Source organism: Macrotis lagotis, chromosome 1 (assembly GCF_037893015.1).
Source record: "Macrotis lagotis isolate mMagLag1 chromosome 1, bilby.v1.9.chrom.fasta, whole genome shotgun sequence".
NCBI classification, from domain to species: Eukaryota; Metazoa; Chordata; class Mammalia; order Peramelemorphia; family Peramelidae; genus Macrotis; species Macrotis lagotis.
The window spans coordinates 908522257-908593129 of NC_133658.1; the positions used below are offsets into that span (position 1 = coordinate 908522257).

The 70873-nt window shown below is 44.8% G+C and overlaps 2 protein-coding genes, 2 long non-coding RNA genes and 1 pseudogene across 8 annotated transcripts; 4 read left to right on the forward strand and 1 right to left on the reverse strand.

Moving 5' to 3' along the window:
- The first annotated feature begins 2360 nt into the window (after positions 1-2360).
- Positions 2361-24509, forward strand: LOC141509686 (cell adhesion molecule CEACAM8-like). Of its 5 annotated transcripts, XR_012474693.1 has the most exons (5): positions 2361-2581; positions 4716-4875; positions 10205-10459; positions 15344-15653; positions 16763-24509. XR_012474693.1 is itself a non-coding variant. In XM_074219415.1 (4 exons), the coding sequence occupies exons 2-4, from the start codon at positions 4758-4760 to the stop codon at positions 15451-15453; spliced, it is 483 nt and encodes a 160-aa protein (XP_074075516.1). In that variant the 5' UTR covers positions 2361-2581; positions 4503-4757; the 3' UTR covers positions 15454-24509. The 5 variants fall into 5 exon arrangements, 4 of the variants coding, with proteins under 4 accessions (XP_074075516.1, XP_074075518.1, XP_074075517.1 ...); XM_074219415.1 differs by having other exon boundaries at positions 4503-4875; positions 15344-24509; XM_074219417.1 differs by having other exon boundaries at positions 4697-4875; positions 15344-24509.
- A 2335-nt stretch (positions 24510-26844) lies between these two features.
- On the reverse strand, positions 26845-27792 carry LOC141492044 (metaxin-2 pseudogene; annotated as a pseudogene).
- A 6176-nt stretch (positions 27793-33968) lies between these two features.
- LOC141509687 (cell adhesion molecule CEACAM4-like) lies at positions 33969-46234 on the forward strand. The gene is made up of 5 exons (XM_074219418.1): positions 33969-34314; positions 36374-36745; positions 42575-42698; positions 43459-43508; positions 44604-46234. Exons 2-5 carry the CDS (start codon positions 36415-36417, stop codon positions 44615-44617), a joined length of 519 nt encoding a protein of 172 aa, XP_074075519.1. The 5' UTR covers positions 33969-34314; positions 36374-36414; the 3' UTR covers positions 44618-46234.
- Positions 46235-50816: 4582 nt separating this feature from the next.
- Positions 50817-54659, forward strand: LOC141509688 (uncharacterized). Its single transcript, XR_012474694.1, has 3 exons — positions 50817-51451; positions 52212-52261; positions 53358-54659. It is a non-coding gene; the product is annotated as an uncharacterized LOC141509688 (long non-coding RNA).
- Positions 54660-59653: 4994 nt separating this feature from the next.
- LOC141509690 (uncharacterized) lies at positions 59654-63703 on the forward strand. Its single transcript, XR_012474695.1, has 3 exons — positions 59654-60210; positions 60971-61020; positions 62116-63703. It is a non-coding gene; the product is annotated as an uncharacterized LOC141509690 (long non-coding RNA).
- Positions 63704-70873: the final 7170 nt, after the last annotated feature.

Genomic DNA, 70873 nt, shown 5'->3' on the forward strand with positions numbered 1-70873 from the left:
CCAGGGAAGAAGGTGAGACTCCTAGACCAGGGCAAGAGATGAGGAATAAGGTGAAATCCCTCTGCTCCCTGCCCAGGACAGACCTGCTGCTGATTTCTAACTCTTGTCCCTCTGCTTCCCCAGATCAGATCTACTTTGACAACTCCTCTAATGAGGTAAACTTTATTATCTTTCCCACTAGGGGATGACTATTGTAACAATCAGGGTAGGCAGAAATTAGGTGATAACTTAAGAGTTTACAGTCACATTGCATTCTAAAGCCTACAAGGTAATCCCTCAGTTGGCTGGTGAGGAAACTGAGGGTGAGAAGAAGCAGGGCAAAGTCCCACACCCAGGCCCTTCATGACTTTCCCTCCCCACTCACTGGCCTTCTTATCTGTCCACACCTGCATTCATTTCCTCAGAAGCTGCTTCTCCAGCTGACTCGGGCCCCAGGTGTATTCACCTCCATTACACCTTTATCACCCAGTTACTCAGTACAAGACCCTCTGCTCTGTATTAGGGATACAAAAATGTGACCCAGACCCTGTGTCTTCCAGCATCACATCCAAACGAGGATTCAGTCAGTAAATAGCACTGAGACCTAGAGTATGATTCTGAATCACTAAAAAAAGATTTCATAAAAGGCAAAGTGTCTCCTATAAAACCAGAGAACTACTCAAAAGGTGAGTGGCTCCCTCAGGGGTGGTGAGCCCCCCTGTTACTGAAGGTCTTCAGGTGTAGCATGGATGACCACTGGCAAGGACATGGCTTATAGTGGGAGGGGAGGGCCACAACTTAGATCAGATGGGGCCTGGACAGTCTGGTTCATAGATTCCAAGAGTTGTTAGTGTCCGAGGGGGCGATGCCCTCCTCCTCTGTGTAATGTGCCCCCACTGGTCCCCACAGTCTGTGCCTTGCAGGCTGGTGATGGACCTCATGCCTCTGTGAACACTGTGGTTCAGGCATCTCCCGGGGCTCCGTCCTCAACCATCACTGATGTGAATGATGATCATGATGAAATAACCAAGGTTTCCAACTCCCAGCCCAGTTCTACCACATCTGGACCAACCTCAGGGCAGGGGAAGAGCTTCAGCTCTCCGAGGCTGCCCAGCTTGAGCCCTCCCCTCTCTTATCAACAGGTGACAGGGACAGGTGAGCGTATCTCAGAAGCCCCCCTCCTTCCCTCCTCAGACGCTGGCCTTCCTCTAACTGAAGTCCGGCCCCCAACTCGGCCAGGCAGCACAGCCGGACTTGGGGCTGGAGCCAGGCCCGGCCGTGAGCTTGACGCTGCTTCCCCAAGGCTTGGGCCCACCAAGCAGGGCTGGGGGCGCCCCCGGGGCCTTGGGCAGTCCAGACATCACACCGGTGCCGAGGTCCCTGGGGGGGCTGAAGGCGGCCACCCCCAACCCGTCTTGTCTTGCCCGGCCACTGGGGCTTGCTCGGGGGGCCGCACCTCCCTGCTCCCCAGAAGCAGAGAATCAGAGTTGGGGGAGACCTCGGAAGTCACCCAGGCCGGTCCTGACCGGAGCGAGACGCAGACGGACGAGTGGAGCAGAAGGAGCCGCCGGCGGCCTTGGGCAGGGGGTCTCCCGGGCCGGCCGGGCCTCTGCAAGGCCGTGGGGGTGGGCGGCTCGCCCAAGGCCACGCAGCTAGGGAACTACTCAGTGTCCGAGGCCGGGCTGGAACCCAGGCCCTCCCGACTCCGGGGCCGGCGCTCTACCGACCGGGCCCCTAGCTGCCCCCCTTTCTACAAGGACGATGGGGGGCTTCTTGGCCCCACTCCCCAGTCTCCCGAGACGCCTCCTCTCATCGGGCGCAGCTGGAAGGCCGCGAAAACGCGCTACTGTCAAAGCTCAAAGGGTCCCCCCAGTGTGCCCCTCCGCTTTCCGGGGAGCCCCCTTGGAGGGGGGCCATAAAAACAAGCTTTTCCGACCCCGCCTTCCTTTGGGGAGTCCCCGCCCCCAGGCTAGCAGTCACCGCGGCTGCGCAGCCGGGAAGTGCCCGCCCCCAGGCTAGCAGTCACCGCGGCTGCGCAGCCGGGAAGTCCCCGCCCCCAGGGCAGCAGTCACCGCGGCTGCGCAGGCGCGGGGCGGGGAATCAGAATAAGGGAGTAAAGTAGGAAACCAAACGACCTGGCCGCACGAGAGAAGCAGAGGCCGCCCGCCGTAGAGCGCGACCTCTGACCTCGGTGGGGCTGGGAGGGGCCGCCGCGCCGCCGCCCCGCCCCCAGCCTCGGCTCTTCCGGGTGCCGTAGGACGCCAGCCCGGGGCTGGGAGCGGCGCTCCACGCATGCGTGGTCTGCGAGCCCCCCCCACGGGGAAAAGGATTGGAGAATGAGGCAGTGGGCGGGGCCTCCCGGAGGGGGCGGGGCACCTGACACCGGACCGCGGGGAACCATCAGAAAAAAAAGCAATGTTAACCAAATGAACGTAATGCGCTCTGCTGCGCCTTCAGACTCCCTGGATTTTACTCTGGATATCGGGGTCCTTTTCCATCCCAGAGCCCCCAGGATGATTTTTGATTACCGAACTGCTGAGGGGAGCTGCAGCCAGGATAAATAATCCATCCCACCCTATTCTCCGGAATGGGCTCGTTTTCGGTAAGTCCTTCCTGTCTTTTCTGAAGTCTCTCTGTTTAGGATTTTTTTTTAATTCAAATATTTTATTTATTTGTTTTTTTCAAACTACAAGCAATGTAGTTTTTTTCCATTTTTTTGCAAGGTTTTGATTTTCACATTTTTTTCCCCCTCCCTCCCTTCTCCCCACCCCGGATACAAGCCATGTGATAAAAGCTCTATATTTATAACTGCATTAAACATAGAGTGATATGGAACATGTCCTGAGAGAAGAATCAGATCCAAACTGAAGAAAGAAAAGAGAGAAAAAAGTGATATGAGACATAACAGAACTTTTAAAAATCGAAGATAATAAACTATCTTCATTTAAACTCCCCAGTTCCTTTTCTGAATAAGGACGGTATTTTCCATCACAAGTCTTTTTAAATTGTCTTTAATTATTTTACTGCTGAAATGATTAAGTCCATCATGGTTGACCATCACCCAATGCGATTTTAGTGTGTAGAATGTTCTTCTGGTTCTGCTCATTTCCCTTCACATCAGTTCATGCAAGTCCTTCCAGACTTTTCTAAAGTCCTGTTCTTCCTGATTTCTCATAGAACAATAGTTTTCCATCACACACATAGACCACTTTTTGGTTCAGTTGTTCCCTAATTGAAGGGTATCCCCTCAGTTTCCAGTTCTTTGCCACTACAAACAGAGCTGCTATGAATATTTTTGTGAATGTTAGATTTTTAACCTTTTTCATGGTCTCTTTAGGATACAGACCCAGTAGTGGTATTACTGGATCAAAGGATATGCACATTTTTATTGCTCCCCAGAAAGGTTGGATCAGTTCACAACTCCACCAGCAATGCATTTTGTGTCCTGGTTTTCCCACATCCCCTCCAACATTAATCATTGTCCTTTCTAGTCCTATTGGCCGATCTGAGAGGTGGTAACTCAGAGATGTTTTAATTTGCATTTCTCTAGTCGATGATTTAGAGTAATTTTTCATACAACTATAGATCTGCTTATGATTTTGTATAAAATAAAGAGTATTGCATTACATTCATGTACCTAAGTTTATTTAACCAGTCTTTAATTGATGGGTATTCCCTCAATATAATGGTGGTTTTAATTTTCATTTCTCTGATCAATAGTGATTTGGGGAATGCTTTCATATGACTATAAATAACTTTCATTTCTTCATCTCAAAACTGCCTGTTATATCCTTTGATCATTTATCAATTGGAGAATGATTTGTATTCCTATCAGTTACTCAGTTCACTCTATATTTTAGAAATGAGACCTTTAGCAGAGGCCCTGGCTATAAAGATGTTTCCCAGTTTTCCGCGTTCCTTCTCATCTTGGCTGCATTGCTTTCACTTATCCCTCTTTGCTCATATTTACCCGGATCACCATCTTCTTTCCAGGGCAATTTGGGAGCCCAGCTCTGTCAACCTAAAAATGCACCCAGGGTTTAGTGAGGAAAGCCTTCCCTGGGTTTGGGTCAGAAGATCTGGATTCAAATGGTGCCTCTCCTATTTCTCAGTTGCATACATTTCTTTATCTGGGACACAAATTTCTTAATTGTACGTTGAGGGCATTTGATTCAGGGATCAGGTCCTATCTGGGTGTAAGTTCTGATTTCTCTCCTCAACCACCACATTTTCTGAATTCCTTTCTCCCTTCAGTGTCTGGCCTTTCACACTGGCAGGGTCTTTCTGAATCAAGTCTATAGAGGGAAGTTAAAACGTGTTCCAGACCAAGCTCTCAGATCCTCTGCAGAGACTGGGACAGGTTGATCTGTAGATACATGAATCCCCTTCAGACACACCCTAGTGAGCCCCCAGCAGGGCGGGCTTAGTTGCCCACAACCAGATCTTGGGAATGACTCAGAGACTTGGGGTTTTCAGGAGGGACAGGGGACCCTGCTGACCTCTGCCTCCTTCCCTCCCTCCAGCCTCCATCATAAGCTGCTACATCCGGTCGATATTTGGTCCATATGTTCCTCTCAGTGTTGTGCCAAGCCCACACTATGGCCCTGTGGGCAGGCAGCAACATCAGCTTGGACATCTAGGGTTTCTCAGGGCAGACCCTCAGCTATGTTTGGTACAGAACATCCTCAGTAACCCTCAACCAGATCACTGTCTACAGTGTTCCTTCTGCAGTGCAGACCCCTGCAGATATCCGGGAGAGGGTGTTCTCCAATGGCTCCATGCTCATCCCCAACCTCACCCTCAGCAACATCTGTGACTACAGGAACGACTACGTCATACAGATTGATATCACAAGCAGTGAGGTGCTAACAGCTGGAGGACATTTATCAGTATATGGTAAGTGATGCCCATCCCTGGCTCAGGAGGTCACCCCAGTGCCCTAACTTTGTCTGGAGTGAGAGGCTTCTCCTAAGTTCTTTCCTCAGGGAGCAGGGAGAATGCAGAACATGATACTCCCTTACAATGAGTAGACCAAAGAGGTGAGAACCCCCAAACTCAGACCACCCTGGCCATGGGTCACAGAGAGCAAAGGAGAGCCTCAGCATCTGAGGCTCTAGGCAGTCAGTATTGGGGGATAACTTCCTTGTTCCTCCAGCTTTCCCTGGACGTGGTATGAAACTTGGAGGGCCCCTGAGAGCTCAGAATGGCACCTGGACCCTCCACTTGTGTCCGAGGTTAGAGCCTCTTTCTGAAGTTCACCTGCCCTAAGATACTCAAAAGCCCAAGAGGCAAGGGGGAGCATTGTTGGGAGGGTGGGATGGACAGTCACTGACATTCCTGTGCCAGCTGGGCCCAACAGAGCTCAGGTCCAGAGTGCCCACTCTCCAAGAGCCAGAAACCTGGCTGACTGGGCACCTGTTCATCCTGGGGCTTCCCTTATGGGGAGAGGAACCCCAGAAGGAAGACCCCCATATTGACTCTATTTTCTAGAGGAAAGGCCAAGAGGGTGGGACCCAGGCTTCTCTGAAGAGACAGATTGGAACAGGGGGTCTCAGCTGGATGAGGAGAGAACAAATTCAGTGCACAGGGGACCAACCAGGTAGTTTGGGATAGCTTTCCCAAGCTTTATAGTTGGGGAACAGGTTACAGAATTTTTATATAGTGCTTGAAGGTGGACAACAGCCTTTAGGTATTAGATTTTTTTTGATTCTCCCCAAGAGTCTGTGATCTAGGTGCTAATTTTTTTTATAAATGAGGACAAAGACAGAGATTAAGCTAGTTGGTCACTGGAGCAGAATTTGATTCCAGGCCTTCCTGAGCCTTATGTCCAACACTTCATCCACTGACCACCCTAGGTGCTCTCTAAGCCTAGAGGGGGGGACTTCAGGAGAGACTGACATTCCCAGCTGGGGAATCCAGATGACCATTTGTTAGGAATGTTTGACTAGAGATGCCTCATCAGACCCTCCTTGGACAAGACACCTAGAGGCCTCTGGGGGACTTCTAGCTCTGAGACTGTGGGAAAGGGAAGGGGTCACAGTCCCAGACATGTGGAGGGTTACTTCCGTCATCAGTCGGGGACAGGGGCCATTCAGTGGCTACAGCGTGAGAGGCAGGAGCCAGCATTAGGGGAGGACCCTGGTGGTCATCATGTCTGTTTGTCTGTCCTGGGCAGAGGATAGTGTGGGAAGAAGGGCCTAGGAATTCTCAATCTGTTGGTCATTTATGAGGCATCTGCTCCATGGATAGGCAATGGGCTGAGGATTGGACAGAAAAGACAAAGAAAAAAATGAGCTTCTAATCTTAAGGAATCTATTGAATAAACATATAAATAAGAGGAGACTAGGAATCAGTTCCAGACTGCCAATTTCCTGGGTAGAGGGAATTCTTTGGGGAGGTGATCTCTTCACCAGTGCAGGATGGAACCTGGCCTGGAAAATCTGCTCTTAGAGGGTCCTCTTCAGCCTCAAGGGGTGGGAGGGCTTGCCCATTATTAAGCCGCTGCTTTGTATCTGAGGCAGAACTAGAACCCAGAGCCTCTTGACTCCTCCTTGTTAGAAGGGCACCAGGCAGGGGGCACCAGCAGTGTTGGCATCAGGAAGGTCCTGTTTAAGGGGCACCTTGAGGAAAGAGAAGGGCTCTGATGGGGCAGGAAGACGGGATCCTAGGCTGGGGGCCATATCCCCATCCTCAACACAAGATGCTGTAGCAGTTGGGACCTGAGAGGGAGGTTCAGCCACTGAAGAGTCTGGGAAGAAAGGGACCCAAGAAGATCCAGGGAGAGAAACTGAGATAAAGAACTTGGGTGAGGCCAAGACGGCCTCAGTTCCCCGTGAAGAGTCAGGGCTGGAGGCAGCAGATCAGACCTTTCCCACACACACAAGGGGAGCTGGGCTCCCCCAGGGCTCCCTGCTTCTGTAGAGGGGTGAGGCCAAAGAGAGAAGAGAGAACTCTAGAGGTGGGATCACATTTATTGTGGGATCTCAGGAGAGTCACCTCAGCTCCATGACTCTCCTTGGCCTCATCTGTAAAATGGGAGGAGGGGTATACAGCTCCCAGCACTCCCTGCTTCTCTGGCTGACCTGAGGAAAGACCTTTCAAGTGTCATAGAGATGGGAAACATCACTACACCTTGGATGCTCCGTCAGCTCTTCCTGCTCTGCCCAGTTCAATAAAGAAAGTGGGCAGCTAGTGTAGGGACTGTGGGACCTGGGACAAAGGGCTCTGAGATCATTTGGACCCAGGGGACACGAGCAAATCCTTCCTGGGGGGAGGTGGAAGTGAGCCGAGCCTGGCAGGAAGAGGATTTCTGTGACAATGCCCCAGTGTTTCTGCAGTGATGCCCAGAGACCAGAGAGGCTCCTAATGGGGTGGTGACTTCTGGGGTTTGGTTCTGCTGCTGTTGGCTCTGTATGCCTCCTGACCCATGAGGAGCTGGCTCCTTGCCCTGGCCTCCTCTCTTCCCATGGTCTGGGCATCTTGTTGGCCATGCTCTCTCTTCTGGGTCAACAGGGCAGAGAGTGCCCATAATAGGCAGAGTCTCAGACCATCATCTATTGTTTCTTCTCTTCTCTAACATGGAACTTCCCTTGGAAGGGTCAGAGCTGGTGCTTTGGTCAGTTTTTGTCCCAAAACTGGAAGGAGCCTCAGAGACAACAAGCTAGTTCAGCAAGAGTTACAGGGGGACCTGACGGCACTGTCACCCTTCAAAATTTCTAGGACTTTTTTTTTTTGAATGCAGATTTCTTTCATTTCTTCCTTTGCAAGAAACAAGGTTGTGGTTTAGGGCAAGGACAGTAGGGAGGCATGAGATCAAGTCCTTTCTCTGACATTGGATCCATGGACTGGACTCTGGAGGTCTGAGGCTTGAGCAACTTCTTAAGGGGAATCAGGGGCCAGGGTTCAAATTCAGCTCTGCTATTTGTGGTGTTTGCTCACAGACAAGTCACCACACGGGGCCTTGGGTTTCTCTTCTTTCATTGAGGGCCTGACCTAGATCAGGGTTTCTTAGATTTCAGGGGGTCCATAAATGTGAGTGAGAAAAATGACATCTTTCTCTCCACTAACGTTTGGTTTTCTGTATTATCCTATTTCATTCTGTGAGTTTAAAGCCAGGACTCTGAGATGGATGCATAGGCTTAGAATGATTGCCCAAGAGACCCATGAGACAGAGAAGGTGAAGAGTCAGCAGCCCTGATAATCCCTGGGGTCCCTGCCAGCTCTAAGACTGATGTCTTCCAACCCTGTGAACTGTGATCCAAGGCTTGGAGGTGCCAGAACTTGGGGTACACTTGTAGGCAGATAGTCATTGAGTTTGGTCAAAGGATATAATGGGGCAGAGGAGAGGGATGAGAAAAGACTGAAGGGAGGGCAGGGGCCTGAACATCAGTTAAGGGACTTTGACCCTGAGATGGAAGGTAATAGTGAGCCCCTGAAGATCCTTGAGCAGAGGAGTGACCTCACTCCTTCCACAGAGAATTAAGATGGTGTGGGCTGGAGCGGCACAAAGAAAGAAAGAAATACCTGGCCATGAGGGATGATGGACTCTTTGAGCCTTGGAAAAGGTCACATGGGGAGGATAATGCCACCCTCACCTTTTACAGAAGAAGAGACTGAAACCTAAAAGGGGAAGAGACTTGGCCAAGGTCATGTAGAAAGAAGCTAAATTCAGCACTCTTTCCACTGACCTGCAGTGTGTAGTGGGCACTGTCTTGTCTCCAGGGGACTTGGGTGCTGCTCCTCCTCTCCCTGATCCATTTTCCTTAGCTCTTGTCATAGTTGCTTGGATACCAGGGCAGGAGGCATCACTTTACAACCCTGCCATGCGCCTCTCCCATTTAATGCCTCCTGTCTATGCAAGGCCTGGCGTTTGACAAAGAGCTTTATATAGATGCTCTAGTTCCTCCCATCAACTGTGAGGTGGCAACTATTAGTCCCATTTTACAGGTGAGGAAACTGAGGAATGATTTGCACTCAGGTCTTTCTGACTGATTTCAACACTAGTCACTCTGCCATGCCAGGCATAAAACCCACAAGGCCTGCCAGGGTACCTTTCAGCAAGTCCCAGGCACCTGCTCACTGCCCTCATGTCCTCCCCACGCCTCAGACATGGCTAGTGGACGTCAGCCCTGCCCAGTTCTCGGCCAGTCCCACTTGGCCTTATTGGACTGCATACAAGGTGCCCTCAGCTTCTCTTTTAGAAATCAGCACATTCTCCCTGTGAACTTCTTAAGAGGGACTAAGGGAGGGAGTGGGAACTGACAAAATGAGAAAGAAAGGTCAGAAAAAGTGACATATTTCCAAGTTATTCATTGTTGGAAACTAAATCTTAGACAGCTGGGAATGGATGACTGGGATCCTACTGAATGTGCCCCAGAAATTCCTCTAGGACACTCTCCTTTCTCCTGGGAAGGCTGATTTGCCAACCTTGAGAACACAGGGATAAGGAAAGGCCAGGATCGGGACCTTCTTAAGGCTGTGAAGGATCAGGGGACATTATAGCCCTTGGTTCACCTTCCTATGTAACAACAGGTCTCATGTTTAAGAGAGGAAACTTCTAAGTTTAGGGGAACCCCAAGGAAGGGAATCCAGAGTTTCTTTGTAAGTGTGTATGGTTTGTCCCATGGGCAAGACCACCCTGGGCACAAGGAGGGCATTGTTGGCTGAGTTAACGCAGGTATCATGACTCCCAGCCCAGGTCTCCTGCTCCCTCTACTAACTGATCTGTTCCCAACCTTGTTCTTCCTTTGCAGGTAAGGTAACCTTTCCTCTCTCACTACTGGGCCCGCTCTGATCCCAGCCATTCCTCTCAGACCTCCCCCAGTGTCCTCATCAAGGTGGGGAGGTGGCCTTGGCTTCTTCAAGTCCAGGACGAGGGAGCATGATCTCTCTCAAGTCCTGTTGGCTACAGAGGCCACAGGTGCAGCTGTGCAGTGGAGTCTCTCCTCTCTGGACCAGCTTTCCTTGTCTTGAAGAGGTTTGGCCTCAGGGGCTTGGGCCCAGGAGATGTGTTAGTCAGTCACCACACCTCCAGATGAACTTTATCCTAAGGACTGGAGGAATCGTGACGTGGCTCAGAGAAAGAGCTGTCCATGACAACATCTCAACTTCTTAGCTTAATTTCCCAGGGCTTCTGACCTTGCTGGGGTCTCTCAGAGCTTCCAAACCAGATGCTTGGACACAAGGCTAAAACCAAAATGTCATTTTCTCTCTGTTTTCTACACAGATCCACTCTACAAACCTACCAGGAGCAGCAGCAACATGGCCCCAATGGAGAACAAGGACAGTGTGACCTCGAGGTGCCAGACTTCCAGTCCAGGTGGCATAGTCGTGTCAGCAGGTGACAGGACAGAGCTGGCCCCAGATAAAAGGACACTCACTATCCAGAACGTCATAAGGGAAGACCAAGGACCCCATCAGTGTGGAATCTGGAACCCAGTCAGTCCCATCTCGAGTGACCCATTCACACTGAATGTGGCCCGTGAGTATTTCTCCTTCTCCTTGGGGCCTGTGTGGATTCTGGTTCTCCCAGGTGAGGACAGTTGAGTCACTTGTCTGAGTGCTGAAGGTCAAGTCTCTGATTGTTGTTCTTTTCCATCCCAGTGACACATCATCCTCTTTCTCCTGTAGCTTCTTCACCTAACAACTTCCACACCTGCCCCGGGAACACCTGGTCTTTCCTTCCTAACATTTCACTTGTGTCCACGGCCCCACATGGAGGCTACTCGTCTTGGTTTCCATGCGAGTCATGACTAGAGAGGGCTGGCTCTGATGCCCTTTGAAGGGAAATTTTGGAGATGGGAAGGAGAATTTGTCTCCTATGTAAAGGGAGTCACCTTTGTACTGTTATATTTCCTCTTTATGGCATGAAAACTAACATGGAAATTCACCTGGTATGAAACCAGGTTCTTTTGCACATAAAATTTAAATTCGCTTCAGCATGAGGTGGTTGGGTCTAATTCTCAGCTCTGCCTCAGTCCACTGGCCTATTAGCTCACTTGTCAATCAATATATGTGCTCCCTAACTGGCTGTGAACTGTGAGTGACTCTGTCTAACATGATAGACCTCTGGGGATTTTTAATAGGAATGGACAAGAAACATATTTCCCAGGTATATGGAGCATTTTTACAAAAATTGACTATAAATTAGAGGTAAAAATTTGGCCCCAAATTGCAGAAAACAAAAGTATTTAATACATGTTATACTGCTCACAATGCAGTAAAAATCATATTCAAGAAGGTCCTTGGAAGAAAAGATGGAAAATCATAGACTCTTAATGCTAAATTCCTCTTGCCCAGAGGAAGGGAGATTATATCCTTGACCAAAGCTGTGCCCATCCTGTGGCAGATGTTAATCCTCCTCTTCAGTGGTTTTAGGAAACAAAATTGAACAGACCATAGATGAATTACTTTCATGAACCACCAATGATACTGGTACCTAAACCAGGAAGAAGAAAAGAAATAAAATTATAGACTAATAATATTCATGAATATGAATGCCAAAATCCTGAATAAAGTACTAACTAAAAGATTACAGTCATATAGCACCTAGTAGGATTTGTAACAGTCATTCAGGGATGGTTTAGCATAAGGAAAACATAATATATTTGATTGTATCAATAATAGAAGTAAAAAATATCATGATTATTTCAATGGATGCAGAAAAAGGTTTTGATAGAGTACAACACTCAGTTCTATAAAAAAATACTTAATAGTATAAATGGATTTTTTCCTTAAATTGATGAAAATAATTTATCTCAAACTGTCAGAAAGCATTATTTGTAATGAGGATAAGCTTGAAGCCTTCCCAGTGTGAAATAAAGATGCCTGTTATCACCAATATTATTCAATTTAGCATTTGAAATCCTCACAATGTAAATAAGAGAAGGAAAAGAAATAGATGGAATCAAAATAGAAAATAATAAAATTTTTATTTATTTTTTTGCAAGGCAGGAGGGTTAAATGACTAACCCAGGGTCCTACAGCTAGGTACTTGTTAAGTGGCTAAGACCTGATAAGAACTCAGGTCTTTGTCATTCCAGGGCTAGTGCTCTATCCACTGCACCACCTAACTGCCTCTGAATGAGATAATTTTTTTTGAATTAATTTATTTACTTATTTTGAATTTTACAATTTTCCCCCTAATCTCGCTTCCCCCCCCCCACAGAAGACAGTCTGATAGTCTTTACATTGTTTCCATGGTATACATTGATCTAACTTAAATGTGATGAGAGAGAAATCATATCCTTAAGGAAGAAAAATAAAGTATACATTTAAAAGGAATAGTAATTTAATAGAGAGATAGGAAAATTACATAAGATAATTTTTTTTTAAATTAAAGGTAATAGTCTTTGGTCTTTGTTCAAACTCCACGGTTTTTTCTCTGGATCCAGATGGTATTCTCCATCGCAGATAGCCCAAAATTGTCCCTGATTGTTGCACTGATGGAATGAGCGAGTCCATCAAGGTTGATCATCATCCCCATGTTGCTGTTAGGGTGTATGATGTTCTTCTGGTTCTGCTCATCTCTCTCAGCATCAGGTCATGCAAATCCCTCCAGGCTTCCCTGAATTCCCATCCCTCCTGGTTTCTAATAGAACAAGAGTATTCCATATTGTACATATACCACAGTTTGTTCAGCCATTCTCCAATTGATGGACATTCACTTAAATTTCCAATTCTTTTCCACCACAAACAGGGCTGCTATGAATATTTTTGTATGAGTGTTGTTTTTACCGTTTTCCATGATTTTTTTCAGTGTATGGACCCAGTATGGTATTGCTGGGTCAAAGGGTGTGCAAATTTTTATTGCTCTTTGTGTGTAATTCCAAATTGCTCTCCAGAAAGGCTAGATGAGTTCACAGCTCATCAACAATGCATTAGTGTCTCAGATTTCCCACATCTCTTCAAACATTGAAAAATGAGATAATTTTTGCAGATGATATGATAGATTTGAAAAATCCCAAAGTCTCAATTTAAAAAAATTAACTGAAACAATAATTTTGGCAAAGTAGCAGGATATAAAGTAAATCCACAGAAGTCATCAGTATTCCTATATATCAAAAACAAAACCCTGCAAGAAGAAATAATGATACCCCATTTAAAATAATTCTAGGCAGCATAAAATATCTGGGAGTATCCCTACCAAAATAAATTATTTTTAAAAACCCTTTTTATATAAATAAAATCAGATTCAAATAATGAGCAAAATATTAATTTTTCATGGGTAGTCAGGACAAGTATATTAAAAATGACCATTTTATAAATATATATATATTAAATTCTATTCCAGTTAAATTACCAAAACATTATTTTACTGAATTTGAAAAAAAAATAACAAAATTTATTTGAAAGAACAAAAGTCAATAATATCCAAGGAAGAAACTAATAAAAAAATGTAAAGGAATGTGGTTTAGTAATACCAAATCTTAAACTAGATTATGAGACTAATAATTAAAACTTTCTGGTACTGGCTCATAAATAGAAAAGTAGACCAGTGGAACAGAGTAGACATATCATTTATAGTGGCACATAAATAAAGTAACCTTGAATTTGAAAAGTGAAAAGACATATTTTGATGATAAGAATTCATTGTTTGTATAATAAAAATATGGTAAGAAATATGGAAATTAATATGGCAGAAGTTGGACAAAGATCAGTCTTTAAAGCATTTTCCAAGAGAGGGTCAAAATGGGTACATGACCTAGATGAAAAGAGAGATTTTGTTTAATATTTTAAAATTTTATTTATTTAAGGCAGTGGGCTTAAGGGTCTTATCCAAGGTCACACAGCTATGCAGTTATTAAGTGTTTGAGGCAGGATTTGAGCTCAGGTCCTTCTGACTCCAGAGCTTGTGTTCTATCCACCGCACCACCTAGCTGCCCTGAAAAGACAGATATTACAAGAAAATTTGAAGGTAATAGGTTCCCTTTCAGACTTATGGTAGGGGGACAACTTATGAATAAACAAGGGCTAGAGAGCAGGATGAAGTATAAAATGGAAAATTTAATCACATTAAATGAAAAAGATTTGAATTTAATTAGAACAATTAATACACCAAATATAGCCAAGATCAGAAGGAAAGCAGAAAATTTGGAAAATAATTTTTATTGACAAATTCTCAGATAACCCTTTCCACTCTCTAAGAGTCATTCCTCAGTTGATAAATGGTCAGAGAATATGAACAATCAGTTTCTTGTTGAAGAAATCAAAACAATTTATCATCATGTAAAGGAATTCTCTTAAGTTATTGATTAGCGATTAAAACAATCTCGAGATGTATTTTACACTTGTAAGATTTGGCTAAAACAATTGAAGGGGAAAGCAATGTATGTTGGAGGGGATGTGGAAAAATTGAGAGACTAAGTCACTCTTGGTGGGATTCGTTTTGGAGAGCAATCTGAAATTATGTTCAAAGAGTTATTGAACTGCCCACACCCTACTAGTTCTGTTTCCCAAGATGATCAGGGAAAATGAAAATGAACCTTTATGTTTCCAGTATTTATAGCAGATCTCTATGGTGGGAAAGAAGTAAACATTTTGAGGATTCCCATTGATTGGAGAATAATAGAACAAGTTGTGGCATATTACTGTGATGGAGAAGAAATGATGAGCTCAAATGATCTAGAAAAAACATGGCTAGACTTGTATGAAATAACAAGGAGTGAAAAGAACAGAACCAAGAGAACATTGTATATGTTAACAGTAATATTTTAAAAACAATTTTGAGTGACTAAAGCACTTTGAATATTATAAATAACCAAATGAACTACAAAGGACAGATGAAAGTAGATGCTTTTTGTATCCAGAGAAAGAACCGATTAAAAAAAAAGTATGTATAGAATGATTTTCATTTATGTACATATTTTGTCTAATGGTAGTCATCTCTAGGATGGGGGAAGGAAAGATATAAAAAAAGAAGGTTACATGACAAGTTTAAAATACATTTAAAAGGAATAGTAAGTTATCCAAAATGGACTTACAATTTCATGTATAATCATCTTTTTATTTTCAATTCTACGATGTTATGGAAGTGCTTGTTTTATTTCTTAATTTCAAAATAAAATAAAATAAAGGAAAACTCTGTGTAATCTGGAAGAGAAGTGCTGAGGGGATCTGGAGTAGAAGCTGAGAGGTGGGGTGGGGCGAGATGGGAGAGATCCTGTCCAAGTAGAGTTAACACAAACAATGAAAACATTAGAGAGAATGGCAGAGCAGTTGATTAGATGTGAGGTTTGAAGATGGGTGACTGGGAGATTGGTACAGCCTTTAGCCAAAATAGAGAAGGGCTGTGGGTCCACTTGGGGAGAAAATCCTGAGTTCGACAATTACTTATATATTGTTGCTTTACTTTACCAATATTCAGGTGTCCCTTGTAATTTGCCGGATATCCCAAGATGTGACCTTGTAAAGTGGACGTCCAAGTTCTGGAAACAAAGGCCAAGTTGGCTTCTTCGATCAGTAAACATTTCTTAAGAATTTGCAAAATGCTAGGCACTTTGTATTGGAGACCCCTCAAAAACACTTAAGATCCTTCTAATCTCCTCTGTCCTGAGCAGAAGATAACCACTCCTTGCTCTCTGGAGGGGCCATCACTGATATTGTGGTGGGGGTCCTCCTTGGATTTTGTCTCATTGGATGTTCATCTATTTTTTGTTCTTCAGACTGACTGGATGGTAGGTTGATGCTTCCTCTGGTTTTCTTCCTTATCTGTCTCTCTGAATGGAGCAGAAAGACCAGGAGATGTTCGACTGTACTCTCTACCCACTTCTGGACTGGTCTACCTCTGTTTCTCAAACTTTAACTTTTCAGCATTCATTACCTTGGGTGGTCTCCTTCTCTGGGCTTTCATCCTCCCCTCCCCCTTGATTGTCTCTTGGAAGGAAATGTTCACTTTCCCATTAGGGTGGGGACTTGACCCAACCATTTTTCTCAGACCCTTAACTAAAGGAACTCAGGTCCAAGAAGGCAGAGATAAAGAATGGAAGGTGCAGTAGGTTGATGACTACTTCCAACTTAGTGAGAAACCAAGTGAGGGAAGAGACCCACGAGATAAATGCAGACTGCATCCATGAACTCAGTAGGAGAACCTAGGGGTGAAGAAATGAACAGTACGATGGTTGTACTTAAGGGATAAGGCCTGCAGAGGAAAAAGGAGCTTAGAGACCCAAAGAGGACTCATGAAATCCAAGGGGAATCCAAGGACCCTTCTGGCTCAGGGGGCTCAGTTGCTCTGATTGAGATCTCAGTCACTTCATGTCTGATAGTTACTCAGGACCAGCGAACATCATCTGACAGAATGTGTCCTCAGCATCCAACTCATTAAGCAAAAACACTGTCTAAACTATTCAGCAGCCCATAGTTTCCTGAGGCCCCCTTGCCTTGAAAGATTCCACCAGCCTCTGTCCTATGCTGTTTCCTCTTTGGGGACCTTTGTCTTCCGAGGACCAGGTCTTTCCTCCCAGGTCTCTCTGTAATTTGCAGAGTAGACATGGGAGTGTCCCCTGGTAAACATGAAGAGAAAAATGCTGACCCTCCCCTGAGCCACAGGCTGGCTGAGTCATTCATTCCAAGCTGGCCAAGTCAGGCCCACAACCTTCTCCTTCTTCTACTTTCTCTTTTCCTGGGAAGATGATGAGACTCCTGGGACAAGGCAAGAGACGAGGAAGAAGGTGATGTGAATCTCTCTGCTCACTGCCCAAGATAGACCTGCTGCTGCTCTCTCTCTCTTTTTTTTAATTGTGAGAGGCAAGTCTAATTCTCTCTTTCCGTCTCTCTCTTTTAGTTTCTGCAAGGCATTGACGTTAAGTGACTTACCCAAGGTCATACAGCTTGGTAATTATTAAGTGTCTGAGGTCAGAATTGAATTCAGGTCCTCCTGACTCCAGGACCGGTGCTCTATCCACTGCGCCACCCACCTGCCCCCACTGCTGATTTCAAACTGTAGTTCTTCTGCTTCTCCAGGTCACATCTGCTCTGATAGCTCTTCTCACAAGGTAAGCTTTATCCCTTTCTAGCAGGGGCTGACTCTATTGATACAAACTAAGTAGAGAGAAATTAGCTGATAATTACCATAAGGGCTCACAGATGCATGGCCCTTGAATGTCTACAGATCAATCCCCGATCTCTGGCCCCATAGCCTGAACCTTCTCTTTTATTTGGAGAAGAAACTGAGGCTGATCAAAACAGGGCAAGGTCTCACACTCAGTCCCTTCATAACTGCCCCTCCCCCATCAGTCCACAGCTGCATTCATTCCTTCAGACATTGCTTCTCTAGCTGTCCTGGGCTACATAGGTACATTCACCTCCATCCCACCTTCGTCAGTCAGTTACTCAGTACAAGACCCTCTACTTTGTATTAGGGGTACAAAAATATGACCCAAACCCTGCCCCCTCCAGCAACTTGTCCACACAAGGGGATTCAGTCAGGAAATAGGACTGAGATCCACAGTATGGTCCAGAATCACTAAAAAAGATTTCATAAAAGGCAAAATGGCTTCCTTAAAACCTGAGGACTAAGGGGCGGCTAGGTGGCACAGTGGATAGAGCACCGGCCCTGGAGTCAGGAGTACCTGAGTTCAAATCCGGCCTCAGACACTCAATAATTACCTAGCTGTGTGGCCTTGGGCAAGCCACTTAACCCCATTGCCTAGCAACCCCCCCCCCCCCCCCAAAAAAAATACCTTCGGACTATTTAAAAGGTGAGCTCCTGTTCCTGAAGGTCTTCAGTATAGCTTGGATGGCCAGTGGCTGGGAGGTGGCTAGGGGTGCGGGGGGGGGGGGGTGCCCCTGGTTAGACCAGATGGGGTCTAGTCGCACATTCCTCTCTGTGTAAGGTGCCCTCACTCATCCTACTCTGTGCCTTCCAGACTAGGATTAATGCTGATATTACACGTCACCTTCTGTGACTGTACCCAAAGATCAGCAGTGTCGTTTTTAAATGAAAACAAACGTCTGTTCTCCACCACGGATGACTGTGATCTTCCCCCATTTCTCTCAAGCCGCAAGGCCCTCTGTCCTCCAGCACCTTACTGTCTGCAGGAGAAGTGTTAATCTGTAAACTTGGCAGGATTTCTTTATAAATTCTCAAGGATTTCAAAACTCCAGGGCTGGTTGTGATTTAATTCACGTTCACCAACTTTCAATCTTAACTGGCAGCAACAATCTCTCCAGCAACAGCAGTACCCATTTATTACCCATTAAATTTATTTAAATTACCAAATCAGGTGACTGAAATTTTGGTAAATGCCTACCCAAACTTCCTTACAGAAAATTGTCTCAAAAACCATTGAATTTCCTAATTTAAAAACCATGTAGAGTTATTGTTATCAATGGCTCGTCATTATTAATACTTGTTCCAGAGCGATTAAAATGGCTCTCAGCAATACATCTTTGCAAAGAAGACATTCCTCTCCTAATAAAAGGAGGCCCCCAATTATGACAATTCAGAGTCTTATATGCAGTTTGAAAGGTTTGTTCCTCCCCCTTTGTGCCAATCATTGGCTGGGGTCACAATCTAATTGATACATTCACCCCCCTCCCCATAGTTTTCCCTGCCCTGCTTATTATGTTGATGAGCACAGTAACCTCCCTGAGTGGGTGCAAAGGAGGACACAGAACCTAGGTCACCTTGGAACTAGATAGGGCAGACCTGATCTAATCTCAAGTCTTGATCAGGTCAGGGCTAGTTCTTTTGCTTTACACTCACATACCTGCCCAAAGACACCAATACAGGCAGATCCCAGTCTTTGTAATGTACTAACAATCTCCCCTCACATTCTTGTGGAAATCAAACACTGATTCCTTCCCACAGTTATGAAGTAGTTACATTTAATTAAATGAGTAACAAAAAGATAGCATTTGCCTCTGTTGACCATAATTTTCCTAGGTTAAAAATGAAATAACAGAAAGGTAGTTTATCCATGAATTTTCCCAAACCTGATTCAAAGTTTTGGAGTCACATTTATACAGAACAGACAAAGACACATAATATTTTGGCAGCCAATCAATCAGGTTACACATTAGTACTAAAAGTGTCACCAATTTGCCTTATAATTTCTCTAACCTGTTCACAAGGTCTGTTATACTGTAATAAAACTTATAAGGATTCAGAATAGAGCTGGAATTTGCAAAGTTACAGACTTCTTTCCTTTCAAGGAAAGAAGGTGGGGTATGAAGACCTGTCCCTCCTCAAATTCCAATCTATATACCCATGTCATGGCACAAAGACTGTAAACCTTAAAAATCTTAGGGTTAAAAAAAATAACAAAATATAGGTTAGACATGGATTTTTATTCTCTAGGATTTACTGAAAACCTATAGATGGAAGCGATCCATAAAGATGACAACTATGAGCAGAGGGAGATGAGGATATTTATACACTAGCAAGGGGGGCGGAGAGGGCTGGGGATTAAGATATTCATAAATAAGAATAAACAAAACCTTAAGCCTCTGTGCAGGTCATTCTATTAGGTTGCCCAAAATCTTGTAGCCTACCTGGGAGTGGAAAAAATAAATAGTTCCCAATAGACAACAGAAGTAAACCACAATGTGTAGTATATATTAGAAAGACTTTTTATGAAATGGAAATTTATTGCTTTATGTTCTGAATCCTCTCTTATGTGTACATGACAATTTTTAAAAATTTTGTTCTTTAGTTTAAAATAAAAAATATTCTGAAAAAAAGAGATAACAGTGAAATTGGAGTCATTTTCTTTAACAAATTTCTTAGCCCAAGGTTATAGTCTATGAATGACAAGCAGGATGCAGGGTGCCAGGGAATGAAGGCTGAATTTCTGGTGAAAGAATTTGTGTTCAAAGACTGTCGCAGTGAAGGGGATGGGCTAAATAACTTGAGGGTGGCTTCCAGCCCTGAATCTACAAATCTCAAAAGTTATTTTTATATCTCAATCTTGATTTTTGTCCTTTATTCTCTAAGAAGACCATGACATCAGGTATGTGAATTTAGTTTGAGGGGAGGTTGTGCTAAGTCACCAGCCACACTTTCTCCTCCAGAGCCATCAGGGTCTGGTGGCTAGATGTGAATCAGGGTAAATGGAGATGGCCTTGGATGGGAGGCAATCAGGATTAAGTGATTTGCCCAAGCTCACACAGCTAGTAAGTGTCTGTAATTGGACTTGACTCAAGTCCTTTGATTTGAGGGCTGGCACTCTACCCACTGTACCATCTAGCTTGCCCAATCTTAAGGAGTCACTGATAAAAGTTGTTAATTCTTGGCATCCTCATTCAAAAACTATGGTCCATTACCTGTTATCACAGAAATTCCCTTTCTTTTCAGAATTCAAAGCTTTCAATGACCTTCTCTGATTTAAGTTTAATTTAGTAAAATTTACCTTCTCACTTCTAGGAGAAAGAATTCAGATTTTAATAATATACTAGTATGGGAAGGAGCTGGGATTTCCTTAGCTTGGGGAATAACCCACCTCTGAGAAAGATTACCATCCATTTATAGGCAAATGTTAGGGGGTTGTGAGACCCACAAAACTTCACTGACATATCTCAGTATGTTTATGAGGCACATAGCAAGCATCAGAAGTGATATTCTGGCATTCCCTTCTCCCAAGTTCACTGTCCCTTCCACAACGACAATGTCTTGTGAAATAATGACCAGGGAATGACTGGACAAATGACAATATTATTGTTGGATAGGAAAAATTTTGAGAAATATGAATAGCCTTGTGTGAACTGATGCAGAGCTCAGTAAGTAGAACCAAAGGAGTCACTTAAACAGTATATACAAGAATTTAATAAAATCAGTGGAGAGTTGGTCAGCTAAAATGATCAGTTTAATACATTACTGATAAAGTCAAAGAGCATAGTCCCTCTTAATTAATAATTGGAAATAAGATTGGGACCTCTGGGAATTCTTTATGGGTTTTTTTTAATGAGAGTATTACTGGGAAAATCTAGTATCAAAGCAGATAAAGCACCGAGTTGAAAATGAGGGAGAGCAAGTAGTCACAGGCTTATCAACTCAATTCAATATGGAATTAGTTTCTTCCTCTTGTGAAATTTTGAATCATTGATATTGCTGTGAAAGCAATAATTGCTCTTAACTATGTGGTGCTGGAAGATTCATTCCCTTTAGAGAATACTGGGCTTGGATCAGATTCCCTTGCCTCTCTAGTTAGAAGTTAAGATTCCAAAAGTGATGCTCTGTGTAAAATACAAATGGAGGAGGACAACCACCAGGGTACATGGAGATCATTCTTCTAGGAAGAGACAAGAGAAGACTTCAGGAAGAGGTAAGAGATGATCCTCTTTGTGGAGTCCTCTTGGACTTGGGTCGCCACGTTGTGTAACTTCTATGTTTAGGCCACCAAGGATGGTTAATGATTTTTTCCTATTCTTTGTTTTTGGATAAATATGCCTGTGTCTCCCTCAGGTCCATCTTGGAGATGGCTCCTTTACTGATAGGTTTACTGGTAAATCCTGGAGAACAAAACTTCATGTCTAATCTCTGTTTTTCTGTTTTGCTATTTTAACCCTATTTTTAAAGGTTCTTATACAGTTTTAGAGTTCACATTGCACAATAAAGAGATGTTTCAAGAACTGCCAGAATCTACCCATCCACTGACAAAGACATGATACACACCCCTTCTCCACAGCCTGGGGTATTCCTGAGCTCTGGCTCCCCCACCTTAAGCCAGAATGTTTCTTCATCCATTTCCTAAGCACCTGCCTTCATCTCTGTGGTCACCAGGTGGCAGCAGGGACACACAATGTTCCACTTCAGATGGTGATCAAACCTGGGAATACTTTTCTCAAGTAGGGAGAACAAAGAAAGTGGAATGATGATAGTAATGATAACCCCCCCCCCTCCACCACACATACCCCCACCCCGCCTCACATTTGCATGCTGCCATGAGGTTTACAAATCATTCTAGCTCCATTGTTCCTTCCAATGACCTTGTTATGGAGTTACTGTGGGTGTTATGATTCCCATTTGACAGATGAGGAAACTGAGGCAGAGAGGGGCAAAGTGGCTTGCCCAAGTCATACAACTAGTTAATGCTGGGTTAGCTCTCACACCCAGCTATTCCTCACTCTTCCTCATTCCTCAGCCACTAGAAAATAGCACATAAAAATATCAGGAAGGACCTCAGGACATAGATAATCCCTCAAACATTTAGTAATAATCACAATATTGATAGTGGCTACATCAGACTTAAAGGTTTCCAAGTGTTTTACAAATATCTCATTTGAGCCTCATGACAATCTGGGAGGTAGGTCCTATTATTATCACCTTCATTTTATAGATGAGGAAACTGAGGCTTTAGATGATACAGAAAAAAACTGAGGGAGGTTAAACAGTGTTCAGGGTCAGAGAGATACTAAAAGTGTCTGAGGTAGGATTTGAACTCAGGTGTTCCTGACTTAGTCCAGTGCTGTATCCACTGAGCCACTTAGTGTTCTCATAATCCATTCATCTATTTACTACTTAAGTAGTTATGTGACTGGTAACTCTGTTAGAGGCTGCGGATGCAAAGTAAACACAAAATAGTCCCTGCCTTCAGGGAGCTTCCATTCTGACAGGAGAGTCTCCTGACTTGGAGCCCAGGTCTCCTGCTCCCTCTCCTAACTGATCTGTTCCCAATCCTGTTCTTCCTTTGGAGATATGGTAACCTTTCTCTCTCCCCCTCATCTCGCCCCCATGGCCTGTTCCTAGCCATTCCTCTCAGACCTCCACAGGGTCCTCATCAAGGTGGGGAGGTAGCCATGGTTTCTTCGAGTCCAGGACAAAGGAGCATGAAGTCTTCCAGGTCCTGCTGGCTACAGGTGCAGCCCGTGCAGTGGAGTCTCTCATCCCTGGACCGACCTGTCTTGTCTTAGAGAGGTTTGGCCCCAGTGGCTTGGGCCCAGGAGATGCCTTGGTCAGCCACCACAACTCCAGATGAACTTTCTACTAAGGACTAGAGGAGCCGTGACCTGGCTCAGAGAAAGAGCTGTCCATGACGACAACATCTCAGCTTCTTAGCCTAATTTCCCAGGGCTTCTGACCTTGCTGGGGTCTTTTGGAGCTACTTCCAAACCAGATGCTTGGATGCAAGACTAAGACCAAAAAAGTCATTTTCTATCTATTTTCTGCACAGATCACTCTGCAAACCTACCATTATCAGCGGCAGCATGGTCTGGATGGAAAAGAAGGGCACTGTCACCTTGACATACCAGACTTCCAGTCAAAGTGGCATATTCAGGTGGTTCCCACCCAAAGGCTCCTCAGCTGACAGCAGGATAGAGCTGTCCCCGGATAACAGGACACTCACTATAATTATTGTCACAAGGGAAGACCAAGGACTCTGTCAGTATGGAATCTGGGACTCAGTCAATCACATCTTGAGTGACCCCTTCACACTGACTGGGACCCCTTCTCTTTGGGGCCTGTGTGGATTCTGGTTCTCCCAGGTGAGGACAGTTGAGTCACTTGTCTGAGTGCTGAAGGTCAAGTCTCTGATTGTTGTTCTTTTCCATCCCAGTGACACATCATCCTCTTTCTCCTGTAGCTTCTTCAACTAACGACTTCCACACCTGCCCCGGGAACACGTGATCTTTCCTTCCTTCCATTTCACTTGTGTCCACAGCCCCACATGGAGGAGTCTAATCTTGGCTGCCATGTGAGTCGTGATTACAGAGAGGGCTGGCTTTGATCCCCTTTGAAGAGAAATTCTGGAGATGGGAAAGAGAATTTAAACTTTGTCTCCTTTTATGCAAAGGGTCTCACCTTTGCATTGACATATTTCCTTTGCGTGATATGAAAAATAACACAAAATTTCTCTGATAGGAAACCAGCTTCTTTTTTTTAAAACAGGATGATGTATTATTAATTCTAAATATTATTAAACATCTTTCATTTGATAAGCCATATAAATAATTTATAAGTCATAATATACGAACATATATGTGAAAAGTCAGAGAAGTCAAACCAGAGAACAATTGAATATGTACTGGCCTATGACTTTTAAAATATTATGCAACTAAAATATTTTAAAATTTTTACATTCCATTTGTTTTTTCTAGTATTGAATACTTAAAGAATTCAAATAACTGACTACGTATTAACTATTCTTCAACAAACAGTAGGAGCTTACCATACTAAGAAATATTCCACTAGCCATCAGTCAATCAATATTATCAGGAGCAAAGTCATAAATGAACTTGATAGAGAACATTCCCATCTTATTTTCTCTAGATTAGGGTTTCTAAAGAAATATTAACTAATAATTTGTTAACTAATAATTTGTTTATACCTACTTAATCTCTCTGAATTACAGTTTGCTTATCTACAAAATGAAGAAGTTAGGTTAATAGCTAGGAGTTGACCTCCAGTCCTGCTCAACTCAAAAGTCATGGGAAAAAAAAATCTACTCATCCTAAAGTTTAAAGACAAGACTTTTAAAGGAAAAAAGGCTCTTAGAAATAATTTGTAGTGAACAAATGGGAGGGAGGGAGAGTTGAGGTTAGGAAAGAAAAAAGTTAAAAAGTTAGTAAATTGTTGTTTTGGAAGTTAAGGAAGGGAAGAAGGGAGGGAGGGGTGGAAATGAGGGAGCAAAGGAACCTCTATTTTTTTTAAGTCTCTATTATGCACCAGGCACTGTGTACAAGTCTTTTTTTTTTTTTAAGATTTTTCAAGGCAATGGAGTTAAGTGGGTTGCCCAAGGCCACACGGCTAGGTAGTTATTAAGTGTCTGAGGTCGGATTTGAACCCAGGTACTCCCGACTCCAAGGCCGGTGCTCTATCCACTGTACCACCCAGCCGCCCCTGTGTACAAGTCTTAACAAATATTTCATTCATCTAAGAAATCCAAAGGATATTAACATTGTGTATATAGTGGCTCTTGACTACAATAATTCTTTTCCTTATTGTTCTATTCAGTAACTTAATGAGCCACTCTGTAAAATTACACATTAAAATTCACAAAATAGAGCAGTATGATCCTTTTAAAGTATTCAGAGTAACCTCAAACATTTGGCAGGGAAGGGAAAAAAACCCCCAAACCAACAACCAAACACACATCTAGCTTTTTTTGTGAGCAAGCATAGTGGAAACAAGCAGCACTGACTTTCAGTGATAATTTTTAGCTACTGTGACTTGGCTTTAAATGCTCCAATTTAAAGGCAGGAAACTGAATCACCATAATGGAATATCAAGTTTTCCATTTTCTAATGCAGTTTGCTTTGATGCTGATTCACCTTGACAAAGGGCAGCAACAAGACTTAAAGTGATCCATAGATAGTAAGTCTTAAATAAGCACAGAAATCTCAACTTAGAATAAATTTCCACTGTCTGTCTCCTTCTGTCTTCTTAAGAAGACAGCAAATTGTAATGATGATAAAAATGTATCTTGTGTTAATATTAGTGCCTTTCCATTCAAAAAGCATCAAGAAAAAAGCCTATATTCCATATACTGAATGATCCAAAAAGATGTCAAAAATATAAAAAATATGTATAGAAGATATAAGATTATCAAATTAATAACATGGCAAAATTCAAAAATCTTTAAAGAATAAAGATTATATTTTTAAAAATTAGGGAAAAATAGGTCTTAAAGAAAAGACAGCATAAAACCAAAGAAACTGAGGATTAGAAAATAAAGAAGAGGGGCAGCTAGGTTGTGCAGTGGATAGAGCACCGGCCCTGGAGTCAGGACTACCTGAGTTCAAATTGAACTCAGACACTTAATAATTACCTAGCTCTGTGGCCTTGGGCAAGACACTCAACCCCATTGCCTTGCAAAAAAAAAAAAACAAACCTGAAAGAAAGAAAGAAAGAAGGAAGGAAGGAAGGAAGGGAAGAAAAAGAAAGAAAGAACGAAAGGAAGGAAGGAAGAAAGAAAGAAAATAAAGGTTTAAACAGAAAAAGAAGACTAAGCAAAATGGCATCAAGATTCAATAAAGATTTCAAAGCATGTGATTCTGGGGGAACTGGGGCTGGGAGAACGAGAATAAAGTAAAAAAGAAGCCACAGTATGTACCTAGAGTACATAGTAAAATAAAGAACTTTCTGAAAAAATTAATATGATAAAATTTCCCATCAATAAGAAGGTTTTCTACTGGAGGAAAGAAAACTGTTGCCACCTAATCCATTCCAGTGTTTTGTTTATTTAGGCAAGGGTAAAGCTAAAATATATGACAGAAAGTAGAAAAATATAAAAGACCACAATAACTTTCAATCACTTTCACAATTATTATCCAGGCTATATATATATATGTATATATATATATATATATATATATATATATATATATATATACACTAAATGGTCTCTTAAAATTATACTACTAATTTTGTGGTCAGTAATTTTAAGGGGGAAAAATAATTAAGAATAATTCTTGACAAAATAGGTGGTCCCTTCCAGTTCTAAATCTATGGTCCTCTGATCTAAATATCACAAAGTAGATTTTATTTTTTCAATCAAATGTACTTTAACCACTTCCTTAAGTATCTCTTTTCATAACTGATTTCAGATAAAAATTACTTTTCTAAATGTTATACTACTACATTAATTATATAGCCTGTAAATAGGCAAATTTTCTAGGTGTATATTTTATTCAGTCTTAAAATGATCATCCCCCCCCCCCCAGGCCAATTTTACCAGCTAACTAGCAAGATACCTTCTGTGTTTTGTTTTTTTGTCTTTGCCCTGGTAAGAATAAATCATTTTTTCAATTCACATGCAGAAAACTGACAGTAATTAGGGGAAAAAACTATCACCATTAAAGCTTTATTTGAATGTACATACATGTTTCAAAAAATAAACATACATAATTTAGAATACATTAATTCAGAATTGTTTAGTGTGTACATTGGCTACAAAATACATATATAAGGATTTGTTATACATCTGGAGGTTTCTAAAAGTTGTATTCATTTTTAAAATTCTGATACTATTATAATCATGAAGTTAAACCTAATTTAAGAATTAAACTTTTCCTTCAGTAAGTCTCTCTAAGCCAACCTGAGGGCCATGTGTCCTTTCCCATTTTCTCCAAAGTAGTTCTGTTCAGTTCTTCTATAGAAATTAAGGAGGTTGCTGTAATTTTTCACCTTTTCACAGAGTTCATCATTGGTCAACTGAGTGGTAAGGATTGTGAAAAGATGGCCAAAGACCAGGGCATCAAGTTCAGTTGGCTGCTTATTGAAGAAATAAGGTTGTGTTCCTAGTCTTTGAGAAAGAGCTTGACAGCACTGGTCTACATCTTCTAAAACCTGATCCAGAGTCTTGTTACCCCATCCAATGGCTTTCATCTTGCCTTTGATTTCCCATTGTTTTTGATAAGCCAAGATGTGGTTCAGAGGCCAAGGATAAGGAAATCCATATCGAGAGTGAGTGATCTCCCCTACTGTAGCTTCATCACACCACTGAAGATACAACTCTGCTGTCAGCAACATATTATTGACTAACTCCACGTAGGCTTTCATTTCTGCTTTTTGGACTTCCTCTAACCCATCACTAAGAGAATGAATGGCCCTTGGCTTTTACAAATTGGACTATTGGACCAAGTTCTGATACCACGTGATTTCCCACATGAATAAAAGGTACTTTACCAGATGGAGACATGTATTTGGCATTTGCTCTACAAACCACTTTGATGGGGAGCTCACACATTTGCAAAAAGGCCTGAATGGCAAGAGAAGAAGCATTATCAGAAAGCAAAATTTGTTCCCCTTTCAGCTGCTGATAAAGTGTAGCATCCTCAGGCCAAGGTTCTGTAGCTGCGACCTGGGAGACCAGGGCTTCGGCCACCAGGGACATGGTGGCGGTGTGGCCCACTCAGGCCTGGCCTCGCCCGGTGCCCCGCCGCTCCTGGTTCCGCAGGCCGCGCGCTCCCGGGACACGCTCCAACCAGCTTCTTTTCAATGTAAAGTTTAAAATCGCTTTAGCTTGAGGTGATTGGGTCTAATTCTTACCTTTGCCTCAGTTCACTGGCTTATTGGCTCATTTGTCAATCAATACCTGTACTTCCTGACTACCTGTGAACTGTGAACGACTATCTAATGTGATAGACCTCTGGTGATTTTTGAATAGGAATAGTAAAGAATATACATGTTTCCCAGGAGCGTGTGGCATTTTATAAAAAACTGACTCTATATTGAGGAATTAACAACTTGACCCAAAACTGCAGAAAATAACATATTTCAAAGATTGTACATTATAACCAAGTAGGATTTATACCAGTCATGCAGGGATGTTTAACATAAGGAAAACTTAACATATTTGATTCTATCAATCATAGAAGGAAAAAATATCCTATGCTTATATCAATAGATGCATGAAAAGCTTTTGATAATGTAATATATAATACTCATTTCTATTAAAAACCCTTAAAAAGTATAATTGGATTTTTCCTTAAATTGATGAAAATCTCAAACTATCAGAAAGCATTCTTTGTAATGGGGATAAGCTAGAAGCCTTCCCAGTATGAAATAAGGATTCCCACTGTCACTAATATTATTCAATTTAATACTGGAACTCTCAGCAATGGAAATAAGAGAAAAGAAATAAATGGAATCAGAATAGAGAATGAGGTAATTTTTGCAGATGATATGACAGACTTGAAAAACCCCAAAGACTCAATTAAAAAAATAGTTACAATCATTAATAATTTTGGCAAAGCATCTGGATATATAGTAAATTCACAGATACCAGCAGCATTTGTAGGGATCACAAACAAAACCCTGCAAAAAGAAATAGTAATATCCCATTTTAAATAACTGTAGGTAGCATAAAATATCTGGCCAAGTAATATAATAAAAATGACAATTCTACCTAAATTAAATTACTTAGTGCTATACCATTTAGTGAGCTTGAAAAAATATTAACTAAATTCAAATGGAGGAAATAAGATCAAGAATATTATGGTAATAAATGGAAAAATTGCTAAGGAAGTTGGTTAGCCAAATGAGATCTAAAATTCTAGTATAAATCATCCCCCATGGAGGGAACAAGCTGGAATAAGTTACACATGGACAGTCATATTTAAGCATAACTATAAACATATGTATTTCCAAATTAGTCATGTTGTGGAAAAGAATAAATCAAAGGAGGAAAAAACCTCTAAGAAAGAAAAAGCATCCAAGAAATGTTAGAATGATGAGCATGGAGGGCTTTGTTCTGTGTCAGACTGCTATTTTGTTCTCTGAATCTGGATGTCATTCTCCATAGCAGGTGTCTCGGGGTTGTCTTTTCTCACTGAACTGCTGGGAACAGCCACAGCCCTGTTATGTAATCCAGTTCTCAGGATTTTGCTCATTTTACTCCTCATTGGGGATTTAAGTAAGTCCCTCCAGTCTCTGAAGTCTGCCTGCTCATGATTTCTTAGAGAGCAATAATTCCATGATCATTCCTCAATTTGTTCAGCCATTCCCTAGTCGATAGGCATCCCCTCAGTGTCCATTTCTTTGCCACTACAGAAAGAACTGCTATATGGGGTGGCTAGATGGCATAGTTGGGGTGGCTAGGTGGCATAGCGGATAAAGCACCGGCCCTGGAGTCAGGAGTACTTGGGTTCAAATCTGGTCTCAGACACTTAATAATTACTTAGCTGTGTGGCCTTGGGCAAGCCACTTAACCCCATTTGCCTTGCAAAAACCTAAAAAAAAAAGAACTATAAATATTTTTGTACAAGTGGGTCCTTTCACCTTCCTTATGATCTATTTGGATACAGAGCCAGTAGTGGTATTTTTAGATCAAAGGGAATGCACAAGTTTGGCTGGGTGGTGCAGTGGATGGAACAGTGGCCCTGGAGTCAGGAGGACCTGAGTTCAAATCAGACACTTAATAATTGCCTAGCTGTGTGACCTTGGGCAAGTCACTTAACTCCATTGCCTTGTCAAAAAAAAAAAGGTACACACGGTTTTGTTGGGGCCATAGTTCCAAATTGCTCTCCAGAAAGGTTGGACCAGTTCACAATTCCATCAACAGTGTGCATTAGTGTCCCATTTTCGTTTTTTGTCATTTTAGCCAGATGAGGTCTTATGTCTGAGATGTTTTAATTTTCATTTCTCTCCTTGATAGCGATTTGGAGCATTTTTTTCATATGACCATAGATAGCTTCAATTTCTTCATCTGAAAATTGCCTGGTATATCCTTTGATCATTTATCAATTGGAGAATGACTTGTATTCCTAGCAGCTGGGCTCAGTTCTCTATGTATTTTAGAAATGAGCCCTTTATTAGAAACACAGATTATAAAAATGTTTTTCAGCTTTTCTTCTAATCTTGGCAACATTCCAAAGCTTTTTGGGAGCTAGATATAGACATACATATACTTATATGTATAGATAGATATAGATATACATTTACATATAGATAGATATAGTCCTTCCTTCCTCTCTTTTGCCTTAGGCATCTCACCTACTTAGGCTTGCAAGCCACTTATTCACCCCTGTCCTCCACCACCTTACTGTCTCTCTAGAAGTTTTAATCTATAAACTTGGCAGGATTTCTTTATAAATCCTCAGGGATTTCAAAACTCTAGGGCTGGTTGGTGATTTAATTCACTTTCTCCAACTCTCAATCTTAAATGTCAACAACAGTCTCTCAGGCAACAAGAGCACATGGTTAACCCATTTATTAGCAATTAAATTAATTAAAATTATCAATCAGGTGGCTTAAATTTTGTTAAATGCCCATCCAAAATTCCTACAGAAAATTGTCTCAAAAAACACTGGATTTCTTTTATTGGGAATGGCTAAGTGGCACAGTGGATAGAGCACCGGCCCTGGAGTCAGGAGTACCTCACTTCAAATCCGGCCTCAGACACTTAAAAATTACCCAGCTATGTGGCCTTGGGCAGGCCACTTAACCCTGTTTGCCTTGCAAAGACCTAAACAACAAAAAACAAAAAACAAAAAAAAAAACATTGGATTTCCTAATTTAAAAACCATGTAGAGTTATTGTTATCAATGGTTCATCATTGTTAATACTTGTTCCAGAGTGATTAAAATGGCTCTCAGCAATACATCTTTGCAAAGAAGACCTTCCTCTCCTAATAAAAGGAGGCCCCCAATTACGACAATTCAGAGTCTTATATGCAGTTTGAAAGGTTTATTCCTCCCACTTTGTGCCAATCATTGGCTGGGGTCACAATCTAATTGATACATTCACACCCCTCCCCATAGTTTTCCCTGCCCTGCTCATTATGTTGATGAGCACAGTAATCTCCCTGAGTGGGTACAAAGGAGAAGGACACAGAACCTAGGTCACCTTGGAACTAGATAGGGCAGACCTGATCTAATCTCAAGTCTTGATCAGGTCAGGGCTAATTCTTTTGCTTTACACTCACATACCTGCCCAAAGGCACCAATACAGTCTTTATAATATACTAACAATCTCCCCTCACATTCTTGTGGAAATCAAACACTGATTCCTTCCCACAGTTATGAAGTAGTTACATTTAATTAAATGAATAACAAAAAGATAGCATTTGCCTCTGTTCACCATAATTTTCCTAGGCTAAAAATGAAATTACATAAAAGATAGTTTATCCATGAATTTTCTCAACCCTGATTCAAAGTTTTGGAGTCACATTTATACAGAAGAGACAAAGACACATAATATCTTGGCGGCCAATCAATCAGATTACACATTAATACTAAAAGTGTCACCAATTTGCCTTATAATTTCTCTAACCTGTGCACAAGGTCTGTTTTACTGTAAGGAAACTTATAAGGATTCAGAATAGAGCTGGAATTTGCAAAGTTACAGACTTCTTTCCTTTCAAGGAGCATGTCTAGGTGGGGTATGAAGACCTGCCCCTCCTCAAATTCCAATCTTTATACTCGTGTCATGGCACAAAAACTGTAAATCTTAAAAATCTTAGGGTTATAAAAATAACAAAATATAGGTTAGACATGAAGTTTTATTCTCTAGGATTTACTGAAAACCTATAGATGGAAGTAATCCATAAAGATGACAACCATGAGCAGAGGGAGATGAGGATATTTATGCACTAGCAAGGGGTGGGGGAGGGATGGGGACAGAGATATTCATAAATAAGAATAAACAAAAACTTAAACCTCTATGGAGGCCATTCTATTAGGTTGCCCAAAATCTTGTAGCCTTCCTGGGAGAGGAAAAAATAAATAGTGCCCAACAGACAACAGAAGTAAACCACAACGTGTAGTATTTATTATAAAAACTTTTTATGAAATGGAAATTTATTGCTTTGTGTTCTGAATCTTATCATGTTTGTTGTGCACATGACAATTTTTTAAAATTTTGTTCGTCAGTTTAAAATAGAAAATAAAAAAAGAGATAACAGTGAAATTGGAGTCATTTTTTTTAGGTTTTTGCAAGGCAATGGAGTTAAGTGACTTGCCCAAGGCCACCCTGATTTTGTTGTGCCCAAAAAGCGAGACAGAGACCAGAATTTGATAGTTGGAGATCTTTATTCCCGGGGACCGTCTGGGGATTTAGTACCCAAATCAGACAGTACCTGAGTGTTCAGGGGATAGGGTTTTTATAGTGTTTTGAGGGGGGGGTACTGAGAGCAAGCAGGAGACAGAAGCAAAGCCAGCAGTTAGATATATTATCTTGTTATACTAATACAAACATGCAAACATATGGCTCAGTGTAGATAGGGGTGAGAAGGGGTCAGGGTCTTTGTGTAATGATTGTCTGAGATGGAGGGAGTCAGGAATTTACTATCTTATGGTTCCAGCTGCATCTGGGGAAGGGGGAGATAGTCCTGGAATTTAACAGATACGGCAAAATAATTAGGCTAACAAGGGTGCTTTGCGAATCTTTAGACAATTTTATGGTATATCCATGACCTCTTGGGTTCTATCAGACTATTTTCAGACCCAAAGATGCCCAGCCAAAATTATATTTCTAAGGAATTTCTCAGGGCCCAGAAGGATGTCAGAGACCCCTTTCTATACAGGAATTTCACAAACATTGATGTTGTACTTCATTCCCTACTTTTTTTTTCAAAATAACCCTTGAGTTATCTTCATAACGTGGATAAGCATGAACTACAAACATCTTTACAAAGGATCCAGGTATCATCATCACATCTCAATCCACCTATCTCTTTAAGTTGCACAGGTCAGCTACATCAGAGATATGACTCTCCTTAGATAGGATATAAACCTACCACCCAATGGTCTTCCTCCTTTTCTTTCACTGGAGAACATCTGGACCCTGTCTCTCCTCCTTTTCATAGGGAGAAGGACATAAGTAGGGGTGTCACACTGACATTATCAAGGCAAGGTTACAAAAACAGATGCCTTGACTGTACAATGTATACATAGGTGAGAAATGGTAGAGATGAACTGGTCCAGTGTCTCTCCTCTCTTCTCTTCTCTCCTGGAGACCTCCGATGTCCTTCTGCATCTTCTGAATCTGTTCCAAAAAAGTCCTCTCCAGCTCAGGTGACTAGTTGAGACTTTGTCTTCTGGTAATGAAACTGCTTAACATTTTACTCAGATCAAAACACATGTTTTCTTCACAAGACAATGAGATTTGGGGGCTTATTGCAATTTACATTTTGCCTTATTGCCATATTGATGCACATACTTAATTTTAACACAATGAGCTTTCATTAATGTTTTACTATATGAGCAAACTCCCAATGAGAATTGTCATACTGTCTTAAGCTTGTAATGCACATTCAACAATCATCTTAGTTCAGGGTCCTCAGCATATGGTTTAAAAATAAAACCATCTTAGCCTTTGCTCTCCTTGTTTAAGGCAGAACGAGGGGTCTGATTCTGGAGAATTGAATAACACTTTTCTCTTCCTACCCCGAGAAATCTCCGAGTTTTACTGAAGTGGGTAGACTCTCCCCTTTTCTCTTGAGCTCTCAGCACCAGCTCAGCTCTGCCAGCTCAGTGAGGGAGGCTGCCGCCCCACTTGCTCCTTCCACCACCTCCTGAAACTCCGGGGCCCAGCCCCAACCCTCTGTCCTTAGTGAGGAATGTGGTCTTTCCAGTCTAGATAGTGCATTTCTTGCCCTTGTGTCCTTTTCTCTCTCCTTGTTTAAGGTGGAACGTGGGGTCCGAGTCTGGGGAACTGAATAAAACTTTTCCCACCCTGAATTTGAAAGGGGTAACCTCAGCCCCCGCGTGCTCAACCCACTCTGCAGGAACTGGGTCACTTGAGATACGCAGAAAGGGAGAGGAAGGGGAGGAGCAGCCGGGTTCTGCCCCAGGGCACAGCACCTGCACCCGCACCCCCATCTCCGCCTCCGCCCCCACCTCCAGCCCCATCCCCAGCTCCTTCATCTCCTCCTCCCAGGCCTGGACCCCACTTGGGACCCCACTTGGGACCCCGCCAAGGGGCCCCGGGACGCGAGAGGGGCCTCCGGAGCTCGGGTGAGACTGGGGGAGGGACCCAGAGCCGGGGGGCTAGTGGGGGCGGAGGGGGCGCGGGCCGGGTGGGGCGGGGGCCTGGGGGGATCTAGCCCAGGCCTAGACCGGGAGGAAGGCGTCTGGTCCCCCCTCCCCCGAAGTCTGGGCAGCCCCCGGCTCAGGGTCTTGGGGCCAGCCCGGCCGGCTGCCAGCCCCGGGTGTACCCCGGGGTACACCCCAGCCAAACCCTCCCCCGCCCCCTCTTGGGCTTTTGCTCTTCAGTCCATTTTCCCTAATTCCACGCAAAGACCGCCTTTCCCCTCATCCACTGCCACGTTTCGGGGTCCCACCTTCCTCTACTGCCCGTGCTCCCCCCGCCCCAGCTGCGGACGCTCTGGACCTCCACATTCCTCATCTTGTCAAGAAAGAATCAGAACTAAGTAGGGGAGGTATCAGGAAAAAATCAATGCAAAGGACGGACCTGGCAGGCTTTGCTCTGGGCTCCGTCTCCCGAGGTTTCTCTGGATCTCTGGGGCCTTGTCCACCCCAGGCCCCCAGGGTGGGTTTGGATCGTGAAGTGCTGGGGGCAGCTGCGTCCATGACCATGATCTGGCCGTGCCCTCCAGCCTGGGCTCACTTCGGGGCAGCCCTTCCGGTCTGCCTGCTGGTGATGTCTTACAACACAACGGCATGGCATGGCATCATACGCCTCACTTTGCTCAGCCATCCTCCCGCGTCCAATTCCGTGCCCTAACAAAAAAAGCTGCTATAAATATTTTCTTCCATGTGGGTCTGTGCCCCCTTTTTATAATTTTTTTTTTGGATACAGACCTACTGGTGGTATTGGTAGATCAAAGGGGAGACCCATTTTTATTGCCTTTTGGCCATAGTTTCAAGTTGCTCCCCAGTTCCCCCCAGTTCCACCAACATTGGTTTTCCCATATTCTCTCTTACATGGATCATTATTCTTTTTTGCTGAACAAGTCATGGTATATGAATGTGATAGAATACTATTGGTCTGTAAGAAATCATGATTGGGCCAGCTCTAGACAAGCATGGAATAAGTTACAGGATCTGATGCTCAGTGAAGGGAGCAGAACGGAGAGAACGCCGTACACATTGTGAGATGATCAACCTTGATGGATGCAGCTCATTCAGAGTTGGTTTTTTTAAAGTGTTTTTTGCAAGGCAATGGGATTAAGTGGCTTGCCCAAGGCCACACAGCTAGGTCATTATTAAGTGTCTGAGGCCAGATTTGAACTCAGGTATTGCTGACTCCAGGGCCAGTGCTCTATCTATTGCATACCTAGCTGCCCCTCATTCTGAGTTGTTTTAACTTTCGTTTCTCTTATCAATAATGATTTGGAGAATGCTTTCATATAACAAAAGATAGCTTTAATTTCTTCATCTGAAAACTACCTCATATCCTTTGATCATTTATCAGTTGGAGACTGACTTGTATTCCTATAAATTGGACTCGGTTCTCTCTATATTTTAGAAAGGAGGCCCTTATCAGAGGCCCTGGCTAAAAAGATGTTTCTCAGCTTTCCACTTGCCTTCTCATCTTGGCTGCACTGCTTTCACTTGCCCCTCTTTGCTAGTGTTTACCTGGAGACCATCTTCCTTACAGGGTTGTTTGGGAGCTTTAGTGGGAAAGCCTTCCCTGGGCTTGGGTCAGAAAATTGGGGTTTAAATGTTGCCTCTGCCCTTTCCCACTTAGACTTGGTTTCCTTAACTGTAAAGGGGCATTTGGTTCTGGGATCAGGTCCTATCCAGGTGTAAGTTCTGATTTCTCACCTCAACCACCACATTTTATGAATACATTTCTCCTTTCAGTGTCTGGTCTTCCACTCTGGCAGGGTCTTTCTGGAGGAGGGAGCTTAAAATGTGTTCTAACCAGGCTCTCAGATCCTCTGCAGAGATTGGCACAGGTTGATCCATGGGCATTCGAATCCTCTTCAAACATACCCCAGTGAGCCTCCAGCAGAGCCCATAATTATATGTTGGGCACAGCTCAACAACCTAGGCCTCTCAGGGTGGGCAGGGAGCCCGACTGACCTCTGCCTCTTTCCCCATGTCTCAGCTTCAACCACAGCTACTGTGTCCTGCCAACACCTTCTCAAGATGGTCCCTTCAGTGGTTCCTCTCAGTGTTGTGCCAAACCCACCCAGTGGCACCATGGGGAGCAGCATCACCTTGGACATCTGGGGCTTCCCAGAAAGGGTCCTCAGCTACGTTTGGTACAGAATATCCTCAGGAACCCTCATCCAGATCGCTGCCTATAGTGTTCCTTCTGGAATGCAGATGCCTGCAGATATCCGGGAGCGGGTGCTCCCCAACGGCTCCCTGCTCATCCCCAACCTCACGCTCAGCGACATGGGGGGCTACGTGGTACAAATTGTTAATTTCACCAGTGGCGAGGCCACAATGGCTCAAGGATATTTGCCAGTGTACGGTAAGTGCTGCCCGTGCCTGTCTCAGGTGGCCACACCAGTCCCCTACCTCTGTCTGGGGTGAGAGGCCTCCCCTAAATTCCTTCCTCAGGGAGCAGGGAGAACCCAGAACATGATGCTCCCCTATATAGTGCAGACCAAAGAGGTGAGAATCCCTAAATTCAGAGCCCCTTGGTCATGGGCCACAGTAGAGGTCAGAGATCCCCAGAGTCTGAGGCCCCAGGTAGTCAGTATTTGGGGGTAACTTACTTCTTCCTACAGCTTTCCCAGCACATGTGAAACTAGGAGGGCCCCTGAGGCTCAGAAGGGCACCTGGCCTCTCAAGTTGTGTCTGCGGCCACAGCCTCTTCCTGAAGCTCTGCCCTAAGATACTCAAAAGGCCATGAGGCAGGGGGAGCATTATGGGGGGGCACATGCCTGTGCCAACTGGGCCCAGCAGAGCTCAGGTCCAGAGTGCCCACTGCCCCAAGAGACAGAAGCCTGACTTTCATCCTGAGGCTTCCAGGACTGGGAGAGGGAGCCCAGACCCTCAAATTACCTCCATTTTTCTATGTGGGAAGAGAAAGAGACAGAAAGAGAGTCAGAGGGAGCGAGAGATAGTATCTGAGGGGGTGCATGGTGCTATGCGTGTCTTATTTCATGTGATTCTCACAATGATCTTGTGATGTAGAAGCTATATGTTTGTAAAATGCGGAATATGAGACAGAGAGGGGAAGTGACTTGGCCAGAGACATATGGTGAGTCAGTAGCTGGGGCAGGATTTAGTGTGTGACCTCAGGTGAGACACCTCAGCTCCATGACTCTCCATGGCCACATCTGTAAAATAGGAGTACTATTCTCAGCATTCCCTCCTGCTCTAGTTGCCCCGAGGACAGACCTTTCCAGTGTGGTGGAGATGGGAAGCACCACTCCTCCCTGGATACTCCATCAGATTCTCCTCAATCTCAGCCAATAAATGAATTCAGTACATAGAGTGCTGGCCCTGGGACAAAGGGCTTAAGATATTTTGAGGAGGGGGCTGTCATGGAGGCAGGGGACACAAAGAAAGGCTTCTTGGGGGAGGTGGAAAGTGAGCCGAGCCCTGGAGGAAGAGGATCTCTGCAGGGATGCTCCAGGGCAGGTGCATGGAGAGGGAGGATGTCAGGTGACAGAGGGAGGGGGAATACCTGGAGTCTCTCAGGTCTGACTTGACTGGAGCAATTTTGTAATTGTGCTAGATCAATAGGAGAGGGTTAAACTCCAGCCAGAGGAGGCCATGTTGGGCTGAGGCATCCAGAGGAAATGAGGGAGGGACCTGGGAGAGCCTTATTCCCCCCAGCTTCCTACAGGGATGCCCAGGGACCAGAAGATCAAAAGAAATGCAGTAAATTGGGAAACAATTTTTGCAACTAGTATTGCTGACAAAGGACTCATTTCTAAAATATACAGAGAACTGAGTCAAATTTTCAAAAAAACAAGCCATTTCCCAATTGACAAATGGTCAAAGGATATGCAAAGGCAATTTACATATGAGGAAATCAAAGCAATCCATAATCATATGAAAAATTGCTCTAAAGCATTACTTATTAGAGAAATGCAAATTAAAGCATCTCTGAGACTGGCCAATATGACCAGAAAGGACAATGATCAATGTTGGAAGGGACACTATTATACTGTTGGTGGAGCTGTGAACTCATCCAACCTTTCTGGAGAGACATTTGGGATTATGCCCAAAGGGCGACAAAACTGTGCATACCCTTTGACCCAGCAATACCACTACTAGGTCTATACCCCGAAGACATGATGAAAAAAGGGTAAAAACATCACTTGTACAAAAATATTCAAAGCAGCCCTGTTTGTGGTGGCAAAGAATTGGAAATCAAGTAAATGTCCTTCAGTTGGGGAATGGCTTAACAAACTGGTTTATGTATGTTGTGGAACACTATTGTTCTATTAGAAACCAGGAGGGATGGGAATTCAGGGAAGCCTGGAGGGATGTACATGAACTGATGCTGAGTGAGATGAGCAGAACCAGAAAAACACTGTACACCCTAACAGCAATATGGAGGTGATGATCAACCTTGATGGACTTGCTCATCCCTTCACTGCAACAACCAGGGACAATTTTGGGCTATCTGCAATGGAGAATACCAACTGTATCCAGAGAAAGAATTAGGGGCTTTGAACAAAGACCAAAGACTATTACTGTCAAATTAGGGAAAAACCTATTGTATTAATATATAATTTTACTATCTCATAGTTTATTTTTCTTCCTTAGGGATATGAGTTTTCTGTCATCCCATTCAACTGAGATCAATATATAACATGGAATCAATGTAAAGACTAACGGAATGCCTTCTGTGAGGGGTGGGAGGAAGGAAGTAAGACTGGGGGGGAAATTGTAAAATTCAAAATAAACAAAATCTTTCTTAAAAAAAAAAAGACTAGATCATGAGGTCATAAAGCCACCTCTTCTTTGCCAGTGATTTGATGATACACTTGGAAAGTCCTAAAGAGTCAACTACAAAGGTAGTTGAAACAATAATTTTAGCAAAGCAGCAAGATATATAAAGTAAATCCACAGATACCAGTAGCATTCCAATATATGTCACAAACAGAACCCTAGAAGAACCATTAAGTGGTAGTCCATTTGAAATGATTGTAAGAATAATTGTAATTGTGAGAACACCTACCAAGATCAAATTGTTTTTTGTGCATTTTGTGGTTTTTTTTTTATGACTCACCATTTCCTTTATTTGTACAAAATAGTGAATAATTATCTCCTCCCTGGGAGGATAAACAATGGTTTAGAATTTAAACAAGTCCTTCTGTCCTGAAGCATCTATTTTTGAAGTTTTGGGGCTAGCTGTTTTACTTCCAGGCATCTTTGGGTTTGGACTCAGTAGGCTTAGCAGCCTTAGCATCAGACTTGGAGGCCTTGGGCTCAGACTTACTGGCATTGTCAGTGGGCTTTGCAGCCTTAGGGTCAGTGGTTCTGGCAATCTTAGAGTCAGGTGTAGTGATTATGGGGCCTGGACGTTTGATACCAACCCTACGGCCTGGAAGCTTGGTGACCATCTTGTGACCAGCATGCCAGGCACTGACCTTGGGGATCTTGGACCTGAGGAGCTTGGCCTTGGAGACCTTGGTGCTCAGGGCCTTGATAGCCTCTGCTGGGGCCTGGATGACTTTGGCATTGTTGGCCTGTATCTTCTTCAGCCCCTTCTTGTTGTGTTTCTTGGCAAGCACATGTTTCTCAGAAACCTGGGATCAACCCCATTCAGAGACTTGTATCTCTGTGACCTAGGTTTCTTGATGTCATTTCTGTGCTTCTTTTTGATTGTAGGGGGTGTGATTCTTAGACTTGGCCATATTTACACTCTAGCCTGCTCTATCAGGCACTCCACTGAGTGGAAGAGGCCAAACATGTGAAAGGAGAAAGAAGGAAGAAGCATGGGACAGTATGGAAAATCGATAAAATTGTTTTTTTAAAAAATACTTTTTATACAAATAAGATTTAAATAATGAGAGAAATATGAATTGTTCATAGGTAGTTAGCGAAAATATAATAAAAATGATAGCTTTACCTAACTAATTTATATATCCAGTTTTGTCCCAATTAAATAACTTTGTTTTAGGTTTTTGCAAGGCAAATGGGGTTAAGGTGGCTTGTCCAAGGCCACACAGCTAGGTAATTATTAAGTGTCTGAGACTGGATTTGAACCCAGGTACTCCTGACTCCAGGGCCGGTGCTCTATCCACTATGCCACCTAGCTGCCCCTCTTTTTTTTTTTTACTGAACTATAAAAGCCTATCCAAATTCATTTGGAAGAACAAAAAGTCAAGAATATCCAAGGAACTAATGGGAAAAAATGTAATGAAGGAGGTTAAATTGTACCAAATATTAAACTGTAATTATTATCAGGCTCTAATTATCAAAACTATCTGCTACTAATAAATAAATAAATCAGTGAGACAGAGTAAACATCTAATTTAAAGCAGAAAGTAAAGTAACATTAGATTTGAAAGTGAAAAGACAAGTTATTTGTAAAATAATACAGATGTGGTAAAAACTGTTGGGACAAATGGAAAGCAGTCTGGCAGAAATTGTGCAAAGGTCAAAATCTTACACTGTTTACCAAGATAGGATCAAAATGGATACATGATCCAGATAAGAAGATATTGCATGCAAATTTGAAGAAAGTGGAACATATAACCTATCAGACTTATGGTAGATGAAAAATTTAGGACTAAACAAGAGAGTAGTGTGATGTATAAAATGGATAATTTCAATCACATTAAATTTAAAAAGTTTTATAAAAATACAACAAATGTAGCCAAAATCAGAAAAAAAAATCAGAAAATTAAGAAAATCATTTTTAAGTAGACAGATTCTCAGATAAAAGTTTCATTTCTCAAATAAAGAACTCTCAACTCTATAAAAATGAGTCATTCATCAGTTGATAGTCAAAGAACATGAATAAGCAATTTCTTGATGAAATCAAAACAATTTATGGATATATAAAAACATTCCCCAACTCATTACTGGTTAGAGAAATTCAAATTAAAACAACAGTGTAATTTTACACTTATCAGATTGGCTAAAATGATTGAATGGGAAAGCATCAAATTGAGGGGATGTGGGAAAAATTGAGACACCAATTCACTGTTGGTGGAACTATGAATTGACCCCATTACTTTGGAAAGCAATCTGGAATTATGCCCAAAGACATATTAAACTGACTCTACCCTACTAGGTCCATTTCTCAAGATGATTGGGGGAAAAAAAGAAAAGAAGAAATATTTAAGCCAAATTTCCTTGCGGTGGCAAAGAACTAAAAATTTGGGGGAGGCCCTTTACTTAGGGAATGGCTGAACAAGTTGTGGTATATGATCATGTTGGTATATTATTTTGAGATAAAAGCATATGCTTCATAATTTTAGAAAAACATGGAAAGATGTGTATCAAATATCAGGGTGAAGTGAGCAGAACCAAGAAAATGTTGAATATGTTTTTTAAAAACAGCCATATTTTTTAAAAAAGAACTTTGAGTGACTAAGGCACCTTGATTATTATGAATAACAAAATTAACTATAAAGGACATATGAAGGTAGAGACTATCTGCAAACAGAGGAGAACTGATAAAAAGAACATTTTTAATAGAATAGTTTTACAAAAATATACATATTTGTATCTAATGGTAGCCACATCCATGATGGCAGAGGTGAGGAAAGGAAGATTAAAAAAAGAAAAAAGTTATACAATAACTTTAATATATATCTAAAAGGAGTAGCAAGTTATACAATAATAGATTTGCAGTTTTATACATAAATCATTTTTATTTTCTATTCTAGTGTTATAGAAATGCCTGTTTAATTTCTAAGTTCAGAATAAAAATAGATAAAAATTTTTAACAAAGAAATCTATTGCATAATCTGGAAGAGAAGACATGAGGGGGTCCGGAGAGGGTAGATGTGAGAGATGTCCAAAGAGAATCAACACACACAATAATAACATTAGGGAGAATATCACAGCAATTTATTAGACGTGAGGTATGAAGAGAAGGTCAAAGCAGGTCAGAGATGGGTGAGACAGTGGCTTCTATGTGGGGAGACAATCCCGAGTGCAGCAATGGGCCACACAGAGTCAGTGTGCTTAACCAGGTGTCCCCAGCTGTTTGGGAGACACCCTGTGATATGATTTTGCCAAGGAGATTCCTAGGTCTGAGGAACAGAGACCAAGTTGCTTCACTGATCAGCAAGCATTTATTCTTTATTTACATTATTTATAGCCAGATGCTTTAAGTGTGAGACCCCTGGAAAACTGTCAAGTTTCTTTTCTCTGTCCACAGAAGAAATATCTAGAGGACAAGGTGATGACTCCTCAAACCCTGGATGGGCCTTCATTGTGATTGTGACTGGGGTCTACCTTGTACTGGCTCTCGTACTGATTCTCTTCACAGTCATGACTGGAAGGTAGGATGAGGCTTCCTCTGGTTTTCCTCCCTCCTAGTCTGTCTCCCTGATTGGAGCAGAGAGACCAGGATGTTCTTCGGCCATCTGTATCCTCTTCTGGGCCCTGGTCTCCTTCTCTTTCCCACACTCCTCCTTTTAGGCACTCATTTCTTGGGTGACCTCTTCCCCCATCCCTCACACTTGATTATGTCTTGGAAAAAGGTGTTCACTTCCCCATTGGGGTGGGACTCAACTGACCAATTTTTTTAGGGTTTTTTGCAAGGCAATGGGGTTAAGTGACTTGCCCAAGGTCACACAGCTTGCTGGTTATTAAGTGTCTGAGGCTGGATTTGAACTCAGATCCTCCTGACTCCAGGGATGGTACTCTGTCCACTGTGCCACCTGACTGCCCCCCAGTTGACCACTATTCTAGACACTCAACCAAAGTGACTGAGGTACAAAAAGGCAGAGGGAAGGATTGGAAGGGGCAGGAGGGAGAAAGGAGATGGGTGACTAGTCTCATAACCCAGTGAGAAACTAAGTGAGGGAAAAGACCACTGAGGCAGATCCAGACCTTATAGACTAACTGAGGAGGAGAACCATAGTTGGTAAAGGTAAAAAAGATGGTTGTACTGCAGGGAGAAGTCCTGACAGAGGAAAAGGAATCTAGGGCCGGGAGTAGACATCTCTCCATGACTCTAAGAGGACCCAAAGACCCATCTGGCTCACGGGGTTCATTGTCTCTGATTGTGATCTCACTTCATGTCTGATATTCATTCAGGGGCTGTGAACATAATCCTACAGAGGTCAAATCCTCAACATCCAACCATGGTAAGTAAAAAACACTGACCAAACCATCTAGTGGCCACTCAGTTCTCCTGGGGCCTGCAAAACTCCTCCAGTCTTTAGTTCTGTGCCTTTTCCCCTTTGAGGGCTTTGGCTTCCCAGGGCCAGGTCCCTCCTGATCTCACCTGCAAAGAGGACCTGGGAGTGTCCCCTCTTGATCCTGAGCCTCAGTTTCCCCGTTGGTAATGCCAGGGAACTGGACCTGCTTCATTCCGGGTCCCTCCCACCTGCCCAAGGTGACACCAGGCTGGGGACCTGGGAGGAAGGTCCAAGAGGACCCCATGAGAGAGGCTGAGACGGGGAGCCTGGGAGGCAAGGGCAGCCTTAGAACTGGAAGCAGCAGCCCATTGGCCCCTTCACCAGACACAAGTGGACATGGGCCCCCCAGGGCCTCCAGCTTCTCTAGAGGGTGGGACCCAGCGAGAAGAGGGCTCTAGAGGTGGGATCAGGAGGCCTGGGGTCCTGCTCCCCGCACTGCCTGCTGCTCTGGCTGTCTTGAGCCAAGGCTCCTCCAGTGTGAGGGAGACGGGAAGCATCACTGCTCCCTGGATGCTCATCAGCTTCTACTCAATCTCAAAGCCAAAAGAACTGGGCAGTGGAGTCACTCAGTACACAGTGTTGGCCCCGGGACAAAGGCTCCAAGATGTTTGGAGGAGGGGCTGTCCTGGGGGCAGGGGACATGAGGAGAGGCTTCTGGGGGAGGTGGAAGGTGCGCTGAGCCTGCAGGAAGACGATCTGTGCAGGGATGCTCCAGGGCAGGTGCATGGAGAGGGAGGATGTCGGGTGACAGAGGGAGGGAACAATTCTGGGTTGGGAGGCATGGGCTAGACCAGTGAGACTCCAGAGAGGAGGGGTTCTGGGCCTCTGGGAGGGCCTGGCTGTCCCCAGCTTCCTGCAGGGTCACCTAGCCACCCGAAAGGCTCAAGACTGGGCATTGGCTACTGGTTTTATTTCTGATCTGCTGGGTGGTCTCCCTCAAGGAGCCTGGGGTCTCTGGGCTTCTGCTGCTGGTGACCCTGAACACCCCCAGAGTCCTGAGGAGTTTGATCCTTGCTCTGACCTCCTCTTTCCTTCTTGAAGGTCATCTCTTGTGATCCAGTTCTGGGCATCTCGTTGGCCGTGCTCTCTGTTCTGGGTCAACAGGGCAGGGAATGCCCATGTCCAGAGAGCTCCCTGGGAATCTCAGCCCCTCAGCTGCTGTTCCTCCTCTTGTCCAACCTCGAGCTGCCCTTGGAATGGTCAGAGCTGGGGCTTTGGTGAAGGAGAGGACCTCAAGTTGCAAGGAACCTCAGAGACTGTGAGCCACAGGGGACTCTGGCTGCACTTTTTTTTCTTTGAATCTCTGGGAAGCTTTTTTTTTTTTAGCTTTTTGCAAGGAAAATGGGGTTAAGTGGCTATCCCAAGGCCACACAGCTAGTCATTATTAAAGTATCTGAGGACAGATTTGAACTCAGATTTGTGCTCTATCCACTGCACCACCTAGCTGACCTTGGCACTGTTTTGTTTCCAAAAATGGGAGTGATAGAAAAGAAGGTACAATGTAATAAGCAACATACACTTAGCAGACCACCCAGACTCATTCACTACTAAACATGAGAATTTTGTGCAATGACCAAAGAATCAACCTGCTATTGGTAGAACTAAACCACATCAACACTCTTACAAAAGACAAAATCAGGAGATGAAAAAAGGCTGCAGATAGAGGGAAGGGAAGATAACAAGGACTCTTTGGAGAGCTGGCATCATGGTTTTCATCAGGAACCTGAAGAAAGAAAGAAATAGCATTTCTCGGGACACAAAGTCATTTCCTCTTGAAGTATTGATGATGAACTTAATAAAGAAGGCCCCTATAAAAATAACCCCAATTTCTATTTGAAGCAAAGGAGAAAGTTTGTAGGAATACATATACTTAAGACTTCAATTCTAATTGAATTGTATGATGAGATGAGGAAAAATGAAAGTGCCCAACATTTGCAAACTCCCCAGAAGTCTTAGAATTCTCTATCTTGAATACTTTCATCCAGAAGATAGTCGGAGGTATTAGACATGCCAAGAAGGAAATACCTTTTTAAAAAGCAAAACTTTTTTTAGATAGGAATTGACTAAGATAGGAATTTTCAGCGGCCCCTGTGCAGTCAGGCTATCTTCTAAGTTAGAATAATGATCAAAACCAATACCAAATTGGACAAATGAAGATTTGTCATAAAATTCAATAACCTGAAACTAACTCATTTCAATAAACCATGCAGTTCAACAAACAGGTATTAAGAGTCTGCTGTGTGGAAGGCCTGTGATAAACTCTAGAGTAAAACAAAGTAGTCCCTGCTCTCTGGGAACTTCCATTCTGCTGGGAGGAGACAAGAGTCCTTAAGTCACTGGAGAATGTTTATACACACACACACACACACACACACACACACACACACACACACACAGATGATAATGTCAAAAGCGAGAGAGCATTCCTGGGGAGAGGGGCTGCTTTTCATGGAGCACTGGAACTGTACTTTGAAGGCAGTTTGGGACTATGTGAGAGGGACTACCTCTCCCCGGCCAGGTCCCAGGGGCAGCATGATCTAGAGAAGGGAACAAGCAATCATTAAGTACAGTAAGCACATACCTAGTACATGGCAGGTTCTGTATAAATGCTGTTATTATCATTATTATCAGGGGGCAGCTAGGTGTGTAGTGGATAGAGTACTGGCCCTGAGGTGGAGAATCTGAGTTCAAATCTAGCCTCAGAGATGTTATTCATTTGCTGTGTGACCTTGGGCAAGGCACTTCACCCTGACTGCCTCCCATTCAGGGCCATCTCCAGCCCTCCTGATCCATGTCTGGTCACTGGATCCAGATGGCTCCAGAGAAGAAAGTGAGGCTGGGAGATGTTTCAGGCGGGGCATCTTCTCCTTGGGGGAGCCTCCAATTAGGCCATGGTTTAGCTGAGCTTTCAGTAGCTTGAGAGCAAAGAGAGGCTTTTTTTTGCCAATCTTTTTGTGGAATGTAACTAAAATTTTCCAAGTTGTCCGAGGAGGGAGCCACCCCTCCCAGAACCCCAAGAATTATGGTGCTTACATTCGGGAATAGCTAGTTCCTGAAGATATGGGCAGGTGTTAATCAAGTACAGCCTTGAGAGTCTGACCAGGACTCATTCAGTGGTTCTTTTAAATGCTGGAGCTCTTTTAACTATGTGCCTAAAATCAATCCTGCTCATTTCCCCTCCCTGCTCATCAGGGCTGAATTTAGGGTTAGTAATTCTGTATATCAGAGGTAAATTGGGGCAGTAATCCTTTTTGGCTAAATTCTAAGGCCTTACCTTGGAAAATCGTACATCTTATGTATTAGCCATACAGGTGACTGCACAGTGGCCCCCCCCCCCCCCCCCCCAGTCAAATCCAATTGAGCCGCTGGTCATGGCATCACTTCCCTGATGTCATGGACTTCTTTGAGAATGAAGGACAATCAAAAAAGAGAGATTATCCTCCTCCTCCTCCTCTTTGTTCTTGGGATCATTATTCCTGCAAAGCACTGTGCTAAATACTTTATAAATATTCTCATTCGATCCTCAATAATCCTGAAATTTAGGGACTACTAGTCTTTCCATTTTACATCTCAGGAAACCAAGGCAGAGAGAGGTTACGGAATTTGCCCAGGATTGCACAGCTAATAGATGTCTGGAGTCAGATGTGAACTAAATTTTTTTTTTAATCCGGGTCAAAGCCCTCCGTATCCCTTGAGCTCCTTGATGCCCGTCACCAGCCACTGCAACGTGGGCCGAGGAGGCGGCACCGGCCTGAGAGCAACACCACCACCCGAGGTGCCAGTGGTGGGTGAGGTCTGGGATCTAAGGGATGGCTGGGAGCGGTTGGGCGTTCCCACCTGGAAGGCCTTGACTGAGAAGCCTGGTTAGACAGAAGTGACTGGGCGACACTGGCCTGGAGCAGCTCGGCTCCTCCTGGGCCGCCTGCGTGTCCCTTTTTCCACTCCAGGGCTTGCGGGCAGGGCTTGGCCATCCGAAGGGTCAGGGTCCCAGGCTCAGGCCAGGGGCAGGGGGGATGGCTTCGTGGTTGGCCGCCGCCTCCTGCTCACGGTGACCCTCAGACAGGACGGTGCTGCCAGCGACCACGGGAGGCACAGCTGGAGCGGGCACTGTCTGCTCACGTGAAGGCTTCTGGGCTCTGGAGTGCCCGGGGCTGCGGACCCCGGGGCAGGAGAAGCCAAGGAAGGCGCCCCTTCGGCACCGCTAGTGCGCGGGAAACTTGAAGGGAAGATGGAATTCCGCGGGGGACACGCGCCGGCCCGGGGGTCCTGCCGCCGACACTTGGGGGCCGCCCGGCCGCGGGGCCCCGGCCCCGAGCCGGGAAAGGAGAGAAAAACGCGAGAAGGTCCGCGAAGTGGGCGGGCCGGGCGGGGCGGACAGTGCGGGCGGACCGGGCGGGGTGGACAGTACGGGTGGGCCGGGTGGGCCGGGCGGGGAGGACAGTGCGGGCGGGCCGGGCGGGGCGGGCGGGGCGGACAGTGCGGGCAGTGCGGGTGGGCCGGGCGGGGTGGACAGTGCGGGCGGACAGTGCGGGCAGTGCGGGTGGGCCGGGCGGGGCGGACAGTGCATCTCCGACTCCCAGGCCGGGGGGCGCGGGGTGGGGGGCGGTGAACTGCTGAGCAGCGGGTGTGGTGGGAAGCTTGGGTGAGACTGGGGGGATCCGCAGGGGGAGGGGTGCCCGACCCCCAGGGCCAGGGCCTGGACCCGGGGCGGAGGGGCGGAGCCAGAGGGGGCGTGGGCCAGGGGAGGCGGGGCTCCAGCCGGCTAGGCCCCGCCCCGGCCCCGCCCCCGGAGGGCAGTTCTGGGCACTAAGGGTCTCTCTGAGGCCAGAGACCTGAGCCAGCTCTGAGGCTTCCCAGCGGGACCTCGGGCAGGGACCTTTATTTCACTGTTTTATTTCAGTTTTTCACATTCACTCCTTTGAAGTTTGAGTTTCCCATTTTCCTACTTCCTCCCCTTTCACCTCGGTGGCAGCCAACAGTCGCTTTTAAAATTTTTTTTTAATTTTTTTTAGTTTTTGCCGGGCAATGGGGTGAAGTGGCTTGCCCAAGGCCACACAGCTAGGCAATTATCAAGTGTCTGAGACCGGATTTGAACTCAGGTCCTCCTGACTCCAGGGCCAGTGCTCTATCCACTGCGCCACCTAGCCACCCCCCAACAGTCGCTTTTTTAAATGACACATGTATCTCCGTTTCACCATAGAAACACATATTTATGTTTACCCACACCGCGTCCATAGCCGCATGAACCATGTTGTGGAGAAAGAACTAGAACCAAAGGGGGGGCCTGGCAGAAAAAGAGAGAGAGAACAAGAAATGTTCCAGAAGGAGCCTGGCGTGCTTTGCTCGGCCCAGCCCCCCTGGGTTTTCTCCCGATGTCAGTATCTTTTTCCGACCCAGGTCCCCCAGGGTGGTTTTTGATCGTGAACTGCTGAGGGGAGCTGCGTCCGTGCTGTATAATCGATATATCTCACAGCAGTCTCCAGAATGAGTTCACTTTAGGTAAGAGTCTTTTCTGAAGTCTGTCTGCTCAGACTGCTTTAAAAAAAAATAAATATTGCCTTTATCTGTTTTCCCAACTCTAGGCAACGGTGGTTTTTGCCAATCCATTTTTTTTGGCAAGGTTTTGATTTTTACAATTTTTCTCCCTCCCTCCCTTCCCTCCCCCAACAGACAGCAAGCTCTGTCTAAAAGCTCTATATTTCTAACCCTGCTGAACATAGAATGATAAAAACTTAAGATAACTTAAAAATTGAAGATAAACGTTGTCTTCATTTAAACTCTGCCTATGGGTGGAATTCTCCATCACAAGTCTTTAAAATTGTCTTTCATTAATTGTTCTGCTGAAATGAACAAACCCATCATGGCCAGCCATCTCCCCGTGTCGCTGTTGTTGGCATGTACAGCGTTCCTCTGGTTCTGCTCGCTTCACCCGTCATCACTTCATGCCAGTCCCTCCAGGCTTTTCTGAACTCCGTCCCTCATGATTTCTCCTTAAACACTTGTGTTCCATCACATACATAGACGACAAATTGTTCAGCCATTCCCCAGATGATGGGCGTCTCCTCAGTTTCTTGTTCTTTGCTACTACAAACAGAACTGCTATGATTATTTTTGTGCAAATGGAATTTTTAGCCCTTTTTATGATCTCTTCAGGAGTCAAACCAAGTAGTGGTATTGCAGGGTCAAAGGTACGCACAGTTTTAAAGCCCTTTGGCTGTAATTCCATATTGCTCTTCAGGAAGGTTGGATCAGTTCACAGCTCCACCAACAAAGCATTAGTGTCCCAGATTTCCTACATCCCCTCCAAAGTGATCATTATCCTCTCTGGTCATATTGACCAATCGGAGAAGTGTGACATGGCACCTCAAAGATGTTTTAAGTCAAAGAACATGAATAAGCAATTTCTTGATGAAATCAAAACAATTTATGGATATATAAAAACATTCCCCAACTCATTACTGGTTAGAGAAATTCAAATTAAAACAACAGTGTAATTTTACACTTATCAGATTGGCTAAAATGATTGAATGGGAAAGCATCAAATTGAGGGGATGTGGGAAAAATTGAGACACCAATTCACTGTTGGTGGAACTATGAATTGACCCCATTACTTTGGAAAGCAATCTGGAATTATGCCCAAAGACATATTAAACTGACTCTACCCTACTAGGTCCATTTCTCAAGATGATTGGGGGAAAAAAAGAAAAGAAGAAATATTTAAGCCAAATTTCCTTGCGGTGGCAAAGAACTAAAAATTTGGGGGAGGCCCTTTACTTAGGGAATGGCTGAACAAGTTGTGGTATATGATCATGTTGGTATATTATTTTGAGATAAAAGCATATGCTTCATAATTTTAGAAAAACATGGAAAGATGTGTATCAAATATCAGGGTGAAGTGAGCAGAACCAAGAAAATGTTGAATATGTTTTTTAAAAACAGCCATATTTTTTAAAAAAGAACTTTGAGTGACTAAGGCACCTTGATTATTATGAATAACAAAATTAACTATAAAGGACATATGAAGGTAGAGACTATCTGCAAACAGAGGAGAACTGATAAAAAGAACATTTTTAATAGAATAGTTTTACAAAAATATACATATTTGTATCTAATGGTAGCCACATCCATGATGGCAGAGGTGAGGAAAGGAAGATTAAAAAAAGAAAAAAGTTATACAATAACTTTAATATATATCTAAAAGGAGTAGCAAGTTATACAATAATAGATTTGCAGTTTTATACATAAATCATTTTTATTTTCTATTCTAGTGTTATAGAAATGCCTGTTTAATTTCTAAGTTCAGAATAAAAATAGATAAAAATTTTTAACAAAGAAATCTATTGCATAATCTGGAAGAGAAGACATGAGGGGGTCCGGAGAGGGTAGATGTGAGAGATGTCCAAAGAGAATCAACACACACAATAATAACATTAGGGAGAATATCACAGCAATTTATTAGACGTGAGGTATGAAGAGAAGGTCAAAGCAGGTCAGAGATGGGTGAGACAGTGGCTTCTATGTGGGGAGACAATCCCGAGTGCAGCAATGGGCCACACAGAGTCAGTGTGCTTAACCAGGTGTCCCCAGCTGTTTGGGAGACACCCTGTGATATGATTTTGCCAAGGAGATTCCTAGGTCTGAGGAACAGAGACCAAGTTGCTTCACTGATCAGCAAGCATTTATTCTTTATTTACATTATTTATAGCCAGATGCTTTAAGTGTGAGACCCCTGGAAAACTGTCAAGTTTCTTTTCTCTGTCCACAGAAGAAATATCTAGAGGACAAGGTGATGACTCCTCAAACCCTGGATGGGCCTTCATTGTGATTGTGACTGGGGTCTACCTTGTACTGGCTCTCGTACTGATTCTCTTCACAGTCATGACTGGAAGGTAGGATGAGGCTTCCTCTGGTTTTCCTCCCTCCTAGTCTGTCTCCCTGATTGGAGCAGAGAGACCAGGATGTTCTTCGGCCATCTGTATCCTCTTCTGGGCCCTGGTCTCCTTCTCTTTCCCACACTCCTCCTTTTAGGCACTCATTTCTTGGGTGACCTCTTCCCCCATCCCTCACACTTGATTATGTCTTGGAAAAAGGTGTTCACTTCCCCATTGGGGTGGGACTCAACTGACCATTTTTTTTAGGGTTTTTTGCAAGGCAATGGGGTTAAGTGACTTGCCCAAGGTCACACAGCTTGCTGGTTATTAAGTGTCTGAGGCTGGATTTGAACTCAGATCCTCCTGACTCCAGGGATGGTACTCTGTCCACTGTGCCACCTGACTGCCCCCCAGTTGACCACTATTCTAGACACTCAACCAAAGTGACTGAGGTACAAAAAGGCAGAGGGAAGGATTGGAAGGGGCAGGAGGGAGAAAGGAGATGGGTGACTAGTCTCATAACCCAGTGAGAAACTAAGTGAGGGAAAAGACCACTGAGGCAGATCCAGACCTTATAGACTAACTGAGGAGGAGAACCATAGTTGGTAAAGGTAAAAAAGATGGTTGTACTGCAGGGAGAAGTCCTGACAGAGGAAAAGGAATCTAGGGCCGGGAGTAGACATCTCTCCATGACTCTAAGAGGACCCAAAGACCCATCTGGCTCACGGGGTTCATTGTCTCTGATTGTGATCTCACTTCATGTCTGATATTCATTCAGGGGCTGTGAACATAATCCTACAGAGGTCAAATCCTCAACATCCAACCATGGTAAGTAAAAAACACTGACCAAACCATCTAGTGGCCACTCAGTTCTCCTGGGGCCTGCAAAACTCCTCCAGTCTTTAGTTCTGTGCCTTTTCCCCTTTGAGGGCTTTGGCTTCCCAGGGCCAGGTCCCTCCTGATCTCACCTGCAAAGAGGACCTGGGAGTGTCCCCTCTTGATCCTGAGCCTCAGTTTCCCCGTTGGTAATGCCAGGGAACTGGACCTGCTTCATTCCGGGTCCCTCCCACCTGCCCAAGGTGACACCAGGCTGGGGACCTGGGAGGAAGGTCCAAGAGGACCCCATGAGAGAGGCTGAGACGGGGAGCCTGGGAGGCAAGGGCAGCCTTAGAACTGGAAGCAGCAGCCCATTGGCCCCTTCACCAGACACAAGTGGACATGGGCCCCCCCAGGGCCTCCAGCTTCTCTAGAGGGTGGGACCCAGCGAGAAGAGGGCTCTAGAGGTGGGATCAGGAGGCCTGGGGTCCTGCTCCCCGCACTGCCTGCTGCTCTGGCTGTCTTGAGCCAAGGCTCCTCCAGTGTGAGGGAGACGGGAAGCATCACTGCTCCCTGGATGCTCATCAGCTTCTACTCAATCTCAAAGCCAAAAGAACTGGGCAGTGGAGTCACTCAGTACACAGTGTTGGCCCCGGGACAAAGGCTCCAAGATGTTTGGAGGAGGGGCTGTCCTGGGGGCAGGGGACATGAGGAGAGGCTTCTGGGGGAGGTGGAAGGTGCGCTGAGCCTGCAGGAAGACGATCTGTGCAGGGATGCTCCAGGGCAGGTGCATGGAGAGGGAGGATGTCGGGTGACAGAGGGAGGGAACAATTCTGGGTTGGGAGGCATGGGCTAGACCAGTGAGACTCCAGAGAGGAGGGGTTCTGGGCCTCTGGGAGGGCCTGGCTGTCCCCAGCTTCCTGCAGGGTCACCTAGCCACCCGAAAGGCTCAAGACTGGGCATTGGCTACTGGTTTTATTTCTGATCTGCTGGGTGGTCTCCCTCAAGGAGCCTGGGGTCTCTGGGCTTCTGCTGCTGGTGACCCTGAACACCCCCAGAGTCCTGAGGAGTTTGATCCTTGCTCTGACCTCCTCTTTCCTTCTTGAAGGTCATCTCTTGTGATCCAGTTCTGGGCATCTCGTTGGCCGTGCTCTCTGTTCTGGGTCAACAGGGCAGGGAATGCCCATGTCCAGAGAGCTCCCTGGGAATCTCAGCCCCTCAGCTGCTGTTCCTCCTCTTGTCCAACCTCGAGCTGCCCTTGGAATGGTCAGAGCTGGGGCTTTGGTGAAGGAGAGGACCTCAAGTTGCAAGGAACCTCAGAGACTGTGAGCCACAGGGGACTCTGGCTGCACTTTTTTTTCTTTGAATCTCTGGGAAGCTTTTTTTTTTTTAGCTTTTTGCAAGGAAAATGGGGTTAAGTGGCTATCCCAAGGCCACACAGCTAGTCATTATTAAAGTATCTGAGGACAGATTTGAACTCAGATTTGTGCTCTATCCACTGCACCACCTAGCTGACCTTGGCACTGTTTTGTTTCCAAAAATGGGAGTGATAGAAAAGAAGGTACAATGTAATAAGCAACATACACTTAGCAGACCACCCAGACTCATTCACTACTAAACATGAGAATTTTGTGCAATGACCAAAGAATCAACCTGCTATTGGTAGAACTAAACCACATCAACACTCTTACAAAAGACAAAATCAGGAGATGAAAAAAGGCTGCAGATAGAGGGAAGGGAAGATAACAAGGACTCTTTGGAGAGCTGGCATCATGGTTTTCATCAGGAACCTGAAGAAAGAAAGAAATAGCATTTCTCGGGACACAAAGTCATTTCCTCTTGAAGTATTGATGATGAACTTAATAAAGAAGGCCCCTATAAAAATAACCCCAATTTCTATTTGAAGCAAAGGAGAAAGTTTGTAGGAATACATATACTTAAGACTTCAATTCTAATTGAATTGTATGATGAGATGAGGAAAAATGAAAGTGCCCAACATTTGCAAACTCCCCAGAAGTCTTAGAATTCTCTATCTTGAATACTTTCATCCAGAAGATAGTCGGAGGTATTAGACATGCCAAGAAGGAAATACCTTTTTAAAAAGCAAAACTTTTTTTAGATAGGAATTGACTAAGATAGGAATTTTCAGCGGCCCCTGTGCAGTCAGGCTATCTTCTAAGTTAGAATAATGATCAAAACCAATACCAAATTGGACAAATGAAGATTTGTCATAAAATTCAATAACCTGAAACTAACTCATTTCAATAAACCATGCAGTTCAACAAACAGGTATTAAGAGTCTGCTGTGTGGAAGGCCTGTGATAAACTCTAGAGTAAAACAAAGTAGTCCCTGCTCTCTGGGAACTTCCATTCTGCTGGGAGGAGACAAGAGTCCTTAAGTCACTGGAGAATGTTTATACACACACACACACAACACACACACACACACACACACACACACACAGATGATAATGTCAAAAGCGAGAGAGCATTCCTGGGGAGAGGGGCTGCTTTTCATGGAGCACTGGAACTGTACTTTGAAGGCAGTTTGGGACTATGTGAGAGGGACTACCTCTCCCCGGCCAGGTCCCAGGGGCAGCATGATCTAGAGAAGGGAACAAGCAATCATTAAGTACAGTAAGCACATACCTAGTACATGGCAGGTTCTGTATAAATGCTGTTATTATCATTATTATCAGGGGGCAGCTAGGTGTGTAGTGGATAGAGTACTGGCCCTGAGGTGGAGAATCTGAGTTCAAATCTAGCCTCAGAGATGTTATTCATTTGCTGTGTGACCTTGGGCAAGGCACTTCACCCTGACTGCCTCCCATTCAGGGCCATCTCCAGCCCTCCTGATCCATGTCTGGTCACTGGATCCAGATGGCTCCAGAGAAGAAAGTGAGGCTGGGAGATGTTTCAGGCGGGGCATCTTCTCCTTGGGGGAGCCTCCAATTAGGCCATGGTTTAGCTGAGCTTTCAGTAGCTTGAGAGCAAAGAGAGGCTTTTTTTTGCCAATCTTTTTGTGGAATGTAACTAAAATTTTCCAAGTTGTCCGAGGAGGGAGCCACCCCTCCCAGAACCCCAAGAATTATGGTGCTTACATTCGGGAATAGCTAGTTCCTGAAGATATGGGCAGGTGTTAATCAAGTACAGCCTTGAGAGTCTGACCAGGACTCATTCAGTGGTTCTTTTAAATGCTGGAGCTCTTTTAACTATGTGCCTAAAATCAATCCTGCTCATTTCCCCTCCCTGCTCATCAGGGCTGAATTTAGGGTTAGTAATTCTGTATATCAGAGGTAAATTGGGGCAGTAATCCTTTTTGGCTAAATTCTAAGGCCTTACCTTGGAAAATCGTACATCTTATGTATTAGCCATACAGGTGACTGCACAGTGGCCCCCCCCCCCCCCCCCCAGTCAAATCCAATTGAGCCGCTGGTCATGGCATCACTTCCCTGATGTCATGGACTTCTTTGAGAAATCAAGTAAATGTCCTTCAGTTGGGGACTACTAGTCTTTCCATTTTACATCTCAGGAAACCAAGGCAGAGAGAGGTTACGGAATTTGCCCAGGATTGCACAGCTAATAGATGTCTGGAGTCAGATGTGAACTAAATTTTTTTTTTAATCCGGGTCAAAGCCCTCCGTATCCCTTGAGCTCCTTGATGCCCGTCACCAGCCACTGCAACGTGGGCCGAGGAGGCGGCACCGGCCTGAGAGCAACACCACCACCCGAGGTGCCAGTGGTGGGTGAGGTCTGGGATCTAAGGGATGGCTGGGAGCGGTTGGGCGTTCCCACCTGGAAGGCCTTGACTGAGAAGCCTGGTTAGACAGAAGTGAAATCAAGTAAATGTCCTTCAGTTGGGGAATGGCTTAACAAACTGGTTTATGTATGTTGTGGAACACTATTGTTCTATTAGAAACCAGGAGGGATGGGAATTCAGGGAAGCCTGGAGGGATTTGCATGAACTGATGCTGAGTGAGATGAGCAGAACCAGAAAAACACTGTACACCCTAACAGCAATATGGAGGTGATGATCAACCTTGATGGACTTGCTCATCCCTTCACTGCAACAACCAGGGACAATTTTGGGCTATCTGCAATGGAGAATACCAACTGTATCCAGAGAAAGAATTAGGGGCTTTGAACAAAGACCAAAGACTATTACTGTCAAATTAGGGAAAAAACCTATTATATTAATATATAATTTTACTATCTCATAGTTTATTTTTCTTCCTTAGGGATATGAGTTTTCTGTCATCCAATTCAACTGAGATCAATATATAACATGGAATCAATGTAAAGACTAACAGAATGCCTTCTGTGAGGGGTGGGAGGAAGGAAGTAAGACTGGGGGGGAAATTGTAAAATTCAAAATAAACAAAATCTTTCTTAAAAAAAAAGACTAGATCATGAGGTCATAAAGCCACCTCTTCTTTGCCAGTGATTTGATGATACACTTGGAAAGTCCTAAAGAGTCAACTACAAAGGTAGTTGAAACAATAATTTTAGCAAAGCAGCAAGATATATAAAGTAAATCCACAGATACCAGTAGCATTCCAATATATGTCACAAACAGAACCCTAGAAGAACCATTAAGTGGTAGTCCATTTGAAATAATTGTAAGAATAATTGTAATTGTGAGAACACCTACAAAGATCAAATTGTTTTTTGTGCATTTTGTGGTTTTTTTTTTTTATGACTCACCATTTCCTTTATTTGTACAAAATAGTGAATAATTATCTCCTCCCTGGGAGGATAAACAATGGTTTAGAATTTAAACAAGTCCTTCTGTCCTGAAGCATCTATTTTTGAAGTTTTGGGGCTAGCTGTTTTACTTCCAGGCATCTTTGGGTTTGGACTCAGTAGGCTTAGCAGCCTTAGCATCAGACTTGGTGACCTTGGTGACAGACTTGGAGGCCTTGGGCTCAGACTTACTGGCATTGTCAGTGGGCTTTGCAGCCTTAGGGTCAGTGGTTCTGGCAATCTTAGAGTCAGGTGTAGTGATTATGGGGCCTGGACGTTTGATACCAACCCTACGGCCTGGAAGCTTGGCGACCATCTTGTGACCAGCATGCCAGGCACTGACCTTGGGGATCTTGGACCTGAGGAGCTTGGCCTTGGAGACCTTGGTGCTCAGGGCCTTGATAGCCTCTGCTGGGGCCTGGATGACTTTGGCATTGTTGGCCTGCATCTTCTTCAGCCCCTTCTTGTTGTGTTTCTTGGCAAGCACATGTTTCTCAGAAACCTGGGATCAACCCCATTCAGAGACTTGTATCTCTGTGACCTAGGTTTCTTGATGCCATTTCTGTGCTTCTTTTTGATTGTAGGGGGTGTGATTCTTAGACTTGGCCATATTTACACTCTAGCCTGCTCTATCAGGCACTCCACCGAGTGGAAGAGGCCAAACATGTGAAAGGAGAAAGAAGGAAGAAGCATGGGACAGTATGGAAAATCGATAAAATTGTTTTTTTAAAAAATACTTTTTATACAAATAAGATTTAAATAATGAGAGAAATATGAATTGTTCATAGGTAGTTAGCGAAAATATAATAAAATGATAGCTTTACCTAACTAATTTATATATCCAGTTTTGTCCCAATTAAATAACTTTTTTTTAGGTTTTTGCAAGGCAAATGGGGTTAAGGTGGCTTGCCCAAGGCCACACAGCTAGGTAATTATTAAGTGTCTGAGACTGGATTTGAACCCAGGTACTCCTGACTCCAGGGCCGGTGCTCTATCCACTATGCCACCTAGCTGCCCCTCCTTTTTTTTTTTTTACTGAACTATAAAAGCCTATCCAAATTCATTTGGAAGAACAAAAAGTCAAGAATATCCAAGGAACTAATGGGAAAAAATGTAATGAAGGAGGTTAAATTGTACCAAATATTAAGCTGTAATTATTATCAGGCTCTAATTATCAAAACTATCTGCTACGAATAAATAAATAAATCAGTGAGAGAGAGTAAACATCTAATTTAAAGCAGAAAGTAAAGTAACATTAGATTTGAAAGTGAAAAGACAAGTTATTTGTAAAATAATACAGATGTGGTAAAAACTGTTGGGACAAATGGAAAGCAGTCTGGCAGAAATTGTGCAAAGGTCAAAATCTTACACTGTTTACCAAGATAGGATCAAAATGGATACATGATCCAGATAAGAAGATATTGCATGCAAATTTGAAGAAAGTGGAACATATAACCTATCAGACTTATGGTAGATGAAAAATTTAGGACTAAACAAGAGAGTAGTGTGATGTATAAAATGGATAATTTCAATCACATTAAATTTAAAAAGTTTTATAAAAATACAACAAATGTAGCCAAAATCAGAAAAAAAATCAGAAAATTAAGAAAATCATTTTTAAGTAGACAGATTCTCAGATAAAAGTTTCATTTCTCAAATAAAGAACTCTCAACTCTATAAAAATGAGTCATTCATCAGTTGATAGTCAAAGAACATGAATAAGCAATTTCTTGATGAAATCAAAACAATTTATGGATATATAAAAACATTCCCCAACTCATTACTGGTTAGAGAAATTCAAATTAAAACAACAGTGTAATTTTACACTTATCAGATTGGCTAAAATGATTGAATGGGAAAGCATCAAATTGAGGGGATGTGGGAAAAATTGAGACACCAATTCACTGTTGGTGGAACTATGAATTGACCCCATTACTTTGGAAAGCAATCTGGAATTATGCCCAAAGACATATTAAACTGACTCTACCCTACTAGGTCCATTTCTCAAGATGATTGGGGGAAAAAAAGAAAAGAAGAAATATTTAAGCCAAATTTCCTTGCGGTGGCAAAGAACTAAAAATTTGGGGGAGGCCCTTTACTTAGGGAATGGCTGAACAAGTTGTGGTATATGATCATGTTGGTATATTATTTTGAGATAAAAGCATATGCTTCATAATTTTAGAAAAACATGGAAAGATGTGTATCAAATATCAGGGTGAAGTGAGCAGAACCAAGAAAATGTTGAATATGTTTTTTAAAAACAGCCATATTTTTTAAAAAAGAACTTTGAGTGACTAAGGCACCTTGATTATTATGAATAACAAAATTAACTATAAAGGACATATGAAGGTAGAGACTATCTGCAAACAGAGGAGAACTGATAAAAAGAACATTTTTAATAGAATAGTTTTACAAAAATATACATATTTGTATCTAATGGTAGCCACATCCATGATGGCAGAGGTGAGGAAAGGAAGATTAAAAAAAGAAAAAAGTTATACAATAACTTTAATATATATCTAAAAGGAGTAGCAAGTTATACAATAATAGATTTGCAGTTTTATACATAAATCATTTTTATTTTCTATTCTAGTGTTATAGAAATGCTTGTTTAATTTCTAAGTTCAGAATAAAAATAGATAAAAATTTTTAACAAAGAAATCTATTGCATAATCTGGAAGAGAAGACATGAGGGGGTCTGGAGAGGGTAGATGTGAGAGATGTTGTCTAAAGAGAATCAGCATAAACAATAATAACATTAGGGAGAATATCACAGCAATTTATTAGACGTGAGGTATGAAGAGAAGGTCAAAGCAGGTCAGAGATGGGTGAGACAGTGGCTTCTATGTGGGGAGACAATCCCGAGTGCAGCAATGGGCTATGTAGAGTCAGTGTGCTCAACCAGGGTGTCCCCAGCTGTTTGGGAGACACCCTGTGATATGATTTTGCCAAGGAGATTCCTAGGTCTGAGGAACAGAGACCAAGTTGCTTCACTGATCAGCAAGCATTTATTCTTTATTTACATTATTTATAGCCAGATGCTTTAAGTGTGAGACCCCTGGAAAACTGTCAAGTTTCTTTTCTCTGTCCACAGAAGAAATATCTAGAGGACAAGGTGATGACTCCTCAAACCCTGGATGGGCCTTCATTGTGATTGTGACTGGGGTCTACCTTGTACTGGCTCTCGCACTGATTCTCTTCACAGTCATGACTGGAAGGTAGGATGAGGCTTCCTCTGGTTTTCCTCCCTCCTAGTCTGTCTCCCTGATTGGAGCAGAGAGACCAGGATGTTCTTCGGCCATCTGTATCCTCTTCTGGGCCCTGGTCTCCTTCTCTTTCCCACACTCCTCCTTTTAGGCACTCATTTCTTGGGTGACCTCTTCCCCCATCCCTCACACTTGATTATGTCTTGGAAAAAGGTGTTCACTTCCCCATTGGGGTGGGACTCAATTGACCAATTTTTTTAGGGTTTTTTGCAAGGCAATGGGGTTAAGTGACTTGCCCAAGGTCACACAGCTTGCTGGTTATTAAGTGTCTGAGGCTGGATTTGAACTCAGATCCTCCTGACTCCAGGGATGGTACTCTGTCCACTGTGCCACCTGACTGCCCCCCAGTTGACCACTATTCTAGACACTCAACCAAAGTGACTGAGGTACAAAAAGGCAGAGGGAAGGATTGGAAGGGGCAGGAGGGAGAAAGGAGATGGGTGACTATTCTCATAACCCAGTGAGAAACTAAGTGAGGGAAAAGACCACTGAGGCAGATCCAGACCTTATAGACTAACTGAGGAGGAGAACCATAGTTGGTAAAGGTAAAAAAGATGGTTGTACTGCAGGGAGAAGTCCTGACAGAGGAAAAGGAATCTAGGGCCGGGAGTAGACATCTCTCCATGACTCTAAGAGGACCCAAAGACCCATCTGGCTCACGGGGTTCATTGTCTCTGATTGTGATCTCACTTCATGTCTGATATTCATTCAGGGGCTGTGAACATAATCCTACAGAGGTCAAATCCTCAACATCCAACCATGGTAAGTAAAAAACACTGACCAAACCATCTAGTGGCCACTCAGTTCTCCTGGGGCCTGCAAAACTCCTCCAGTCTTTAGTTCTGTGCCTTTTCCCCTTTGAGGGCTTTGGCTTCCCAGGGCCAGGTCCCTCCTGATCTCACCTGCAAAGAGGACCTGGGAGTGTCCCCTCTTGATCCTGAGCCTCAGTTTCCCCGTTGGTAATGCCAGGGAACTGGACCTGCTTCATTCCGGGTCCCTCCCACCTGCCCAAGGTGACACCAGGCTGGGGACCTGGGAGGAAGGTCCAAGAGGACCCCATGAGAGAGGCTGAGACGGGGAGCCTGGGAGGCAAGGGCAGCCTTAGAATTGGAAGCAGCAGCCCATTGGCCCCTTCACCAGACACAAGTGGACATGGGCCCCCCAGGGCCTCCAGCTTCTCTAGAGGGTGGGACCCAGCGAGAAGAGGGCTCTAGAGGTGGGATCAGGAGGCCTGGGGTCCTGCTCCCCGCACTGCCTGCTGCTCTGGCTGTCTTGAGCCAAGGCTCCTCCAGTGTGAGGGAGACGGGAAGCATCACTGCTCCCTGGATGCTCATCAGCTTCTACTCAATCTCAAAGCCAAAAGAACTGGGCAGTGGAGTCACTCAGTACACAGTGTTGGCCCCGGGACAAAGGCTCCAAGATGTTTGGAGGAGGGGCTGTCCTGGGGGCAGGGGACATGAGGAGAGGCTTCTGGGGGAGGTGGAAGGTGCGCTGAGCCTGCAGGAAGACGATCTGTGCAGGGATGCTCCAGGGCAGGTGCATGGAGAGGGAGGATGTCGGGTGACAGAGGGAGGGAACAATTCTGGGTTGGGAGGCATGGGCTAGACCAGTGAGACTCCAGAGAGGAGGGGTTCTGGGCCTCTGGGAGGGCCTGGCTGTCCCCAGCTTCCTGCAGGGTCACCTAGCCACCCGAAAGGCTCAAGACTGGGCATTGGCTACTGGTTTTATTTCTGATCTGCTGGGTGGTCTCCCTCAAGGAGCCTGGGGTCTCTGGGCTTCTGCTGCTGGTGACCCTGAACACCCCCAGAGTCCTGAGGAGTTTGATCCTTGCTCTGACCTCCTCCTTCCTTCTTGAAGGTCATCTCTTGTGATCCAGTTCTGGGCATCTCGTTGGCCGTGCTCTCTGTTCTGGGTCAACAGGGCAGGGAATGCCCATGTCCAGAGAGCTCCCTGGGAATCTCAGGCCCTCAGCTGCTGTTCCTCCTCTTGTCCAACCTCGAGCTGCCCTTGGAATGGTCAGAGCTGGGGCTTTGGTGAAGGAGAGGACCTCAAGTTGCAAGGAACCTCAGAGACTGTGAGCCACAGGGGACTCTGGCTGCACTTTTTTTTCTTTGAATCTCTGGGAAGCTTTTTTTTTTAGCTTTTTGCAAGGAAAATGGGGTTAAGTGGCTATCCCAAGGCCACACAGCTAGTCAATTATTAAAGTGTCTGAGGACAGATTTGAACTCAGATTTGTGCTCTATCCACTGCACCACCTAGCTGACCTTGGCACTGTTTTCTTTCCAAAAATGGGAGTGATAGAAAAGAAGGTACAATGTAATAAGCAACATACACTTAGCAGACCACCCAGACTCATTCACTACTAAGCATGAGAATTTTGTGCAATGACCAAAGAATCAACCTGCTATTGGTAGAACTAAACCACATCAACACTCTTACAAAAGACAAAATCAGGAGATGAAAAAAGGCTGCAGATAGAGGGAAGGGAAGATAACAAGGACTCTTTGGAGAGCTGGCATCATGGTTTTCATCAGGAACCTGAAGAAAGAAAGAAATAGCATTTCTCGGGACACAAAGTCATTTCCTCTTGAAGTATTGATGATGAACTTAATAAAGAAGGCCCCTATAAAAATAACCCCAATTTCTATTTGAAGCAAAGGAGAAAGTTTGTAGGAATACATATACTTAAGACTTCAATTCTAATTGAATTGTATGATGAGATGAGGAAAAATGAAAGTGCCCAACATTTGCAAACTCCCCAGAAGTCTTAGAATTCTCTATCTTGAATACTTTCATCCAGAAGATAGTCGGAGGTATTAGACATGCCAAGAAGGAAATACCTTTTTAAAAAGCAAAACTTTTTTTAGATAGGAATTGACTAAGATAGGAATTTTCAGCGGCCCCTGTGCAGTCAGGCTATCTTCTAAGTTAGAATAATGATCAAAACCAATACCAAATTGGAAAAATGAAGATTTGTCATAAAATTCAATAACCTGAAACTAACTCATTTCAATAAACCATGCAGTTCAACAAACAGGTATTAAGAGTCTGCTGTGTGGAAGGCCTGTGATAAACTCTAGAGTAAAACAAAGTAGTCCCTGCTCTCTGGGAACTTCCATTCTGCTGGGAGGAGACAAGAGTCCTTAAGTCACTGGAGAATGTTTATATGCACACACACACACACACACACACACACACACACACACACACACACAGATGATAATGTCAAAAGCGAGAGAGCATTCCTGGGGAGAGGGGCTGCTTTTCATGGAGCACTGGAACTGTACTTTGAAGGCAGTTTGGGACTATGTGAGAGGGACTACCTCTCCCCAGTCAGGTCCCAGGGGCAGCACGATCTAGAGAAGGGAACAAGCAATCATTAAGTACAGTAAGCACATACCTAGTACATGGCAGGTTCTGTATAAATGCTGTTATTATCATTATTATCAGGGGGCAGCTAGGTGTGCAGTGGATAGAGTACTGGCCCTGAGGTGGAGAATCTGAGTTCAAATCTAGCCTCAGAGATGTTATTCATTTGCTGTGTGACCTTGGGCAAGGCACTTCACCCTGACTGCCTCCCATTCAGGGCCATCTCCAGCCCTCCTGATCCATGTCTGGTCACTGGATCCAGATGGCTCCAGAGAAGAAAGTGAGGCTGGGAGATGTTTCAGGCGGGGCATCTTCTCCTTGGGGGAGCCTCCAATTAGGCCATGGTTTAGCTGAGCTTTCAGTAGCTTGAGAGCAAAGAGAGGCTTTTTTTTGCCAATTTTTTTGTGGAATGTAACTAAATTTTTCCAAGTTGTCCGAGGAGGGAGCCACCCCTCCCAGAACCCCAAGAATTATGGTGCTTACATTCGGGAATAGCTAGTTCCTGAAGAGATGGGCAGGTGTTAATCAAGTACAGCCTTGAGAGTCTGACCAGGACTCATTCAGTGGTTCTTTTAAATGCTGGAGCTCTTTTAACTATGTGCCTAAAATCAATCCTGCTCATTTCCCCTCCCTGCTCATCAGGGCTGAATTTAGGGTTAGTAATTCTGTATATCAGAGGTAAATTGGGGCAGTAATCCTTTTTGGCTAAACTCTAAGGCCTTACCTTGGAAAATTGTACATCTTATGTATTAGCCATACAGGTGACTGCACAGTGCCCCCCCCCCACCCCCAGTCAAATCCAATTGAGCCGCTGGTCATGGCATCACTTCTCTGATGTCATGGACTTCTTTGAGAATGAAGGACAATCAAAAAAGAGAGATTATCCTCCTCCTCCTCCTCTTTGTTCTTGGGATCATTATTCCTGCAAAGCACTGTGCTAAATACTTTATAAATATTCTCATTCGATCCTCAATAATCCTGAAATTTAGGGACTACTAGTCTTTCCATTTTACATCTCAGGAAACCAAGGCAGAGAGAGGTTACGGAATTTGCCCAGGATTGCACAGCTAATAGATGTCTGGAGTCAGATGTGAACTAAATTTTTTTTTAATCCGGGTCAAAGCCCTCCGTATCCCTTGAGCTCCTTGATGCCCGTCACCAGCCACTGCAACGTGGGCCGAGGAGGCGGCACCGGCCTGAGAGCAACACCACCACCCGAGGTGCCAGTGGTGGGTGAGGTCTGGGATCTAAGGGATGGCTGGGAGCGGTTGGGCGTTCCCACCTGGAAGGCCTTGACTGAGAAGCCTGGTTAGACAGAAGTGACTGGGCGACACTGGCCTGGAGCAGCTCGGCTCCTCCTGGGCCGCCTGCGTGTCCCTTTTTCCACTCCAGGGCTTGCGGGCAGGGCTTGGCCATCCGAAGGGTCAGGGTCCCAGGCTCAGGCCAGGGGCAGGGGGGATGGCTTCGTGGTTGGCCGCCGCCTCCTGCTCACGGTGACCCTCAAACAGGACGGTGCTGCCAGCGACCACGGGAGGCACAGCTGGAGCGGGCACTGTCTGCTCACGTGAAGGCTTCTGGGCTCTGGAGTGCCCGGGGCTGCGGACCCCGGGGCAGGAGAAGCCAAGGAAGGCGCCCCTTCGGCATCGCTAGTGCGCGGGAAACTTGAGGGGAAGATGGAATTCCGCGGGGGACACGCGCCGGCCCGGGGGTCCTGCCGCCGACACTTGGGGGCCGCCCGGCCGCGGGGCCCCGGCCCCGAGCCGGGAAAGGAGAGAAAAACGCGAGAGAGAAGGTCCGCGAAGTGGGCGGGCCGGGCGGGGCGGACAGTGCGGGCGGGCCGGGCGGGGCGGGCGGGGCGGACAGTGCGGGCGGGCCGGGCGGGGTGGACAGTGCGGGCGGGCCGGGTGGGCCGGGCGGGGCGGACAGTGCGGGTGGGCCGGGCGGGGAGGACAGTGCGGGCGGACAGTGCGGGCAGTGCGGGCGGGCCGGGCGGGGCGGACAGTGCGGGCGGACAGTGCGGGCAGTGCGGGTGGGCCGGGCGGGGCGGACAGTGCGGGCGGGCCGGGCGGGGTGGACAGTGCGGGTGGGCCGGGTGGGCCGGGCGGGGCGGACAGTGCGGGCGGGCCGGGCGGGGCGGACAGTGCATCTCCGACTCCCAGGCCGGGGGGCGCGGGGTGGGGGGCGGTGAACTGCTGAGCAGCGGGTGTGGTGGGAAGCTTGGGTGAGACTGGGGGGATCCGCAGGGGGAGGGGCGCCCGACCCCCAGGGCCAGGGCCTGGACCCGGGCGGAGGGGCGGAGCCAGAGGGGGCGTGGGCCAGGGGAGGCGGGGCTCCAGCCGGCTAGGCCCCGCCCCGGCCCCGCCCCCGGCCGGGCAGTTCTGGGCACTAAGGGTCTCTCTGAGGCCAGAGACCTGAGCCAGCTCTGAGGCTTCCCAGCGGGACCTCGGGCAGGGACCTTTATTTCACTGTTTTATTTCAGTTTTTCACATTCACTCCTTTGAAGTTTGAGTTTCCCATTTTCCTACTTCCTCCCCTTTCACCTCGGTGGCAGCCAACAGTCGCTTTTTAAATTTTTTTTATTTTTTTAGTTTTTGCCGGGCAATGGGGTGAAGTGACTTGCCCAAGGCCACACAGCTAGGCAATTATCAAGTGTCTGAGACCGGATTTGAACTCAGGTCCTCCTGACTCCAGGGCCGGTGCTCTATCCACTGCGCCACCTAGACACCCCCCAAAGTCGCTTTTTTAAATGACACATGTATCTCCGTTTCACCATAGAAACACATATTTATGTTTACCCACACCGCGTCCATAGCCGCATGAACCATGTTGTGGAGAAAGAACTAGAACCAAAGGGGGGCCTGGCAGAAAAAGAGAGAGAGAACAAGAAATGTTCCAGAAGGAGCCTGGCGTGCTTTGCTCGGCCCAGCCCCCCTGGGTTTTCTCCCGATGTCAGTATCTTTTTCCGACCCAGGTCCCCCAGGGTGGTTTTTGATCGTGAACTGCTGAGGGGAGCTGCGTCCGCGCTGTATAATCGATATATCTCACAGCAGTCTCCAGAATGAGTTCACTTTAGGTAAGAGTCTTTTCTGAAGTCTGTCTGCTCAGACTGCTTTAAAAAAAAATAAATATTGCCTTTATCTGTTTTCCCAACTCTAGGCAACGGTGGTTTTTGCCAATCCCTTTTTTTTTTTTTTGGCAAGGTTTTGATTTTTACAATTTTTCTCCCTCCCTCCCTTCCCTCCCCCAACAGACAGCAAGCTCTGTCTAAAAGCTCTATATTTCTAACCCTGCTGAACATAGAATGATAAAAACTTAAGATAACTTAAAAATTGAAGATAAACGTTGTCTTCATTTAAACTCTGCCTATGGGTGGAATTCTCCATCACAAGTCTTTAAAATTGTCTTTCATCATTGTTCTGCTGAAATGAACAAACCCATCATGGCCAGCCATCTCCCCGTGTCGCTGTTGTTGGCATGTACAGCGTTCCTCTGGTTCTGCTCGCTTCACCCGTCATCACTTCATGCCAGTCCCTCCAGGCTTTTCTGAACTCCATCCCTCGTGATTTCTCCTTAAACACTTGTGTTCCATCACGACAAATTATTCAGCCATTCCCCAGATGATGGGCGTCTCCTCAGTTTCTTGTTCTTTGCTACTACAAACAGAACTGTTATGATTATTTTTGTGCAAATGGAATTTTTACCCCTTTTTATGATCTCTTCAGGAGTCAAACCAAGTAGTGGTATTGCAGGGTCAAAGGTACGCACAGTTTTAAAGCCCTTTGGCTGTAATTCCATATTGCTCTTCAGGAAGGTTGGATCAGTTCACAGCTCCACCAACAAAGCATTAGTGTCCCAGATTTCCTACATCCCCTCCAAAGTGATCATTATCCTCTCTGGTCACATTGACCAATTGGAGAAGTGTGACATGGCACCTCAAAGATGTTTTAATTTGCATTTCTTTAAGCAGTAATGATTTATAGGGGCTGCTGGGTAGCACAGTGGATAGAGCAGCGGCCCTGGAGTCAGGAGTACCTGAGTTCAAATCCGGCCTCAGACACTTAATAATTACCTAGCTGTGTGACCTTGGGCAAGGCACTTAACCCCATTGTCTTGCAAAAACCAAAAAAATAATGATTTAGAGCAATTTTTATATAACTATAGATCTGCTCATGATTTCTTATAAAATAATAGTATTCCATTACATTCATACACCTCAATTTGTTTAACCATTCCACAATTGATGGGTGTCCCCTCAATATAATGGTGGTACCTCTGAGTTGTTTTAATTTTCATTTCTCTAATCAATAATTATTTGGTGAATGCTTTCATATTTCTATAGATAGCTTTCATTTCTTCATCTGAAAACTACTTTTAAATCTGAAAACGACTTGGATTCCTATCATTTGGACTCAATTCTCTCTCTATTTTAGAAATGAGGCCTTTGGGAGATGAAATGACTATAAAAATGTTTCCCAGTTTTTTGCATTGTTTCTCATCTTGGATGCATGGCTTTCATTTACCCCTCTTTGTTTGTGTTTACCTGGAACATCACCTTCCTTCCAGGGCTGTCTGGGAGCCCAACTCTGTCAAAGTTTAATGAGGAAGCCGTTCCCTGAGTTTGGGCCAGAAGATCTGGGTTCAAATGTTGCCTCCGCTATTTCTCAATCACATTCATCACCGTGTCTGGGACTCAATTTCTTTAGTTGTACTTTGAGGACATTAGATTTGGGGATCAAGTCCTATCTGGATGTAAGTTCTGATTTTTCTCCTCAACTACCACATTTTCTGAATTCATTTCTCCCTTTGGTATCTGCCTTTCCACACTGGCAGGGTCTTTCTGAATCAAATTTAAGGAGGGACTTAAAATGTGTTCCAGACAAGCTCTCAGATCCTCTACAGAAACCAGGACAGATTGATCTGTAGACACATAGATCCCCTTCAGACATACCCTAGGGAGCCCCCAGCAGACCCTGGGGCATGCTTAGCTGCCCACAACTAGGGCTTGGGCACAGCTCAGTGACCTGGGACTCTGAGAAGGATGGGGGGACCTGCTGACCTCTGCCTCCTTCTTCCCTCTCAGCCTTCATCCTCATGCTTTATCCAGCCAACGCCTGCTCCAGATGTCCCCATCAGAGTTGTGCCTAACCCACCCTATGGTACTGTGGGCAACAGCATCACCTTGAATATCTGGGGTTTCTCAGAAAAGGTTCTCAGCTATGTTTGGTTCAGGACATTCTCAGGAAACCTCATCCAGATCGCTGTCTACATCGTTCCTTCTGGAGTGCAGACCCCCCGCAGATATCCGGGAGAAGGCGCTCCCAAACGGCTCCCTGTTCATCCCCAACCTCACCCTCAGTGACAATAACTGTGTAGTTCAGATTGTGAATGACACTAGTGGTGAGGCAGTAACGGCACGGGGATATCTGACTGTCCATGGTAAGTGCTGCCTATCCCCATCTCAGCTGGTCACTCCAGTACCCTCCCCCAGAGGCCTCCCCCAAGTTCTTTATTCAGGGACCAGGGAGAATGCAGAACACGGTACCCCTCTTCATTGAGTAGACCAGACAGGTGAGAAGTCCCAAACTCTGATCATCATGGTCATGGTCACATGGTCACAGAGAGCCAAGGAGAGCTCAGAGGTCCCCAGTGTCTGAGGCTCCAGGCAGTCAGTATTGGGGGTAATTTGCTTGTTCCTCCAGCTATCCTTGGACCTGCTGTGAAACATGGCCTCAAAAGCCCATGAGGCAGGGGGAACATTGCTGGGGTGGGGCAGTCACTACATCCTTGTGCCAGCTGGGCCCAGCAGAGCTTGGGTACAGAGTGCCCACTCTCCAAGAGCCAGAAGGCTGGCTGCTTGGTGCCCCTGGATATCTATTCATCCTGAGACTTCCAGTGTTAGGAGAGGAACCACAGAAGGTGGCCCCCCCATATTGCCTCCATTTTCCAGAGGAAGGGCCAAGAGGGTGGGGCCCAGGCTCTCTGAAGGGGGTCTCACCCGGATGAGGAGAGAATAAATGCGGAGCAATGTGGGGAACTACAAGGTTGTCTGGGGTTCCAAATGGGCAACTTTCCCAAGGAGAGCTTTGCAGCTGGGGAATAGGGGATAGACTTTATATAGGGCCTGAAGGTGTGCAACATCCTTTATGATTTCTATTTTATGTGATCCTCACAAAGACCCTGTCATGTAGGTGCTGATTCTTTTATAAAGGAAAAAAAAGACTGGGCAGGATTTAACTGGTCCATAGTTGGGGCAGGATTGGATTCCAGGCCTTCCTGAGCCTCATGTTCAACACTCCATCCAGTGACTGCCGTAGTTGCCCTTTAAGCACAGAGGGGGAGCTCAGGAGAGACTGACATTAGCAGCTGGGGAATCTAGATGACCATTTGTTAGAGATGTTTAACTGGAGATGCCTTGTCAGACCTGCCCTGGACAAGGTGCCCTCTGAGACCCAGAGGACAAGACACCCAAGAGGTCTCTGGGGGATTTCTAGCTCTGAGGTTGTGGGGTCTCTGGGGTAGGGGTCACAGTCTGGGACATGTCGGGGGTTACTTCTGTCATCAGTCGGGGGCAGGGGTCATTCAGTGGCTACAGGGTGAGAGGCAGGAGCCAGCATTAGGGGAGGACCCTCGTGGTCATCACGTCTGTCTGTCTGTCCCTCACTCCTGGGCAGAGGATAGTGTTGGAGGAAGGGCCTGGGAATGCTCAATTTGTTGGTCATTTATTAGGTACCTGTTACATGCAAATGCAGTGGGCTGAGAATTGGACAGGAAAGGCAGAAAAAAATGAGCTGCTAATCTTAAGGAATCTATTGAGTAAACATATATATAAGGGGAGACTAGGAATCAAGTTCCAGACTGACGAATTCCTGGGGGAGGCAACTTCTCTACCAGTGAAGACTGGAACGTGGTCTGTAAGAGGGGAGAGGGCTTGCCCAACAGTAAGCAGCTGTTGTGTGCCTGAGGCAGAACTAGAACCCAGAACCTCTTGGTTCTCTCTTGTTAGATAGAAGGGCACTAGGCAGGGTGGGCACCAGCAGTGTTGGCATCAGGAATGTCCTGTTTAAGAGACCTTGAAGGAGGAGATGGGCTCTGTGACAAGGGCAGGAGGAGAGCATGCCAGGCTAGGGGGGCAGAGTCCCCTCTGCAGCACAGGACATTGTAGCAGTTGGGACCTGGGAAGGAGGCTCAGCCACTGGACCCTCTGAAGAGTCTGCAAAGAAAGGGACCCAAGAGGACCCAGGGAGAG

Excerpts from the sequence above, each read along its gene's own strand:
- LOC141509686 (XM_074219414.1), top strand. Across the intron at positions 4,876-10,204 it reads AGGACATTTATCAGTATATG|ATCCACTCTACAAACCTACC; the intron begins GTAAGTGATGCC and ends TTTTCTACACAG. Across the intron at positions 10,460-15,343 it reads ATTCACACTGAATGTGGCCC|GTGTCCCTTGTAATTTGCCG; the intron begins GTGAGTATTTCT and ends ACCAATATTCAG.
- LOC141509687 (XM_074219418.1), top strand. The coding sequence starts at position 36,415 with ATGGTCCCTTCAGTGGTTCCTCTCAGTGTTGTGCCAAACCCACCCAGT. Across the intron at positions 36,746-42,574 it reads AGGATATTTGCCAGTGTACG|AAGAAATATCTAGAGGACAA; the intron begins GTAAGTGCTGCC and ends CTCTGTCCACAG. Across the intron at positions 42,699-43,458 it reads TTCACAGTCATGACTGGAAG|GGGCTGTGAACATAATCCTA; the intron begins GTAGGATGAGGC and ends ATATTCATTCAG.